General features: G+C 37.7%; 3 protein-coding genes across 3 annotated transcripts; 2 read left to right on the forward strand and 1 right to left on the reverse strand.

Moving 5' to 3' along the window:
- Positions 1-9,339: 9,339 nt before the first annotated feature.
- On the reverse strand, positions 9,340-13,421 carry LOC139710327 (NADH dehydrogenase [ubiquinone] 1 alpha subcomplex subunit 3-like). Its single transcript, XM_071622252.1, has 4 exons — positions 13,375-13,421; positions 12,666-12,740; positions 11,732-11,815; positions 9,340-9,888 (listed from the first exon to the last, which is right to left on the reverse strand). The coding sequence occupies exons 1-4, from the start codon at positions 13,418-13,420 to the stop codon at positions 9,839-9,841; spliced, it is 255 nt and encodes an 84-aa protein (XP_071478353.1). The 5' UTR covers position 13,421; the 3' UTR covers positions 9,340-9,838.
- A 2,021-nt stretch (positions 13,422-15,442) lies between these two features.
- Positions 15,443-30,639, forward strand: LOC139710322 (cytochrome b-c1 complex subunit 2, mitochondrial-like). Its single transcript, XM_071622239.1, has 12 exons — positions 15,443-15,517; positions 19,132-19,200; positions 20,963-21,112; positions 24,629-24,750; positions 26,066-26,190; positions 26,601-26,756; positions 27,474-27,560; positions 28,096-28,301; positions 28,557-28,637; positions 29,172-29,248; positions 29,604-29,757; positions 30,519-30,639. The coding sequence occupies exons 1-12, from the start codon at positions 15,443-15,445 to the stop codon at positions 30,603-30,605; spliced, it is 1,389 nt and encodes a 462-aa protein (XP_071478340.1). The 3' UTR covers positions 30,606-30,639.
- Positions 30,640-34,463: 3,824 nt separating this feature from the next.
- On the forward strand, positions 34,464-55,633 carry LOC139710323 (RUN and FYVE domain-containing protein 4-like; the record flags this gene model as incomplete). The annotated part of the gene is made up of 10 exons (XM_071622240.1): positions 34,464-34,586; positions 43,010-43,117; positions 45,263-45,344; positions 47,848-47,899; positions 48,449-48,556; positions 49,200-49,248; positions 50,783-50,841; positions 52,739-52,888; positions 53,722-53,793; positions 55,577-55,633. Coding segments are annotated over exons 1-10 (774 nt in total), but the record flags the coding sequence as incomplete, so codon positions are not given.
- Positions 55,634-56,612: the final 979 nt, after the last annotated feature.

Below are 56,612 nucleotides of genomic sequence, written 5' to 3' on the forward strand. Positions count from 1 at the left end.
ACTGGGGATGCTGAAATTCACTTAAATGCAAATTACAATGGGTTCCTTTGAAATTTTTTCCTCCAAGCTTTGCTAAAGGGTAAAAGATGAATACATTTAAATACTCCAGAAGTCATGTGACATTTTGTCAATTACAAAAGGGTGAAATGACCTGCAGAATTACTCCGGACAAATGTAACGTTACTAACCGTAACGTTACTAACCATGCTTTTGGGGGTCTAGCTAAAAAATCATCGATCGAACTGCTAAAAAATTTGCAGGAACATTTGTCATGATGCAATAATTGAAATTAATGCAACACTTTGTTTGAAATAACTTGAATTTTTGCACACTTTTTGTTACAAGACATTGATTTTTTTGTCATGTCCTTTTTTCGTAACGTTACTAACCAGCCCTTTAAGTTGCCATAGCAATTCTAATATTTCTTGGATCGTATTCATTCTTTTCTGTATCATAAACATGGGAAGGATGAATATATTTTTGACATAATTTTGACTTGAAATGAATAAATGGTAATTTTGTAGTAAAAACAAATATCTAAATTTGTTCAAATGTAACGTTACTAACCGCGGAATTGCCCCAATGCATAAATGTATGACTGGGTCAAAGTCAAGTTAAAATCCTTAAATCCCAAATACATGCTCTCCTATTCATCTAATTAAACCTAGGTAGAGGAAGGTGAACATACAACACATTTGTGACAAACTTGTCATTTTAATATCTTGCCAATTTTGTGAAAATGTAATCACACATTGTCCACATGTACTATCTAGACCTATAAGGAGAATCATGCATTATGGCGGAGGCATACCAGTCGCCATAGCGACATTTCTAGTTTCTTATGTGCCAGCCCATATTGGCATGTTTCAATGCCAACTTAAAATCCATGATTAACTTCCTTTGGCTAGCAGAGAGACATTCTTGGAAATGTAATACGTGCAGTTGTGTTCACAGCGATATATATTTTTCTGTATGTATAAAAATAATGCCGTCACATGAAAATTTATTGCTGTGATGTGTGTGACAACACATCTGCTGTGGTGTATACTCTATAAATAAAAAAAAAAAAATGATGGATTTCTACTTAAGGTCCTTTTCCAGTGGAGCTTGCAGACGATGGACTCCTATCTTTCAAAATGATTTTAGAGATACTCAACTGCTATTCATGTATTTTCTGACAGTATTACAACTGATTGGACAGAATGTTGTATTTCAGACACTTTGATGTCCTAGGACAAACCATGATTGCTGAAAGGACTTGGTGCAGATTTACTAAGACATTGGCTGTAGAGTGGTCTTCTTGTGTGCAATTCTAAGGGGCACATAAGGAGATGTACAAGGCCCACTTTCTGTGCTAGTGCATGTGTTGAACAAGGTACAAGAAGTATTATGTAGTTGTAGGCAGTAGCTAGAATTAGCATCTGATAATCAGGGCGAAAAACACACAAAGATCCAGTGTGAATTCATTCAATATGTGTGTGCAGATATTCTTTGGGGAGTGTCCGGCAATTTTGATATTTTGTTATTTTTTGTGACATTCAGAGTAATTCTTCAAAGTGTAGCGTATGATAATCATTACATACTTATGTGAAGAAAGCGGAGGGGAAAAAAACTTACGATGTCACTTTTTTCGGAAGGATCAGATTGTTTCTTCGAAAATGATCATTCACCAAATGTTGCATGTTTGATTAAGTGCATTTTCTTGTGATTCTGTGCAAAGAATGAACAGAAGCTGACGGAGAGCTCATGTCCATTGCTGCTTTATGTTATGATGGAATCAGCTATGGCAATTGCAGTGGTAAATTCCAGAGAATTGGCACTGAAAGGATACTACACAGTTGCTGAAGATAACAACTTTACACTTATTGCCTCTTAGCTCGACCAGACGCCTGTGTTTTTACAGCGACTGGGCTGTCTATAGTTAAATTGCCTCGGAGAAATACCTGCTCATGTATGTAATTGTCTGATACTTGCAGCCATCGTAGGTGTTGGTGGGTATGTGTTTTAGAAAGTTACCACCACATTTCTTTCTATTCTAGATGGATAGAGTACTAGTATATTTAATTCTATGCATAGAGGTCATGTACCTTGTTATAGCATGCTAATGACCAACTGCAGCACTGGTTTACTAAGGTGCTATACCTTGCTAAGCATGATGACCTTTTTTCAAAATGATGCAGTGAGTTTGATTAATTGCTGTACATGTGCTTCTTCTTCTCTTTTTTTTTTCCTTTTTTTTTTGAGGGTGTTTTTTTTTTGGGGGGGGGGGTGGGGGTGGAGGTTGGGGCATTGTTGTTGTGGTTTGTTGTTGTGTTTGTGTTTTTTTTTTTTTTTCGACATCTGCTATGGCACCTCCAAAGCACTGAATAATTGATTGAAAAGCTTTCCCATAAACCTTCAGTTCCACAGTTTAGAGTGTAGGTTAGGCAGTAGTCACGTGGTTCTAAGCTCACTCGTCCGTGGATTATGACCAAATATGGCATTATCTGTCTGGAAATGGGAAGCACTCCCTTGAAAATTCATATTTCCATCTTGTTAAAAGTTTCAAAGAAAAGAGTTAGTCTATCTTTACAAATAACAGGGATACATTTTCATAAATACTACTTATACATTCCAGGGGGGAATATTTTCTTTCTTTTATTCTCTTTTTTGTTTGTCTTGGGGGTTGTTTGGGGGAGGTTGTCCTTTTTTTTTGGGGGGGGGGGGGGGGGTAGGTGGTTTGTTTTCGGGGGGGGGGGGGGTTGGAGGGAGCCAGGTTTGGTGTTTGTTATTTTGTTTTTTGGGGAAGTTTGTTTATTCGCTGACAAGTGTAATTGTCATGAATGAAATACTACTGCCATTGAAAAAATGTGAGAGAGATGTATCCACTTTACAGTATAGTTAATCAGAACTCCTTATTGGCAGAATCTGTGACTGTGCTTCATTTCATAAAAGTGAAATGCTATTGGCATTGCAAATGATTGATATATGTCAAAGATGTGGTGGTGTTAGCTAAAAATTGGCTTCAAGGTGGTTGCAATGATTTTTCTGCACTTTGAAATAGTGAAATATTGTTTGCCGTTGAAAACATTTCAGATGTCTGTGTCAAATTTAGGGCTCGTTTTCATTGAGGCTGAACTCTGGCTGTGTGTGCCAGATTGGTTACATTTTGTAGAGATTGGAGAAGGAAAGAATGACTTTTCTTCCTCTTTTTATTTTTTATTTTTTGTATTCATTTGTATGTGTACTCTTATGTTGCGTGTCGTACAGTTATCTTTGAGTGACATGTAATTGAAATGGTAAACTTGTCATTGAAGATATTCATGCGTGTCAATACCTTTTCTTTATGGTGCAAACAGGAATGGAAAAAGAGAAGGCAAAATGAGAGGATGTACATCATTTCATCACTTGAACTTCCGTCTTGTTTGCCGTTTCGTACAAATAATCAAAATGCGAAGAAAAGAGTGGCGAATTGTGTAAACCATGAGACCAGTGAATTGGTCAAGAAATATGTTTAATGTCATCCCGCACCTCTGTTTTTCTTTCTTTTTAGTGTGTAGAAGTAAGGTAAGAAATTATGAGGCATTTATAGTGAGGTAAACTAATGTTCAACTGATGTATTGATGGATGTTTTCTTTCTTGTAATCAGTGTATTAAATAGAAAAGAAATGTGAATGTACAGACAGGCAAATCTTGTTGAGAATTTCCATTGTGTGATCTCCTTGTTCAATGTCCACTATGCATTCAGTACACCATCACAGAGGTGAGAGATTAGTGGTGAATCGTTGCACCGACAGGATTCACTCGAGGCAGATTTTTGTAACATTTTGCAACCTGCAACTACAATAGTCTTGTAGGCAGGATCAGTAGCCTCCACAATCCAGTCTCCTCAAAGATGTGTGGTGTCTGTGATGCACAAAGGACAAGACGTTGGAGACCGCAAGAAAGTGGCTGGAAATTCTCCTTACCCTAAGAATGCAAGTTGCAGGTCTTTCCTACATGTAGAAGCTGTCTTGAGCAGGGTCAGCTCATGTGTAGACAGGTGTTTAGCTTGTCAGTTCTTGTGATCGTAGGATCGACATTTCATTTGCTGAAGTATGGTTTCATCAGTTTCCTTGCGAAAATATTGTCATTCGGCAAGAAATTATTTGTCTGACAAACCAAAGATCTGATTCGCTTGAGCCTTGAGATGAGAATAATTGGATGATTTGGGACTACATTGTACATACACTTTTAGTTTTCTGCATTCTCCACATCTCAAGAATTTCTCATCAGTCGATGTATGAAGGCTGAAATGAGAGAGAGGTGCTGTAATACAAGTCTATCCATGGATACATTATTTTTTCTGCTAGCATGCCAGTACATTTGTCCCTGTGAGCAACTGCAGAAAATTTGGTACTTGTATTTGCAGGAGGCATTCAACATAGATGCATGTGTCCATGAAGAGCTTCTGTGTGTGGTATCATAGAGTGCAAAGGTATAAGTCAAGTACTACTGATAGACCAATCAGAGAAATCTTTTTATACCCAAAGCACTTGGAAGTTGCCATAAACTAGAAGTTGTCTTCCAGAGATTTGGCCAATGATAGCCTGCCATCCTGTTGCCATGAATGAGTCTGTGTCTTCAGATTCATGGCATGTCGTGATGGCCGTTCAGTGGTAATGGATGGATGGATAGGAATTGCCTGGTTCATGGTCCATGTCTTCTTCAGCATTTAGTTGAACGTTAAAGGACAAGTTCACCTTCATAAACATAAGGATTGAGAAAATGCAACAATATTAGTAGAACACATCAGTGAAAGTTTGAGGAAAATTGCACAATCGATGCAAAAGTTATGAATTTTTTTAATTTTTGTGTTGGAACCGCTGGATGAGGAGACTACTACAGCTTGTGAGTCATATGCGTACAACAGTATAAAGAAAATGTAAAAGAAAATTCAACATATTTTCACTTTTTTGGCATAATAAAAGTGCACTTGACTTGCCTCTTTCTAAAGGCAGGGGGAATAATATTACCCATAACATTTGTCGGTAACGAGTCAGGGGAATGTGTACTTTTTTCAAAAGATGGAATTTTGTGAAATTCTCTTTATATTTTCTTATATTGTTGTACGCATGTGACATCTAAGTTATTCATACACTGCAGTAGTCTTCTCATCCAGCGGGTACTGCACAAAAACTTCAAAAATTCATAACTTTTGAACGGATTGTCTGATTTTCCTCAAACTTTCAATGATGTGTTCTACTAATATTGCTACATTCTCTCAATCCTTATGTTTATGAAGGTGAACTTGTCCTTTAAACCGAAAGGGAAATACATGGAATATATACAGTATATACTGTATATTTGCCTTGTGTGGAAATGTATTGTTTTGTTACAAGAGGGTTATCTTTTCCCTCAGAAAAGGGTAGAATAGCCTGAGGGTAGTCCGTCTTAAATGTATGTGGAAAAAAATCCATGTGTAATTGTACTTTTTGAAGCGTCATTACGATATGTTTGTATGTTTCTCGTAGTGTATACGGTAGCTGTGCAAATGCCAGAAATGAGCAGAAAAATAAGTTTAACTTCATTCTGTGTTTTTTCTCTTATAATCATTCCTAGTCCTTGTGATTCAGATGTAGGCACTTTTCTTTTCCAGATGTTTGTCATCAGAAAAATTAAGGTTTCATGATGCAGTTTAGCCTAGTGTGTCAACCTTCCTCTGTGTTTGAGGAAATGGGAAGAAGTGTTGTGACAATCTCTGTATGTCTGTTATTCATACAAGTGTCATGATTTAACATTTTGATTGTTAAAGGGGAATTCCAGACCAGTTCATAAGGGTAGAGTAAAATTTAATGAGCACAACGGTGAAAATTTGATTTAAAAATTTGATAGAGGAAGGTATGATACATGTGTTGTGCAGTTTTGCTAAATTTCACGGAACAGTTCTTGGGTAGTCAATATAAATAATTCAAATGAGAGGGTTGGTGATGTCATCACCTCACGACTTGCCTTACAGTTTGTACACAAACTCTTGAAATGTTTTTGTTTCAAATGCTAGTGTGTCACAGTCTCAAATCCAAATATATCTGACTGATTATTACTTTGAAGTTGTTTAGTCAGGAATAACATTAAGTCTTAAACTTTTATAGCAGATTTTTATTTTGTCAGTTGTTATAAACTCAACAGATAATTTTGATTGTGACCATTTGCATATTCATATCAACTGTTTAGGAACTGTTATGCAAATATGTGCAAAACTTTGCGATATCATAACTTCCTTCTTTTTATCCAATTTTTATCAAATTTTCACTATTGTGCATCAGAAAAGTATTAATCTGTCTTATCAAACTACATTTCAACTGTTCCAAAATTCCCCTTTAAGCAACAAGCAAATTTGTCATCGGTATATTTTGTGCTCTAGATGAAATCGTTTCCAGAATCTGCATTCATCTAGAGAGGAAATAGTCTCGCTTCTTTCATAGCTATTTTACCATTTTAGACAAGGCATGTAGTGCATTTGTTGTGGCAGTACTCTGTAAAATGCTTTCCAAGTTGTTTGTCTTTGTTTGGTTTATTTGCAGAGAGATTTCTGCTTACAGCTAGCACAGCCTTTTCTTTCCTATCATTCTTCTTGATTTGTATCAGATGGATAACATGTAGGATAAACTTATGAAAATGAAAGAAAAAAAGAAAGCATGACTTCGTGTCTGATATTATATGTTGAATTTACAGACATAGCATGTTAACTGCTTTCAAATAAGTTTGGTGCAAAAGTGAACAAGCATTAGTTTCATGTACAAGTTATTCCCTGAGTTGCGCAGATAAGTATCAAGAAACGAGAATCTTTACCAGCCATTGAATTAATTCATGCTGGGACATAGGGAGTCCAAAATTATTAGTTTGTTTTGTTGGTGCATTCAGTCCAACTTTGGGACTGCGTTTTGATTTGATCAGGTCATTAAGATTTTGATTATGATTTTTTTTTTCTTTAAAAACAAAATGGTCACCATGAGAAAACATTTCCTGAAAAGACTAACATAAGTTGTTTTAAAATACCCTTAGGGGAAAGTTTAGTCTTTTTTCTTTTCTTTTCTCTTCCTTTTCTTTTTTTTTTTTTTTTGTGGGTCCATGTGCCACATGTTATGATGCACAAATTTCCAAACAAGGTGTGATTACGAGTTCAAATCTGCAAATCTATGTTTGGCTTGAACTGGAATTGAAAGTCACCTCAATCGAAGCTTTTTTGCTGTCCCCTTCAGAATGGACCTGGTCTGCATTGATAAGACCACGGGCATTGCTGTATTAAAAAAGGGGGCAGCACAAAATTTTGAGGTGAAATGTTTGGTTTCTGTAACATTTGGATACAACTGGCAGCTCAGAAACCTAATGAACTTCAATACCAGTCAATCAACACTGTTTATTCAGGCACTTGTTCTCACTGTTAATTTGAAGTTAACTGTAACTTTTCTTGGTCAGCAAGTCTCTTGCATATGCTCACTAGCAGCTGACTTAAAGTGAATTTGATACTGTAAAAGTGAAAATTTTTGCAGTGTTGACATTTTTGCTTGCCATATGTTCCAACAGTTGATATCTTGATTGCACGGAGAATTAAAAACACATGAAACTCTTCTTGTCCCGCCGAGTACGAAAAATTAGCCGTGCGAAAATATCCACTTTTACAGTAGTTGAATATTAATCTAAGTCAATGCATGTAAGCTTTTGAGGTACAATGTAGCAAGATTGCCAACATGTGCAGCCACTGTCAGTTCTTGCAATGTGTTGTTATTTCAAAAACCAGTGTCAATTCTTGCAATGTGTAGTAATTTCAAAAACCAATGTCAATTCTTGCAGTGTGTAGTAATTTCAAAAATACTCTGCCCAGCCACATCTTCATGAAGGTGTACATTGAGCTTTGAATAAGTCTGTGGCTGCAGTGTAAAAGACAGTGAAATCAGTAGTTGAAACCTTTTATCTTTACAAATTCAACTAAAAGGACATTGACTGGGTATCATGACTCACATCTATTTTGAAGTTCAGCAATACAATTTATTTTTATGAGAGGAACTCATTTGTTTTCACATGATTTGTTGGTTAAAAAGATTGGTATTTTGTTACTTTCAATAAAGAAAAAATGGTGACCATATTTCTTTGTTTTGTCATGAATTTGTTGTAATGCAGACTCCTTGTGTAAGGCAGTGTGCGAGTCTTGGCAATATCCATGATGTATGACTGATGACTGAGTTTTGATGTCAAAATGCAATTGATTTTGCGGTCGATGCATTACGAGGAAGAGTGCCAACATTGCAATATTCAACAAGAGTCAAGTGAAACTTTACTATTTGGTAGGTAAGGTTCATGAATGTTTGGTTGAAGAACCTTGTTTATAAAACACTATTGCTGTGTTTTCATGAATTAAAGTAGAGAAAAGCATAAAAACAAGACTGCAACAATCATAATCCAAACTTCAGAGAGGGATTGTGATGGTGTACAAGAGAGGATAGCTGAAGAGTCAAGTTACATGGCATGGTGAAATTTTCCACTTGACACTACAAGTCCCCATTACTCGACATTTCTTACTGGTGAATCAAAATTACCTTCCTTCACGAACAGATACTCGCCATCACACACACTCAGAAGCATGTGGACATACGTACACTACACGTTAAAATGTTATGAAATGTGGACTTGTGCACCATAGAACTACATAGTATGAATGGTATTTTTTTTTCCTTTTTTAATGACTTTACTCGATATTGAATGGTGGCTTGGATATTGTGAATAGAGACAATGGACCGCGCAATTACACTGTACCTTGAAGTGTGTGTATTGATACTGAAGAACCATACACAGCAGTACTATACATTAACACTGACTTTCTTCAAACACATATCTGTCAGATCTGCAGCAAGATATATCAACTCTACATTTTAGGACATCATTCATTCGTGTTAGTATTGGTGTCTACAGAAAACTGGTAGTGTATTTGTAATCAAATGCAATGGTCCATGATCTATAAACACACAGACACACATGAGCACTTCTCTTACCACATTTTTTGAGACAAGGGCAAAGGAGAAAAAGAAAGCAAAATCAAGAGTTTCACTGAAGTAAGCAATCTGTCACAAGTCTTTAATAATTCCCATGCAACGACATGGTCCTTTAGCTTTCATAAGTCACAGCTTCAACAAAAAGCTTGTGATCCCTACACAAACTCGACAATGCATGTTCACAAATTGCTCATCGAATAACTTTATATATTTACACAATCAACATGGCTTCTGCCAACATATTGAGTCCAAACAAACAACAAGCCATCTGAAATCAATGAGGATACACAAGCACACGAAGGTAGGCAACCTCCCAGCTTTTATCTCTGTTGGGCCATGAGTAATCCTTTGTGCCTGTGTTCCTCAGGTCACGAAGCACCAATTGCTATTATTTCAATCAAAAAGTTGTTTGCAGGACTTCCCTTAAAGCACAACTTTATCGCACATTTAGTCAGAAATATTTGTTATGCAAAAGACCAGAACTGGGATGTCATCTGAAATAGCCTTTTGCAGACTTGAAATCTTGCAGATACGCCTACAGCTGCCACTACATTTGCTTGTCCTGGAAAACTGCTGCATAATGACCCCAAAATCTGCAATACAAGATTTATCATGCCAAAATACCATCTTCAAGGGCAGCAAATGGATACTCCTGCCTATTTTCAAATGGAGATATAAACAGAGCTCCATGTTACTTTGGACCAAATGCTTTCATACATGAATGCTCATTGCAGAAAACAACTGAAATAGATTTGATTTCTATGTATAAAGGTATCCATGTGGGCCTCAACTCTTACGAACAAGAAAAAAAAAATCATATTGGTGTGCTGTCATACTGTTGTCGGCTCTCCTGTTTTCCCTTCCACATACCGGATTGGTGCTGCAGGCGATAAGGGTGGAGAAAATTGAAAAGTAGGTGTGAACAAGTCATCTGTTTGCTGAAACAACTCATCTCTTATTTCAAAGGAGAAAAAAGATGAGGATACACAATTTCATCACAGGATTTAACTGAAACCATTAGTTGTATTCACTAAATGATCGAAAACGAATAGCTGTTATCTATCTTGTGGTCTGAAGGGTTTCTCCCTTCAAAACGGGGGTGGGGGGGATAATAAACCAAGAGATAAAGAGGTGTTAATTATCAGTCAGTATGACTAATCTTTACTTTAGTTTCTGCTGAATCAATAGGGCCTACGTCACATCATGATATCTGCGGCACATGTATGTTACACTTGGCAGTTTGTGGAGTCAAACTGATGGAGCACTGGTGCCTTAAAGGCAGCCGATCGCCATCCCTAATGGTACGTAAACTCCGAACGACCGAAGTTTGTGCATGCAATTGTGCAATGCTATCTCCATAAACGTGTGGGACAATGCTACCACTGAGACAAGTGTGTGTGTGTGCGTGTGTGTGTACGCATCATACACAAACATTGTCACCGCGAGCTGCGGTGATTGGAGGAGAGAGGCCAGAAGACGCTGCGGCGTGTGTGTGTGTGTGTGTGTGTGTGCGTGTGTGTGTACGCATCATACACAAATATTGTCACCGCGAGCTGCGGTGATTGGAGGAGAGAGGCAAGAAGACGCGTGTCTCTTTTGGCCTCTCTTCATGCGCATGCGCACTGAAAGTGTGCGTCCATTCGGAAGCTCTCGTGGCTCGCTGGGACAGCCATTTTGGGTTAGGAGATAAGCACAGGGAGCTCTCTTGTAGCCTACCGTATTTTCGCTGACCCATTGAGCCAGCGCTATTCTCATTCGGGGGTCACTACATTTGATACAGAATGGGGGAGGCAGCGTGTTGCGTTCGCCTCCGTGCCGCACAAACCACTCGCCACGACCGAGTGTCTTTAAATTACAAATAACAGATGCAAAAAAACAAAAAAACAATATTATCCAAATGTACTGTCCCCAGTGCTTCAATACAATCAGTTTGAAGTGATCAATGGACATACAGAGTGTATAGACTAGAAATCAAATAGTTTGTCCTTATCTACATATATACTCTTTTTTTTTTATTGGGGGGGGGGGGGGAATAACTTTACAATACATATCACCAGAAAGCAAGTACATGTAATGGTCTGAACATTACAACTTTCTATGTACCGGTAAGTCAAAAGAAGCACACACATACACACACACACAAAAAAAATGACAAAAATCACTTAAAGACCCAGTAGTAAAGGAATTCATGGAGTGGGAAGGTAGGTCTAATTCAGGTACAGCATAATCACGAATTCACATAACAAATTGTGGACAGCTATATCACTGATCTCTATGTACAAATAAGTACGTAAACTAACACAAATAGGCAAAGAATTTTGAGTGGAGTCGACAGTTACTGAGGAGCATGCACTCAGATGCCTGTATTCACTGACACATGGCTGATGGGTGCTTTTCATGGTTTCAAATGTACTGTAAAAGTGGATATTTTCGCGTGACTAATTTTTCGCGCTCAGCAGGGTAAGAAGAGTTTCGCATGTTTTTGATTACACGGAATCAAGACCTCAACTACTGGAACATATAGCACGCAAAAATGTTCGCGTGCTTTTATTTTTGCGCTAGTTTCTGGTTGCGCGAAAATTTCAACACCGCGAAAATTTCCACTTTTACAGTACCCCAATGGGCAGCGAATGAAGACTGATTCAATCAGACCACCCATGTTTCCCCATTCATGTTACTGGGTCTTTAAGTCACTCGTTACATGTGAATGAGGATCATCTTACTTGGATATTTGTTGGGGATGGCTTTATTCTCAGCTGCAACTTTTTCCCAGTAGGATCTTGGAAACAGCAAGTATGTTAGGGGCACTGACAAAAAAGAAAGAAAAAAAAAGTACAAAAAGCCAAAACATCAGTAACAGCATGATGCAGTAAAATCGTGTTTCAACACATAATATTGTATGTCAAGTTACTTCATTTTGCCTGCAAAACTATGTCATGGAAGTTCAATGTCATTCCAACAAACCCTATCACAATGGGCATGTACTCATATTATGTATGTCCGAGATATTAAACACACACACACACAAAATAAAAATATCAGGCAAACAAACAAAAAATGGCAAGGAATTACTTTTAGAGAATGAAGACATTTTATGTGAATATATTGCAATGGGCCTTAATAAAGAGAGGGATGTTGGAACTATGCACAAGCCCCCCGGGCCTTGAGCTATAAAATTGAGGAGTAAATTGTATTTCAAATACATGTACTCCTCAACTTTACTAACTCAGTTTGCATAAAAGATAAAAAGTCTTTTTCAGAATTTGAGGAGTTCAAGCACAACTCACAGGAGTCTACATTATTCTAATGTGGAGACAGGCAGAAAGTGCAGACTCATTTTACTTTGTTGGGCGAGTACTGTAAATGGAACTACAGTGTATGTCTCATGCTCAGGACAGTGGAACAAAATGCATTAGAAATACAAGAGCATGGCTGTGGAAAAGAACAGTTTTAGTTGACAATGAAAGTGCATCTTAGTAGAACTCGCTAGATCCGCACTACCTGTGACTATTAAATGTGTAAATTAAATTAGACCAATTAGGTTAAAGATACCAACATAGACAAGAATGAAATTGACCCAACCTTGCATTCTCGAGTCATGAATGAGAATTAATAAATATGAAGATCATGACCAGATGATTATGCATATTTACTTACATGTTGAGCCAAGAACACATGATACAACAATCACTGGTTCTTTATCCCACGCAAACTTGAGAAAAGGGAAGAGACCTATGGAAAGACGATAAAAAATGTTGCAAGAGAATAAAGAAATCAGCATTTTGGTTTGGCACGAGGAGATGCAAATGCACAAGTGATGCAACTGGTGTATGATTGAGGGTACTACTACCACCTATCATCATTACCCTATATCGTAAGGTAAGGTACGCGAAGAAAATGGATCGCATGAACTAAAATTGCGTTATTTTGCAATAAAGATTCAGAATCAAAACAGGGCCAGGGCGGTCACGATATTCTGAACTGCTGTATTTATGGCATAGGGTCCTATTTGAGGTAAAAATTAGGCGAATTTGTTTTATACTTTTGGAATAAACAAGCTACAGATCCTTGTTAGAGGTCTATAGGCCTATAGACCTCTAACAAGCCTAGCTATTAAATAGAAACGTGTTTAAATTTAGGCAGTGTATACAACCACACGCGTGTGTCTTTACCATCCAGCCAGAATATAACATGTGGGACTGTACAATCTCAGCTAACCATACACAGCAGCGTAAAACAGAATAAAAACTCATATTGGAAACTTTCAGTGACAGCATGTTGATCCAGAAATATAGAGCTGCATTAGGAAAATCAATTCATTTCGAAAAAAAATAACGACCAGTACTGTCTGGATGGTTACAATCACCTTTCCTCCAGGCTTGTCTAGCTGGACTGATCACTCGTGTCGCCATTTTGAATTCCAACCCTGCATGCATTCGATTCGATTCTGCCGATCAATCGATCCCGAGCGGCTAGCGAGCGAGCCTATAGAGCCCAAACCTCCCAGCTGCTAGCTCGGGAGGGTACCCCCCCCCCCCCCCCCCCCCCCCCCCCCAAAAAAAAAAAAAAAAGTTAAAGGGACTGGACAGTACTGGTTGAGGTAGGGATTCATGTTTTGAACATTCCTAAGTAAGATAATGAAAAGCCTCTCATGAAATATGAAAGAGCATGTAATTCTAAGAAGGATTCAACGTTTATTTGATGAAAATTGGTTTTCAAATGACTGAGATATCCAAAAAAAAAAAGTGCTAATAATAAAAGGCGACATGCCCCAACTTTATTAGTTTCTCTTTGTTTCACCTTGTTTTGGATATCTCAGCCATTTCAAAACCGATTTTCATCGAATAAACTTTTGACACCCCTTAGAACTGCATGCTCTTTGACATCTCATAGAGTGGTTTCTGAATATCTCACAAAACGTTAAAAGCTAAATCTTCACCTCGACCAGAACTGTACACACCCTTTAATCTCCAAAGCTAAGATCAACTTAAAATTCTGGTTTGCTGCTATGTGTCATCAATGTTTTTCTAACTTCCTAATAAGCATGCAGTCTCTGTAATATTAATATGTGTTAGATAGAAGAAGAAGAAGAAGAAGAAGAAGAAGAAGAAGAAGAAGAAGAAGAAGAAGAAGAAGAAGAAGAAGAAGAAGAATTAAGAAGAAGCTAGAAGAAGAAGAAGAAGAAGAAGAAGAAGAAGAAGAAGAAGAAGAAGAAGAAGAAGAAGGAAAAGAAAAGAAGAAGAAGAAGAAGAAGAAGAAGAAGAAGGAGGAGGAGGAGGAGGAGGAAACAAAATATGTAATATAAGGAGAATATAAGAAGAAAAGAAATAGATGAAACGGAAGAAGAAAGAACAATATTCAACTGAAAGTTTAGCTATAGACTTTTTGAAAAGAGCCACCTTATCTATTAATATTAGCTAGGCCCCGATTTGTTTTAGTTGCATATTATGCCTAATCATGTGTGTGTGGGGTTTTTTTTCCAATTGTGAGTAAAGACATTGATTGTAATCACGTTTCAACCTATCAAGCGCACAACATCATTGCTTATCTGTCAAAGACTTAGCGCTTTTAAATACTAATATGTTATGACTTTTGTTCACACGGATAGAAAAGTAACTGAAAGAACACCCCCGTTTTGAGCGTCTTACACGTTTATGAAAGCAATGAAGGAAAAATAATTTGTGGGGGAAAAAGCAAGTTATAGGCTAGTTAGAGCAAAATATAATGTTCCGCATAGAATGGGGAGGTATGGTCTCTTTATTTTCCTCAACCCTATCCTTAGAGAGTGTATTGATAGCCCAATAGACCAATTCGAATATTGACTGACCATAGAGCCTAATTATATAAGAACAGCAGACTGCAATAGCTTATTAGGATCGCTTTTTTGTTTTGGATATCTCAGTCATTTCAAAACCAATTTTCATCAAATAAACTTTGAATTCCTCTTAGAATTGCATGCTCTTTCATATTTCATGTGAGGTTTCTCATCAGTGTATCTCACACACACACACACACACACAAAGTTGGAAACCTGAAGCCCCATCTCACCCTGGGGCCGTATTCTGAGAGCTTAATTAGCAAATCGGTATTCTGAGAGCTTAATTAAAGTACCGGTAAGGGGTTTATTATTAACCTTCAAATTATCGGTCATGCCGGCACTGCGCTCGTTCGCGTTGTCTACTCGACTCATGCTCAGAGCTAGAGCTTGAGCAACAGAGCTAGAGGGCGACATTCCGTTCAGCCATATTTGATGCTCGCTCAGAGAACGTCTCAGAAATGTCAGTAGCAACTTTTAGACCGACAGTTTTCCACTTTTCGGTAAGCTTTTTTATTCGTATTACATTTCTATCACATTATTCAAACATGTACCATTAGTTTTTCATAATTACTTGAAATGTTTTAAGAGATAGAACTGAAAACGTTGTAATTCTAAAATGCCGGTTGTCGCCGGCTTGCGTAAAACCGGTAAGCACGGCTGGTGCACGAGTTCATCCTGCTGGCTGGTGGCGGTGCGGTGGGCAGCCGCACGCACGTAGTCTGCGGGGTATCCATCTGCAACACCTACCGCCTCCTAAATCATTGTAAATCTGCCTAACCTACATGTAGTAACTAGGCGGTTGGGCTCACCTGTCCTCATTTACAACTCGGCCCCGCTCCTCAGAGTTGGAAGACTGTTAAAGTAATCCATTACTAGCCATGACAATATATTATTACAAAGAGCGCTAATTTAATGTACTTTCGAGCTTTCGTATCCAATTTGGTTTTGTCTCGGGTCGTTCAACTAAATTACTCTAACATGTTAGATCTACTTAACATACTAACCAATGTTAACTATTTCTTAGTTAACTAGATGAGTGGACAAGTCTATTAGAAAGAGGTGGTTCTGTTGATGTGATTTATTTAGACTTCATTAACCCGTTGAGGACGAGTCCCGAGTATACTCGGGCAAGTGTCTATGGGAAATGCGTGTTGTAGCAAAATCAAACCGTCCTCAACGGGTTAAAGCCTTTTGACAAGGTACCGCATCGACAATTGTTAGCAAAAATCTAGTCTTTCGGCATTGCTTATCCTTTGCTTGACTGGCTGAAATCCTTTCTTCTTGGGAGGAAGCAACGTGTTTGTGTTAATGCTGAATGGTGCTGTTTCATATCGGGACGATGACATGTCATTTGTGGTATTCCCCAGGGGAGTGTCCTTGTACCTTGGCAGGGGTCGCACTTAACTTTTTTTTTAACTAGCCAGGCGGACTACTTAGAATCAATTTTGACACTGAAGCAATATTTTGGCTAGCCAAACGGACTAGTTACTTCAGAATTTTATGATTTTTAGCTAGTCCGACATGATTTTGGATGGCCAATGGCCAGCGGACCATCGCCAATTTCGAACCCTGCTTGGTCCTATGTTGTTTGTTATGTATATTAATGACCTTCCCGAGCAGGTAACTTCCAGTAGTATTTATTTGTTTCCTGATGACACGAACATTTTTAAACATTTTACTTCCAATAGAGATGCTGTGTTTCTGCAGAAAGATTTTGATTGTCTTATTTCTTGGTCGAATAAGTGGCTTCTTAGGTTTCACCCCCCAAAATGTTGTGTTCTTACGGTTGGCAACCAAGACAATTTGTATGATTGCACTATGAATATTGGAAACATGTACATTACCTTTCACACGTAGATTCATGTAAGGACCTAGGAGTCACAGTTGATTCTAAACTTAAGTTTGAACAGCATTTTCAGGAACAAATAAACAAAGCCAATAGAATTATGAATTTAGTAAGATGCACATTTGTTTATTTAAATAAAGATAATTTTCTATTGTTATACTGTATAAAGCTTTGGTAAGACCTCATTTAGAATACGCCCATGCGGTATGGAGTCCCTATTTGAAAAAAACATATTAGCTCTAGAAAATGTCCAACAGAGGGCCACAAAATTAGTACGTGAAATAAGATCTTTATCTAATTAACAGAGATTGAGGCACCTCGGACTCTCAACTCTAGCATACCGCAGGGCGAGAGGTGACATGATTGAAGCTTTTAAATTATTTCATAAATATGATCAGGAGGTAGTGCCTGATTTGGGTGTACTAAAGAAAATGCACAAGAGGACATAGTAAAAAGTTATATATTTTTCGATCACATACCACTACAAGAAGAAACTCATTTTACGTGTGTATCAGGAAACCATGGAATAGTTTACCAAGAAATTTAATAGATGCACCCAGTGTCTTCAGTTTTGAAATTGGTTTGGATAAATTCCGGGACAGTGAACCCATAAAATTTTAAGTTCGACGCCACGCCACCTGGTCATGACCCAGCTCATCTTAAGGATTAAACCTGGATCTGAATACAGAGGCTCAGCCTGCGTTCAGAATCTTCCATAGGTATCAGAATCCATAGGTACCCATGTACCGGTAGATATTCCACTGACACTGTTTTATACTAAACTGCTAAACCAAATTGCACCTAGATCTAGAAATAGAATGGCAAAATCACAGGATAGAGCTTCTGTTCTAACAATCAATGTTAGATTTTCTATTTGTACTCAAAAGCAGAATGGGCCATAGAGAATCTATAATGAATGATTGAGGGTATTTTCTACCACCTATCACCACACCACTGTAAGGATCTGCAGCTTGTTTATTCCAAAAGTGTAACACAGATTCGCCTAACTTTTGCCTCAAATATGCTGTAAATACTGCAGTGTGGAATCTTGTGATCGTCCTGTTGGATTCTTAATCTCCGTAGTGAAATAACGCCATTTTAGACTTTGGTGCGTGTGATGCATTTTCTTTGCGTGGCTTAGTGTACCTCAAGATTGGCACCCCCTCACTCAATAGGTAATACACGGCAAATTTCACAGTCATATGTCATGTTCGTAATTTACTAAGCGGTTGTGTAACTGAACCGTGTTTAGTTTAGTTTGCTAGTGTGTTTATGAGTTTGTTTTTTGTCTCTTCGTTTTCATAATTTTCATAGCTTATGGCACTTATCCCATGCATACCTTTCCTTTCAATACACTAACAGCCATGATACTTAGGCAGGGTGCCGATACGTGGTACCCTTACCATACATGATGTAAGGTGTCTAGCCCAGGTTATCACTCACGTAAATTTAAACCGGATCAGTGATCAGGAAATCACTCTTTGTGAGTGATTGTGGCTTAGATCTACCCTACCTGCACAATCTGAAACTGAAGTTAGCTGTCTAAAAATCTCGTGCAACAAGGGACTCAACACAGGAGCTGAAAATAAAAATGTGTGATGATTGTGGCAAATTGAAGAAGTCGCAGTTATTGAGAAATGGCAAATGCATAATATATTTGTGTGTCTGTCTGTCTGTTTGTGTGTGCGTGGACATGGTGTGGTCGTGTGTGATCTCCAAACTGACTTTATTCAACTTGCCATAATTGTTTTTTGTACATTTATTAATGATCTTTTGCTCAGGGTTACTTGAATGAGTCATCGTATAATAACGGCTAACTTAATTTTCAGATTGTGGAGTGATGGAGGCAGCCTACACTTCGATCGTTCACAAAGGGAGAGTTGTTTTGAGTGACGACGTGAAAGTCAACCTTGATATCAGCACATCCCAATTACCAATTTGGTTCAAATTTATGAGTGATCAGAAATAAGCTAAATAAAAGTCTATCCGGAGTAGTGAGATTTTAATGCAATTGGTTCAGTAGAATTTGAGATATCTACAATTGTACATGTAGGGATACATTGTACAAAGCGTTTTTGTTTTTGTTTCATCAATTTCTGTCAGATTGTCATGACATTGTAATTATGGTACAAAATTGTAGTTCGTATAGCTGATTAAAATGAGCATTTTTACTGATGTCATTATATAATGTACATTGGTCATTGATTGGCTGTCATCTGTGTATTGGTCATGGACATGGTGAAAATATGAAAATGAGCTGAATATGCACACACTTTAGCAATGAGAGGACATGTCAAGGGAGTTTGATACTGCCATTGTCAATTGAGCGGACTCTGAGACATTCTTGCATGAGAGACACGGCTGTAATATTCTAAGTAACATTGTGTAATCGCAAACAGGAGACCATGCTCGTAGCATAAGAAATTTTGTTCATCTTCCACAATTTGTCCTATGCACAGAGACGCTGGTTTTCAGCGCAAGCTGCTGCTCAGGTAAGGCAGGGAGAAGTTGAGAGGCAAGATGTCCAGGTACAGTATGAAAAGCAATGTTATTGATACAACGTGTATGTTTCTTTTTTTATGTATCAAAATAGCGTGTTTTTTTTTGTTTTTTGTTTGTTTGTTTGGGTTTTTTTTAAGGGGTGGTAGAAACTCTACATTATAATTACTGATTTTGTCCCCTTAGATGTGTTTATTGTTGTAGAAAAATTATTTATATGATGCTGCATGTAGATTCTGATGAAACAGTTTCAGTATGCAAATCAGATATGCAAATCAGGGTCTACAAAGAATTTGCAAGAGTTTCATTCTTAAATTTGCATGTTGTATTGTCGTGTGTGAATTTGTCTGTGCTTGTAGTCTTATGAAGTTACTTACACGTATGTGCCGTTATTGTTGTGTAACTTCTCTGTGCTTGTAATCTTGGTAATCCTTATATTTGTTATTTGGGCACATCCCTATCTAATAGTCCTTAGACTCAGGTTTATCTAAATGTACTGACAGTCAGTGTGAAATGTGAAAGATATCAAATAGTAAGGACCTCCTACATCACCTCTCTCCAAATATCTGGATGAGAAACTACTTTCTATTTTTACTGAACCTAACTAGTTTTTCACTGAATAAAGCATTGAAATTCATTTTGAATTCTAAATTTTAAACATTTGAATGATTTTACAGATTTATTAAAAACCAAGTGCAAATTCTGAATGAAAATGTATTTCAACCAAGTCTGATATTGTGAGACAAACACACTGAACAGGTTGGACAAAGATACTAAATATGACAATTGCACATGCAGGATATGACTGCACGAAAAATTTGTTGTGTTAGAGAGATCCATGAAAGCTCAATGTTAGCGACAGTTGTGTGATTGATTTTCCTGCTATCAGATATTTCATTGGTACAAACTGTTATTTGTTGTGGACATGACTGTTGTGTTATCTAACCTTGTGTTCACATGCATTAATTTGATATTGTCTTTCATATAACTAAGGATGGTAGTGAAAAGGGGAAATCATTTTAAAGGGATTTTAGAAAACTACTTGACTCTAGACTTGCAGGCAAAATGCAAGATAGATGAAAGAATATCTGTAGTACTCATTTAATTCACATTTAATTGTGAATGGTTCTGCATCCTATTGTAGCAACTCACCTACTAGCATCCTTCCTGTTCTCTTACTACAGAGTAGAGTGCAAGGAACTCTGCATAAGTGCTGGACATGTTACAAAAGAAGATGATACTCATTAGACGTTTTCACATCAGCCCGATGTTTCGAAATAGCGCGCTATTTTCTGACTTGGGAAATTAACCCGATCACGAAATAGCGGGCTACATGTATTTGATAATGTGAATACAAATTAGTGCGCTAATTGATCGAGTAAATTTCTTGAGTCCAACTTGGGAAATTTCCGAAATAGCGGGATAATTTGCAAACTAGAGCGCTATTTGATAATGTGAAATCGCCTCAAGAAATTAGCGCGATGCATCCCATCATGCCTAGCGTGTGTGATGGCGATCACGCGGGTAATTTTTTTTTTGAAAGCACGCACTCTACTGGTATACCCGACACTGTTTGCGCATGCTCAGCTGTCGAATTAGCTCAAAAATATTTCGGGCTAATTCTCTTCGGGCTGATGTGAATAGAAAATGAAATAGAGCGCTAATTTGCGATTGTGAAAAATATCTCGAGCTTGGATTTTTATCGGGCTGATGTGAAAACGCCTAGTAAGTCTTTTTGATGCCATTTCCCCAGACCCATGTGACACATACCTTTCTGCCTCTTGACTGCAGGTGACAAAGTTACCGAGTGGGCTGACGGTAGCCTCTCTGGAAAATAACTCCCCCGTGTCCAGACTAGCTGTCATCGTGAAAGCTGGCTCCCGCTATGAGAATGCAGAGAATCTTGGTGTGTCACATTGTCTTCGAGCATTCAGCCATTTGGTAAGAGTGATAATGTCATTTCAAGGCATAATGAAACAACTTAAGTTTGCCTGTGCCAGGGCACCATTTCATGAAAGTTGTCAGACTTGGGGGGTGTTTCATCAACATTTGTCAGCACTGACAATTTCAGCAAAATCCTTGGTTTTGATTGGATGAGATGCTCTGGTCACTGACTGTTACTGTGGTGATTATCAGCACTGACAACTTGTCAGCACTGACAAACGTTGATGAAACACCCCCCAGGGGGGCATTTCATGAAGCATTTAGGTCAGATATTTTTCTGACACACTGTTACAAGCTACTGAAATCCTTGCATCTGATTGGCTGAGAGCAAGTTTGTCTGACTACTTTGTCGGACAAAATGCTTCATGAAATGCCCCCCCTGACAAGTTGTCAGTCTCTGACAACTGCAATAAATCCTAGGTTTTGATTGGCTGAGAAGCTCTGGTGTCTGACTGTTACTATGGTGATTGTCAGAAACTGACAACTAGTCACGGCTGACAACTTTCATGAAACGGTGCCCAGGGGGGCATTTCATGAGGCAGTTTGGTTGGATATTTTTCTGACAAAGTGTTACAAGCTACTTGAATCCTTGCATCTTATTGGCTGAGAGCAAGTTTGTACGACAACTTTGTCGGACAATATGCTTCATGAAATGCCCCCTGGTGCACATCATGACCTCATAAAGAACAGTAAGTGTTACTGTTTGATATCAAGGAGTGCTCATGGTCAGTGTTACATATGATTACAGTGAAATCCCGTTATAACGAGTTCGGTTATAACGAGGAACCGCTTATAACGAGGTGATCGCGTCGGTCCCGTTTTCCTTTGCGTGTAAACCTATGGCAGAACGAATTGGTTATAACGAGTTCGGTTATAACGAGATTCCGGTTATAACGAGGAAAATTTTGGTGCATCATGATAAAGAAAAACATAAGCAATTTGATCGGATATAACGAGGCTCCATTTCTTGACTAAATTGCCGCTTTCAAACACGCGACAAACGAAACACTGAAAACCGAATTCACGCTATCCACGTCTTTTTTACGTTTTGCAGAGAACTGTTCCTTCCATGTTTTCTTCTAAATCACGCGATAAGACACAGGAATGCCTTCCGATGTTCCTACTAAATCATTAAACATAATCATTCGATTTTCTTTTTCGCGAGATACGCGTGCGTGATATTAGGGAAGACCACAGCGCAATGAGAAAAAAAAAAGATAACGCATTCAAAAACTTTCCATGTAGCGACACTTGTGGCCAAAAATGGACAATTGGAATGCGTTTACAACTCATCATCATATCCTTTCCATTGTTAGTTCCAACTTCCAGTTCTTTTGCTGGTTAGTAAATATGATTGTGGATGAGTAAAGCCTAAATAATTAATGAAATCATCGCGATCCCGCCGGGTGACAGTAGCGTAAAAATAGTAGAATAACGCATGTTAACTTACTTAATCGGTGTTCAGAAAAAGAAACAAACGCATTTATTAATTTGAATAGATCGGGATTTGTTCATTATCATTTAACAAATGATAATTCAAATATGAGTGTGTATGATTAAAGCCGAAATTATTAATGAAATCATAGCGATCTCGCCGGGGGACAGTAGCGTAAAAATAGTTGAATTATACGCAAGTTACTACACTTAATCGGTGTTCGGAAAAAGAAAAAAAAAACGCATTCAACAGTTCAAGAATGTACAAAACGCGAAGAGATTTTCGAAAAAAAAATAAAGAATGCAGTTTTAATCCCTTCAGACGCCACTATCATACATTGTATAAAATTATATATACGGCCGAAATGATTCATGAAATTACCGAATTCCCGCCTGGCACCAACAGCGTAAAATACCTCGCAAGTTAACGGTAAACAACGCATGTATGCTACTCTCGCCTGGTAACAGTAGTTTAAAAATTAGTCGAATAATGCATGTTAACCTAAATCAGAAAAAGAAACAAACGCATTTATTAGTTTGAATAGATCCGGGTTTGTTCATTATCACGATTTTAACGCTGCATTTCACAATGAAGATTTTTCTTTATTTCAGAATGGTCTATGAGGTATAAATTTGCGTAAAAAGGATCACAACGTAACCTGCCACATTCAATCCTGTCGCATATTTTTTAAGAACAGATGTACAAAACGCGACAAGATTTTCGGAAGAAAATAAAGAACGCATTTTTAATCCCTTCGAGCGCATTTCACCATGAAGATTTTTCTTTCTTTCAGAATGGTTTATGGGGTATAGATTTGGGTAAAAAGGATCACAGCGTAACCTTCCATATTCAATCCTGTTGCATATTTTTCAAGAACGGATGTACAAATCGCGAAGAGATTTTCGGAAGAAAATAAGAACGCATTTTTAATCCCTTCGAGCGCAACAATCATATATATTGTACAAGATTATACAGCCGAAATGATTCATGAAATCATCGCATTCCCGCTGGGCACCAACAGTGTAAAAATACCTGGCAAGTTTAATACGTAAACAGCGCCTGTATTTTACTCTATTTGCGCCAGTTTTAGAAAAAAAAATTAACAAACACGAATTACAGTGAAGAATTAACTTATTTCAACCCCTGCTTTTTCGTCTAATTCACAAATGATTTCCCTTTATTATCTCAGTACAAATGATCCATTATCATGTAATAACAACGCAAAGGATGTTCTTATAGTTTCATTGACGGGTATACAAGTGTATGATGTCGTGCTTATGTTTTTCTTTGTTTTTGATGCGTACAGTTATAACGAGGTACCGGTTATAACGAGGTAATATCGCCGGTCCCACGGACCTCGTTATAACGGGGTTTCACTGTATTACACTATTGAGAAATTTCTGAGATGATTCTTCCATGTGCCCAGATAGCTCCCATTTATTATAAAGGAATTCTTCAATATCAATCAGAGCAACTCTAGATTAGTGAGTAGCACTCATATCAGTTTGGATAAACAGAATTTAAAGCAGCAGTACACTTCAATTTCTTATATTGGAAACTGGATGAATGGTTAATTTGAGTCAAAGGTTAGCAATTTGAGGCAATCCACGAATGCATCCTATAAATGTTTAAGGTAAAAACTAGGGCAGTTTTTAGTAATATTAGTTAAACTGTGTACTTCAGTGTCACCCCTTAGTAGTATGCAGAAAAAAGGAGGGAAAAGACATGCTACCAACAACTTGTTTGCATGGCACACTTCACATCACATAAGGTGTTGTGAATTTTCCTCATGTCATGGAGAAGGAAGGCCAGTGTTTGTATGTGGTAGCTGTAGTTCCTTGGTGATTCTCAAGAAAAAGTGCAGGTACTCATTATCAGCCAGCTGATCAGTGAATCAGAAGGAATGCCCCCAAATTCTCAGGATGATTGTTTTCCACTCTTTGGCAAGACTATATCCTGACACTAGTTTAAGCACACAATTCCTGTTTGCTTCATGATCCATAAAACACACTACTTTTTGTCCCAACTTCCAACAATTTGTCTCACCACCCCTCTCCCCTTCTCGCCCTTGATGACAGACCACGAGTGGAGCCACCACTTTCAGCATCACTCGGGGCCTGGAGGAAGTGGGTGCCTCACTGGAGACGAGTACCACCAGGGAGCACATCACCTACAGTGTGCAATGCCTCAGAGACCACCTGTAAGTCCAGTCAACTCTCTCTCTCACTGCTTTTTCCAAGTACAGTATATGTTGTTTTGTAGTTGCCGTTAGTGTAAAGATGAACCTATGTGTGATTTGTGAGACATTAATAGATCCTTGTAGCATATTAAAATGTTATATCCTCTGAGAGCTGTCAACTTGTGCAGAGGAGAGATAAAGAGATACAGTGCACTCCCGTTACAACGAACACGGTTATAACGAAATTTCATTATAACGAAGTAAAACTTCTGGTCCCAACATTATCACCATTAAAGTCTATGGTACAAAATTTGCTTATAATGAACACGGTTATAGCAAAATGTTCGTTATAGCGAAGTCTTTTTGGAGCGCAACTGACAATAAAAACAAAAGAAATGTGCTCCATTTTAACGAAATGCGAATTGCTTTTGAAAATACGTAGCAGAACAAATATTTATAGCGTCTCTGCATGGGCGAACACTTCACATCACTGTGTGTTCGCTCCGTGTGTCACGCACAGTTTCTGAGGGGAACTTGTGTTTGATATTGTAATACAATAATCCCATCCCATTTCACATATCTTTACAGTGTATGATGAGTATTCAGCAAACAGAATATGCGTGGTTTCCTTGTTTTCGTTATATATTGTATTTGTTCGGTTATAATTTCGTTATAATGAAAGAAAACCGCTGGTCCCGAGCATTTCGTTATAACGGAAGTGCACTGTAATAGCACATTTATCTTTGCCTTTTGATTGTAAGTGCCCCCAAATTAGAAAATGATTGTATTGTGTGTTGTTTGTTTGTTTGTTTGTTTTGGGGGGATGTCAAAAGATGTATTTGTCCCTGGTGTAGGGTTGCAGGAGGTGAATAGGGATCACTTTAGCAAATGTTTTTAGTGGTGGTGTTGAAGTGTTCGTCATTAACTGAATCTGCAGAAAGTCACAAAAAAGTTGATTCTCTTCATTTAGGGAATGGTTTCTCTAAAGAAGATAAACTGATTCATCTGGTTTTCTTTCATGTTTGTTTCTCTCTGAATTTTAAGATTTACTTTGTGGTTATAATTGCACACCCTCCCCCTCCCCCTCCCCCTCCCCCCCCCCCCCCCCCAAAAAAAAAAGGAAGAAGGACAGCATGAATGGACTGATATCTTCTGTGCTTTAGTTTGGATTATTTTAGTGAATACTAATACTTCCCAAATTTACCATAATGTATGGTAATCATGAATAATCATGAATGGTAGCAAAATTTGTGTATATTTGTGTATTTTCTCAAGTTAAAATTTGGAATATTAATAAACAAACTCCTCATATCAATGCACCAAATCTTGTCTGCAGAGACACAGGGGTGTTCTACCTCAGGAATGTGTCCACAGGCCAGGAGTTCAGACCATGGGAGATAGCCGACAACAAGGGGAGATTGCTCTTTGATCTCGCATGCTTCAACGATCAACAGCAGCTTGGTAAGTGTCTAATAGTGATAAAGACTGGATGTCATGATGGTTGCTTTATTTTGTTAATTATGATAATGACATTAAGGAGAAATAACTCATCAACTTTGGTGATTTAGGGGATCACATTCAGCACAGAAGAGGAGAGAATGTCATAAATATTGTTGAAGTGTGTTTGTAAGAAATATTAGATCTTTTATTTTAGTTGATCATCAGGTGCATGCTGGATTAACAAATGACATTCTTTTCCATTGCATTACCATACATTTGTCAGTATTTGCCAGTGAGTACATCCAAATGATATACATGTACTTGTATTTTCATGCACTTTTGATGACCTTTACTCTGATGTTCCAAGAGATATGACTCAGTGACAATGACCTTTCAACCTATCAACCTTTCAACCTTTCAACCTTTCCCAGGTGTGATGGAGCAACTGCATGGTGCAGCCTACCGTGACACGCTTGGCCGATCCATCTATGCTCCAGAGTACATGGTCGACTGTTTCACCACGGGCATGCTGACTGACTACGTCAAGAGCCGCTTCACTGCTGACAACATGGCTCTTGTTGGCATCGGTATGCAGTTGCAGTTGCCCCTCCTCCTCCCCCCCCCCCCCCCTTTCTCTTGCTCTTTATCTCTCATACACCTTGTGGCTATGTTGATGTTGAATTTAAAAAAGAACCAAAGAGGAGACTCGCTGAAAAATGTAAGAGCCATTCTGGGTTAGTGGACAAGACCCAAGCTTTTGCATCCTTTATCAAGGCGCTTAATCCTTGCCTTCAGCTGCTGCTCCACAATCCTGTCATTGCTTGCTTCACATGCATGTGAATGCCTCCTTAGTTGCCACATCAAATAAGCGAAGACACAGTTCACAAGACCCAGATTTCCTCCTCCTCCTCCTTCCACTCCTGTTATTTGTTTTTTGTTTTTTTTTTAAGTGGATTTTTTATAGCAATTTGGATATTTCATAATGTCTTCTGTTTCAGCGCTTTTCTTGGAATAAGGATTGAGAGTGTCATGTCTTTGTAACATCTTTTGCATGCCTCTATATTAGAGTCAAATTTACCAATAAGAGACCAATAAATGATAAAGGAGTTTTGTGATAAAGAATAATGTCATTGACATAGACAATATTTTAAGGGGCAAATGTTGGATGTGTACATGAATGTATTGGTAGTTGTAGGTTGTGACTACAGTAAACTTTTACAAGGCAACTTATGAATGATTTGTGGGCTTAGTTGTGAATTTTCAAATTTTCATTAGTTTTGCTTGCCTCCTTTCTCTGTACCTAGGTGTGGACCACAATGACCTCAAGGCCTTTGGCGAGACATTCTCAGTGGCACGTGGAGATACTGTGGACAACAAGGCCAGATACATTGGTGAGGCAGCTACTCATTCAGAGCGTTGATTGGATAATCTGAAGAGATATGGACTGTTCAGTGTGTGTCAAGAAAGTAGCAAGAATGATTGTCCATTCACTACTGCTTTTTGTGTTCCGGATGAACTTGGCCATCCTTCGCAACCTTGATTGACTGTGCTTTTGATATTTGTTGTTTCTCATTGGTCTGCGTCATCAAGTTAATTTCATGATTTATTTTTTTTCAAGAAATCTTGCACATTACATTTTTGAGAGACATATATTGGATGGTGTAATTGTTAGTTGTCAGGGGGATTACTGGATAAGACGGAGATGAGCTGTATTTTATGATATGTACATTCTGTGTCAGATTTAATCCATTGCATATAATATTGGAATATCATGCGTCGTGTACAAAGTCTGGGGGTTTTTTGAACGTAATATTGAATAGGCTAAAGGAAAATTCAACCATCAAGAGGAAGTTGGGTGTAATGGGAGCAGAAGATGAAAGCAACAGATTTATTGTGTGCATTGTCTTTCCATGATTCCAATGCCAGGTGGAGAACTGAGGGACCATTGCAACAGCCCGCTGACCTATGCTGCCCTTGCCGTAGAGGGCGCCTCACTGGATAGCAAAGACCTGCTGGTGACCGGTCTGCTGCAGCACATGATGGGCAGCGCCCCCTACGTGAAGCGTGGCAGCAACCTGGCCACTGCACGCACAGCCCAGGCTGCAGCCAAGGTCACCTCCCTCCCGCATGCAGTGAGTGCTCGACTCAATTATTGCCATGATTATTACTATAATGATTACTATTATTACTATGATACAATGACAATGTCTGATTTTGTGATTCTAAATTTATTTGCTTTCCAGTACCTGGCTTTTCAGAGGGCCTATGTGTCATTCTGTGAAATTATGATGTATTACTATATATGTTTGAGAGGAATGTTTGTTTGCTTGCATATTTGTTGATTTGTATGTTTGAGTTACTATTCTTCCTGTCTTTCTTTATGTCAGGTGAACTGCTTCAACCTGCCCTACTCTGACTCTGGTCTTTTTGGAGTTTTTGCCATCACTCAACCCAGCGATATGGCAGCAGTAAGTTTCCAGCTTTACAATATAGTGTGCCTCCTATGTTTATCCTGATGAATGTCCTTAGTGAAATTTATTCTATTGAATTTTTGCTGCTGAAGACTATTCCACCTACACATTTCAGCTAAAGTTTTAATTGTCTTGATCTGTCTCAAAGGTTACAGCTATAGGTTGTCAAGATGTTGTGAACAGTGATGCAAAATCAATAGGAAAAAAATATTGGAGACAGTTTAATTGTCTCAAGTATCATCGTCAAGTTAAGGGCAAATTTATGAGTGCATGCTTGCCATCTTGTAAGAGACGGTCAGTACGAAGCCTATTCAAGATGAATAATTTTGTCCTTCACAACTTTATCTATTCATCACTGTGTCTAAAGCATGTCTCGTACATTTCTTTACTGTTTTTGTATCAGAATACATGATGCCAGCATATCACTCTCCCAATATTTTGATTCAGGGACTTTTTCATTATCAAACTTCATTTGCTGCAGTAGTAGTCACTATCTCTGAATGTCTCTGTTCTTGTTTTTTCCAACCCAAGGTGCTCAAGGCTGTGATGTCTCAGTTTGCAGCCATGACAAAAGGCAATGTTGATGCCAAGGAGCTTCAGAGAGCTAAGTAAGCCACTCTCCACTTTATACAATGCTTGGAAGTTTTTTAATACATTTCACTCCTCATTTTGAAGGTCTACTTTTCAGCCTCTGCTGTTTATGATGCAAGAGGCAGTTTGTTTTTCATCTGTTCCGTCTATCCACGTTGTCAGTTTTACAAAAAGATTTTGTCCACTAATCCATGATCCAACTTACTTTGGCCTTGTTTTCACTATGTAATGTAGGAGGATGCAGAGTAAACAAGATGAGAAATGTTCATTCATTTTTACGTGGGAAGTTGTTTCCTCACTTCCTCACTTCTGTAAGTGATCAGACTAGTCTCTCCTCTTCACTAACCTGCCGTTTTTATTGCTGCCTCATAGGAACCAGCTGAAGGCTGCCGTTTGCATGCAGCTTGAGAGCCAAGATGGCCTCCTGGAAGACCTGGCACTCCAGGCACTTCACACAGGCTCCTACACTGGGTGTGCTGATGTCCTCAAAGCCATCGACAGCATCACTGCTGAGGACACATCGAGGGTGAGCCACTTGTATCCAGGTTGGGAGGAGGGGGGGGGGGGGGGGGGGAGGGGGAGGGGCAGATAGACCAGTTTACTAGCATGTTCAAATTCCATCCACTCTGACAGGACAAGTTGATCTCGATGACCAGGATATTTGCCGGAGGTGCTCCTGACAAGGAAATTGCAGTGCATACAAACTATATTTCGATCAAGCGTTGAATTGCATTTTGTGGGAATCCAAATGGAATAATTCGCCATATGATCTTTGGTGAAAATTATCCATTAATTTGACTAAATTTGTAAAACCCACCTTGATGCTTGACTGTTGGAAAAGCTTAGTCTGCAAAATGTGGCCTTGGAGTAAGAATAAAAAGTTAGGCAGTCAGGAACATTCAAGTTTTTGTAAAATGGATTCCTGCTTTCTTTTTAATCTATTTGCAGGTGTCACCTACTTCAGGCTTGAATAGATATATTTCTGAGTTTAGAATTGCTTCAGTTAAATCTTGATGGCGCTATTAAATAATATTTTTCTAATGCATATTGCAAATATGTCTAAGTAGCCAACTTATTTGAATATATTTTTTCTTTTCAAGCTGACTTTGATTAATTTTGTTTTTCTTTCATCTGAATCTGATTATATGGAGGGAAGCCTTGAGATTTTCACAAATGTTTCCATCTAGTTTAGGTTGCACTAAATGCTGGGGGAAAAGTTCAGTTCATTCTTTTAGAGAACTGTTAACAGCAGTTACATCTTCTCCCTCGTGTCTGTTCTTTTGGCAGGTTGCGAAGCGCATCTTCAACGGCAAGCCCTCAATGGGAGCGACTGGGAACCTGGTCAACACGCCATACCTCGACCAGCTACTCTAACCACACAGCACTCAGTCCATGTAACAGAATTAATTATTGCGTGAGATGTTCCTCGTCACTTCCCCAGGAAAAAAATATGATGCAAAGTCTGTGTAGTGGGAAGCATCGGGTAAAAGTAGTGCCCATTCTGCAGAAGCCAAATATGAAATGCTGTATACATGTGTTATGTTGTTTTTTTATTCCCCACCCCATCATTCAAACATACCATATTTTGTTATACATGTGGTATCAAAAATGATATTTGACACGGCTTCATTTCATGCTTTCCAGATAGAGTTGAAAGTGTGAAAATACTTTCTAAGGATTCTAATCCCATCAAAGATATATTCAGACTATGATAAGACAGTACCACCTGCCAGTACCATAGAATTGAAGTTGAGGTGTCTTTAGGTTAAAAAAAAGGAGCAACTTCAAGAGGATATTTTGTTTTGCCCCACCCCCTTCAGTTTGTGAAAGGAAAGGTTATTTTTGCACCCATTTGGCTTTGAATGATTCTACCCTTCAGATGTATGTATTGAATGACATTGAAATATACATTCATCTGGTTATAGTATGAATATAGTTTATTGTATGTGTAGCAGCCATTACATATATTTAAAGTCTTGAGGTGCATAAAGTATGTTTGGGCTCTCAGACACAAATTCATGTTTGTCGTACGAGTTTGCATTTTTGATTCGACTGCAGGAGACTTGTGCAGAGAAAATAAAATGAGACTTGACTCTGAATGTGAATGATGTTTTCTTGTCTTGACCTTACATTATAGTTGTGTTTGATATTCTGAGTGGCTACTGATTCAGCTTGCCAAGGACAAGATGTGTATGTCCCATTGTTTGAGTGGCTGAGTTGATGGCTGTTGAGGATGAATCACCTGCATTTTCTACATGAGTTGTGTATTTTGCAAAGGATGGTATGCATCCATCTTATTTCTGTTCCAACCTTTATCATGCATCTTAGCAAGTTCATATCATGTCAGGCAAAAGCTAATGCTTTATTCCATTTTTAAGACAGGTGCTCACACTAACTATTAATTGTAATTTCTACATAAGTATGTGACCATTTATTTGAATGTGGTTGTGTTCCTGTTTGTGTCTGTTAAGTGAATGTGCTTCCAGGAGCAAATTGGTTTAATTGAGTTTGACATAGTGTACTTCTGTATTCTGTTAACACAAACAAATTATGTGAACAAAATTACAATAGCGCATATTGAAAAAAAAAAAGTGGATTCTTCCACTACCCAACAGTTACTGTCACACTCACATATAGTAAAATAAAAGAGTGAGTCGAGAATAAGGTATGTGTATTATTTTCCAGAACGCCTTCATTCAAAGGTCATGTTTATAGTAGTTGTCTGTCTGTGCTTTTATTACTTTTATTATAGCTCGTTAAATTTCACCCCAACTGTTAAGGGTTGTATAGTTTTGGTTGAGACCTAATTTCAGGTTTCTAAAATTTTTTGGTGAGATAGTGAGAAACCTCTTATGAAATATGAAAGAGCATGTAATTCCATGAGGAATTCAACGTTTGTTTGATGAAAATTGGTTTTGAAATGGCTGAGATATCCAAAACAGAGATTCTAATAAGTGTGGGACCCACACTTTATTACGATCACTTTGTTTTACTGTGTTTTTGGATGTTTCAGTTATTCCAAGCCCGATTTTCATCAAATAAACTTTGAATTCCTCTTAAAATGGTACGCTCTGTACTAATGATTTCATAAGTGTTTTCTTGGTATCTTGCAAAAAGTTAGAAGCCCAATTCTCATCTCCACCAGTTCTGTACTATCCCTTTAACGTGCTTCATAGTGCTAGGGAAGTTCGGGCTTACTAGATCATAAACTGGTATTTCTGCAAACAAGCATGCATGCACTCACACACACACACACACACACACACACACACACACACACACACACACATAAAAACAAAGCAAACTTCACATTAACATATCTGAATACAATATCGTCAGTTAAAGTTGTAAAACAAAGTCTTCAGGAATATATCTCTGTATACAGGTGTGTTTTGGGGAGAGAGTGTGTGTGAGCACGTATACATCTATGCATACAGTATGTACACTATATGCTTACACAAATCAATGCCTGGTGTACCATGTTTTATAGCACTAGGAATCGAAGTCAAACTGTCAAGAGCAGGTTTGGGTTTGCATATAATTATGTAGCCAGCATAGTACAGTTGTGTATGGCACATTTTGCCATCATACAATTGCAATCATAGTCATGTCAGATAGATATATCGGACAGAGGGTTAAGTAGGCCTACAGTTGTACAGGTGTATAACTAGGTAGGCCTATGCATGCACATTTGTAATACATGTACTTACATGTTAATATTTTCTGTAAAAATTCACATTTATGTAATTCTGTTGGAGATGCGAAAACAAATTAATCAATGAACATGATAGTTTTTGGTAAATGTGCGCACATGTATAAAACAACTGTATAATGGTATTTCTAATGATATTTTCTATTAAAGTAAAATTAAACAGTAAAAAAATGACCCGTAGAAATTCAATTGAAAAAACAAACAAACAAGCAATTGCGCCTATCAAAAGAATGTCATGGAATTTCGATATTGCACATTTTCATGAAACACTGATGTTAGGAAGTACCAAATATGCAAATTAGACAAGATGATAATCCCATATGGTGTCACAAGTCTCGTATATACCAACACACAGATCTTTTCTAAATTTCTGTTTTCAAAATAAAATTAAAGGGTGTGTACAGTTCTGGGCGAGGTGAAGATTTAGCTTTTAACGTTTTGCGAGATATTCAGAAACCACTCTATGAGATGTCAAAAAGCATGCAATCCCAAGGGGTATCCAAACTTTATTTGATGAAAATCGGTTTTGAAATGGCTGAGATATATCCAAAAACAAGGTGAAACAATTAGAGATCCTAATAAAAGGCATGGCCTGTAGTACGTCTTTTATTATTATCACTTTTTGGATATCTCAGCCATTTGAAAACCAATTTCCATCAAATATAAATATTGAATCCTTAAAATTACATGCTCTTTCATATTTCATAAGGGGTTTCTCATTACCTCACTTACGCATGTTCAAAACATGAATCTCCACCTCATCCAGCAGTACTGTACCGTCCCTTTAAAAGGAGAAATTTATCCTAAACACATCAAAACTTGGTTATGTTTCATTGGACTTGCAATTACTTTCATGGGGGGGGGGGGGGGGGAGGATTGAAGTTCCTGTCTTATCAATAGACTTTGCAAGTTTCTATGATAAATGATAACTGTGTGCGCAAACCAAGGTGAGAGTTGTCACTTGGTGTACGGTAATTATCATAGCAACCGATTTGCATAATCGCTGGCTGTGACCAATAGTATACATACACCTGCTTTTGGGAAAACATATGAGACATAAATCCAAAGAACTTCCTCGTTTTGATTCCAGTTCAAAACTTCAGTTCGAAAAACATTAATAACAATAACAACTGAACAAAATGAGACTAAATAGGGCCAGAAGTCGATCTATTATGATTTAATTATGACTAGTACGTTTTGTTTGTTTGCTATTGTGTTTAAATGCATGTTTTCTATGCATAACTTCTGTATTTCCTATTCACTTTACACTGTCTTTGCCATTATTAACTCTGAACTTGAAAAATAAAGCAGGACAAAACGAAAGGAAAACGAATACATGTATACTAGCTCGATCATGCCTGGGTACGGCCAGTCTCTTCCCACCTCCCTGGTACGGCGCAGCGCAGCACGATACCAACACATGTTTGACGGTTGTGGGAGGGGCCCCGTGAATTTGTTGTTGTTCTCTTTTCTTTCTTTTTTTTAGACTGGATGGACTGCGCGACGGGTGACAGGTGTGGGCCGTGTGTTGACTGGACGTGGACTACATGATCGTGGTTTACATCTCGTGATTTTACGCCAACGTATGTCATAATAGCGAGGCATAATGTCTGTCAAAGATCCATTGCTGACAGATTTAAAAGGTGAGTGTCACTGTAACTGGCTTGAGAACTTTGATATCATACGACGAGACAAATGAAAAAGCTGCTGGTGGGCTGCCGATATCAGTTGTTTACAAAGTTCGTGACAGTCCCATGCGCTCATTCTTGTGTTAGTTCCATAAAACTATACTCGATGTTGCCTGCCCCGGTAGCGTTTTTTTTTTTAAGACGGCACAGATTGGGGCATGGCGCGTGTTAAACCTATGGGAAAAACGTTGGGTTAGGGTTTTTGGTTATGGTTATGGTTAGGGTTAGGGTTAGGATTGGGGTTAGGGTTAGGGTTAGGGTTAGGGTTAGGGTTAGGGTTTGATGGTTAGGGTTAGGATTAGGATTAGGGTTTAACTGCGACAGCCGCCACACGCAGTGTGTGCGTGTGGCGGCTGCGCCGTGCTCCCATAAAAGATCTTCATGTTGAACAAACGGGTGCCTTTGCGGCGCTATATTTCCTTAATTTTTCAACAGAAACTACTAGGAATACTTACATGGGTCGATGAAACCTAAATGACTATCATCGGCGACTGTTTGATGCATTTCATTGCTTGTGATGCACAAAATGATGTCTTATAAGCAGCTCACCGATGTTCACAGAATTCACAATCACTTGCACAAGCGCACAGAACTAACATAAGCGAAACTGCGGGGAAGCCGCCAGGACCGCGCCTCGCGGCGCGGTCTCCGGGGCTAGATTAGGGTTAGGTTTAGGGATAGGGTCCCCGATAGATTTTTAGTTTCCCCAATCTGTGCCGTCTAAAAAAAACACGCTGCCCGGTATACGGTAGAACCCAAATTATAAATGGTTGCGCTGAATTATAAAAGGGATATATCTTGTCATTGAATTTAGACGTCAAACATCAGTCCGGGAAACCCGCTCATGAGGACCGCCCCCACGTACGAGGATGGTCCCTCCTCATGAGGACCTCCCCCCGCCTCATGAGGCCCCCCGGGGAACGCCTCATGAGGCCCCCCGGGGAACGCCTCATGAGGCCCCCCATTCACTTCTTATTCATCTCACATCTGACGTATAAATTGTCGCAACTTTGCACGGTGATTTTTTGTTACACACACATGTCCACTATCCATGATGAAAAGAAGAAAAAATCCTGTCTGTTTTTTTTTTCAAAAATCGAGTTTTAATCAACCGATGCAGAGCGCCCATCAAAACACGGGCGCCAGCGCGTTCGCACAATGCAAGACTGCCGCACCTAGCGGCCTGATCCGACTAAATATTTTCGATGCTTTTTTCTGCGGCTCTCACCTCTCCGCGCACGAATCAGCCTCGTGAAGCTGAAGTCTGACATCTTTTTACACAAATTCGTAACGAAAAAAATTAAATCAGTACTAACCTGATCTTGTCTATATAGACAGGGCAGAGCCAGGCAAAAACTGCCTTTTTTTCCAGTCAAGGTTTTCTCACTTGATTCTGGTACTTTAGACCATACTTAACAAAATAAGCTTCTGCGCCATCTTGAAATCTGTCCCAAATCCAAGATGGCCGCCAAATATCCAAAATGGCCGCCAGAACACCTAAAAAGTGCCTTCTGTGGTTAAGATTTGTCTGGGGATGGGTTTTTTTTAACTCTATTTGATGATAAATGGTAAGAGGAATAAGATTCAGTGAATTAAAATTAAAATCAGTTTCTTTTTTATTGCGAAAATCCAACATGGCCGCCAGACGCAGCTCCCGAAATTAATAAATGTCATAATAACCGGAGGGCCAAACCCTAAAAACTTGCTTACTTAACAAGTGAGTTCCACTCTCTCTACAAACTAAGTAGACCATGCTTATTTTCACATTTTTATTGTAACAAACAACATTCCACTGGTATACCTCAAAAAATTTGTTGCGAAAGCCTCCAAATCCAAAATGGCGTCCAAGATGGCCGCCATATTTACTGAATTTGCTATTTGAAAGATAGAATTTGATAGAAACATCAGATTTCAACAAATGTGATGTCATATGAAAGAAAATAAAATTTTCTACAAGTTGATACCATTTTTGTGGGCGATTGTGATAATTGAATTGAGATATAAAGGAAAAACACTCATTTTTTGATATTTTTCTGAAAAAAATGAAAATCATGAAAATGCTTGATTCAGCATAAATCAGAAAAAGACTGAAGGATTATCTTGAAACGTTTTTAAGAAATTTGTTTAACATATAATTGATATTTGGAGAAAATTAGGGGTCAGTACCATTTGCGGTTCAGGAGTTATAATGTCTCAAACTTGAAAACTCACTATGTAAAAATTTCCACTCTAGCTGTGACAAGACCTTGTTGATCGTAAAGAGAGTCTGCACGCGCCAAGACTACTACATGCACCACTGGCACTGACGCTTGCAGCAGTGCCAGTGGTGGGTGTAGTAGTCTTGGTGCGCGCAGACTTTTTTGACAAACAAGAGTTTGTGCCTGCAAACTAACTTTTCATACCAAGTGGTAGCAGCTCAGGTGACGCTGATCGTTATTATTTCAAAGTAGATTGTTCTGATATGTTTTTATGCCTTTGCCAACGAAGTGGCCGGAGGCATTATGTTTTCGGGTCCGTCCGTCCGTCCGTCCGTACGTACGTACGTCCGGACGTCCGGACCGTTTTGTTTTTGTCGATATCTCAAGAACCGTGTGGTGGTTTTACATCAAACTTGGTATGAGGGTATATCCTGGAGGATAATACTTTGTTTGGATTTTAGGGTCATGGGGTCAAAGGTCAAAGGTCACAGGTTATTTTGTGAAAAAAGGTTGAAATTTCATGTTTTTCTCCATATCTCGCAAATGGTTAAAGGTATCTTCATGGAACTTAGTATATATATATATGCTTGTACCGATGGGCAGTGATTATCTAGGAAAGTTGGGGGTCATGGGTCAAAGATCAGGGGGGTCAAAGGTCAAGGTCAACTCCTTAAAATATCACTACTTATATTTATGCAATGCCTGAATGTTTGTTTTTTTAACTTGATGTATGCATGTATTACCAAATATAATATTCTGTGGGAAGTTTTTGCCAAAAGTCAAAAGTCAAAAGGTCAAAGGTCAGTCAAGTGAAAGTGCTTAATTGCACTTTTTCCTCCATATTTCGAAAGTAACTCAAGGTATCATCATGAAACTTTCATATTTATGCATGTTCTACCTGACAGTGATTCTCTTTGGAACTGTGAGGTCAAAGGTCAAAGGCCAGGTTTAGATAATGCTATTTTACCATTTGATACTGAAATTATACTTTTTCTCAATACCTTGAAAACTACTCAATGCATAAACTTATAAAAGGGTCAAGAGTCAAGTAAAAATCATCAGTTCCCCCCAATACCTGCACTCTGACGTTTTAATCATTCATCCAATTGAACCTAGTTCTAGGAAAGTGAACATTCAGCACATTTGTGGCAAACCTGTCATTTTAATATTTTGCCAATTGTGTGAAACTGTCATCACACATTGTCAAGACATTGATTTGTGGCAAACCTGTCATTTTAATATTTTTCCAATTGTGTGAAACTGTCATCACACATTGTCAAGACATTGATTTGTGGCAAACCTGTCATTTTAATATTTTGCCAATTGTGTGAAACTGTCATCACACATTGTCAGGACATTGTACTATAGACCTATTAGGAGAACCATGCATTTTTTATACTAAGTTGTCAACAGTTATCAATGTTATGGTTTCTTGAAAAGAAATGGTGATATCTCCATATGTTTTAGGCTTCATTATACATATATATATATATATATATATATATATATATATATATATATGTATATATATATATTATATATATATATATATATATATAATTTTTTTTACATGGTAGAATGTTTTGTGATAAAACTAACCTGCACATATAAATCGAATGTGATATCTCTTCCAATGGTAAACGATACCTTTAGTGTGTTGCGTCAGAGTCAAATCTTGATTAATAATTTGATATATTTGTCCTTGTTTAAACCATATTGAGGGTTTATTTATCTATTTTTTTTTTTTGGGGGGGGGGGTGGAGCTCATTCTAGTGTTTGGGTAAGGTCCGATCTTTGATTTAAAAAAGAAATGCTTCTGTATCAAAGATATGTTTTTGTACTTGTATGTTACTCTGGTGTTGTAGAAACGTGAATGATGATGGCATATGTGTAATAATATCTGATCCGTACATGTCCTTGAAAGCCCTTCTGATCCGAGCAGCCCCCCTCCCGAAAAATCCGACATGGCGGCAATTTCTCAAAGTTGCTTTTAAATGTGTTGTGCGAAATTACTTTTCAGTATATTGTTCAAATAACACTGTCCAAAATGATCATTCATGCTGTATATTCACATTTCTGAGGGGCCCACATTCTACAAGACTTGTCTTTTCAGTGGGTCCCTCCATTTTTCGAATTATCCACAATGTTTACTTACTTCAAATCACTCGAGTTTTATGATAATCTGTAATAATTGTAAGGTGATCATCCTACATAGTTTTGAGCACCTGATTTTCTGTTACCAAAAAAGAAGAAGTGATGTTTATATGTTCTTGTCGAAAAATGAAATAAAACATTGAATTGAATTGAATTGAATTTACAAATAAAGAATAAAGAATAGATTTTTTTAACATCGTTTTAGGCTGATTTCATGTGGGTTATAGTGTCAAAATTGAATTGAACTAATGCCATTGGTAGATGCTTTCACATTTTAGATATCAGGATCACTCGAGAGTGGAAATGTTCATTTTCATTCCTTTTAGAGTGATCTCAGGGATCACTCAAAGAGTGACGAGTGATCCCTAAGGTCACTCTAAAATGAGTGAAAATGAAAATGTTCACTCAAAATTCACTCCAATTTTGCTTTAAATTTACTGATTTCCGTTATTAACTCCTTCAAAAATGAAACTTCCACTCGATTTTTTTTTTCTTTCTCGGAGTAGAATATCACTGGTTTTAAAAATATCTCCATAAAAACCCATGACGGTTTGAAAGAGCACTACAATGTTCAAAATATATAAAAACTATAAATAGATAGCACAACAGACAAAATTGTACCAAAATTAAAATAATACATTTAATTTGGCGCAATAAACTATGTCAGCTTTGATGGCCTGCAATCTTGAAGTTTTTGAGAGATTGATCCAAATTTTGTTTTAAACTTTCTATAGCATGGTTGTTTCAAGCTTCTACCTCTATTTGAAAGACATTTTTTGCTTCATTTCATCTGCTCCAGAACAATCTACTTTGAAATGATAGCGATCGGCGTCACCTGAGCTACCACTTGGTATGAAAAGTTAGTTTGCAGGCACAAACTCTTGTTTGTCAAAAAAGTCTGCGCGCACCAAGACTACTACACCCACCACTGGCACTGCTACAAGCGTCAGTGCCAGTGGTGCGTGTAGTAGTCTTGGCGCGTGCAGACTCTCTTTACGACCAACAAGGTCTTGTCACAGCTAAAGTGGAAATTTTTACATAGTGAGTTTTCAAGTTTGAGACATTATAACTCCTGAACCGCATATGGTACTGACCCCTAATTTTCTCCAAATATCAATTATATGTTAAACAAAATTCTTAGAAACGTTTCAAGATAATCCTTCAGCCTTTTTCTGATTTATGCTGAATCAAGCATTTTCATGATTTTCCTTTTTTCAGAAAAATATCAAAAAATGAGTGTTTTTCCTTAAAATCTCAATCCAGTTATCACAATCGCCCACAAAAATGGTATCAACTTGTAGGAAATTTTATTCTCTTTCATATGACATCACATTTGTTGAAATCTGATGTTTCTATCAAATTCTATCTTTCAAATAGCAAATTCAGTAAATATGGCGGCCATATTGGACGCCATTTTGGATTTGTAGGCTTTCGCAACAAATTTTTTGAGGTAGACCAGTGGTATGTTGTTTGTTACAATAAAAATTTGAAAATAAGCATGGTATACTTAGTTTGTAGAGAGAGTGGAACTCACTCGTTAAGTAAGCGAGTTTTTAGGGTTTGGCCCTCCGGTTATTATGACATTTATTAATTTCGGGAGCTGCGTCTGGCGGCCATGTTGGATTTTCGCAATAAAAAAGAAACTGATTCTAATTTTAATCCACTGAATCTTATTTCTCTTACCATTTATCATCAAATAGAGTAAAAAAACCCTTCCCCAGACAAATCTTAACCATCAGAAGGCACTTTTTAGGTCCTCTGGCGGCCATTTTGGATTTTTGGCGGCCATCTTGGATTCGGGACAGATTTCAAGATGGCGCAGAAGCTTATTTTGTTAAGTATGGTCTAAAGTACCAGAATCAAGTGAGAAAACCTTGACTGGAAAAAAAGGCAGTTTTTGCCTGGCTCTGCCCTGTCTAATATATTCCAAATTACTATTCCACACTGATAGAGTAGGTGGGTAGATGACATACTCCAGTTTGTTAGCAAAATAATCACTTTGTAGGTATGACGAGTTCACTTTCTTCGTCAATTCCGCCCACGATTCCGCCGTTTGGGCGCTTTTTCTGGAATCATCCCGCGACGCGACGTACGTTGCATCACATCACGCATCCAGCACATACCAGTCTGGTATGTGCTGGATGCGTGATGTGATGCAACGTACGTCGCGTCGCGGGATGATTCCAGAGAAAGCGCCCAAACGGTAAGCGGGCGGCGGAATCGTGGGTGGAATTGACGAAGAAAGTGAACTCGTCATACCTACAAAGTGATTATTTTGCTAACAAACTGGAGTATGTCATCTACCCACCTACTCTATCAGTGTGGAATAGTAATTTGGAATATATGGACAAGATCAGGTTAGTACTGATTTAATTTTTCTCGTTACGAATTTGTGTAAAAAGATGTCAGACTTCAGCTTCACGAGGCTGATTCGTGCGCGGAGAGGTGAGAGCCGCAGAAAAAAAGCATCGAAAATATTTAGTCGGATCAGGCCGCTAGGTGCGGCAGTCTTGCATTGTGCGAACGCGCTGGCGCCCGTGTTTTGATGGGCGCTCTGCATCGGTTGATTAAAACTCGATTTTTGAAAAAAAAAAACAGACAGGATTTTTTCTTCTTTTCATCATGGATAGTGGACATGTGTGTGTAACAAAAAATCACCGTGCAAAGTTGCGACAATTTATACATCAGATGTGAGATGAATAAGAAGTGAATGGGGGGCCTCATGAGGCGTTCCCCGGGGGGCCTCATGAGGCGGGGGGAGGTCCTCATGAGGAGGGACCATCCTCGTACGCGGGGGCGGTCCTCATGAGCGGGTTTCCCGGACTGACATAGCAGTAACATTGAATGAAGTTGCATATTGTGATTGTCCTGAAATTTCATGAAATTTAAAATTTCAAAAGATCTTGAAAATCACTTTCTTTGTGACTTTGACTTTTGTAACCAGCAGCAGTCCAGTGGCATGCAGTGTAACGTAGTAAATTAATTTAAATCTAGACTAGTCTGCTAGAGAATTGGAGAAGTCAGACATCTACTCTAGTGTCTACTACAACTTACAAGTGAAAATGTAGATTACATTTATAAACGAACAGTTTTTGACCATTGCTTTTCTCTCTAGCAAGCATTCATTGGTTGTAGAAATATGTATTTTTATTGTCAGATAATTATAATTATCATAATTATTCATTTGGCATTTATACAACTTGGTTAGTAAGAATTCCAAAGCCTTGTGAACCACGATAGAACTTAGAAGCTTTTAAAAAGTTAGACAGAAAAATCTCTCTGTGCAGAGGAGTTGTTTTTTGTTTTTTTTCTAAATCAGTTTTTTACTTTTACAGCCAGCCCTCCTCCATAGGAGGGGATTCTGTGAAGCCAGATGTAGTTTCTGCAGAACATATCCCCGACAACAAGATACCCACCTATCTTTCGGTCGAATAAAAAGTGTGGTGGTTTTAGGTGCATAAACTTATCACTGGTCACCAGAGAGGAGGGGAAGGCAAAATTAAGCACCAAGGCTTGAGACCTTCCTCTCCATATTTGTATGTAAGGGTGACTCATTATTCCAAAGGCTTGTTAATTAATAATCTGTATTGTATGTCTGTGCATGTGTTTGCATGCACTTCTCTTCATCTCATAACATCCTCCCATTTTTTTTTTTTAATAAAAATACCTTTTTCAGTCACTAAATGAGGTTTATCTCATTTTCAGAATTACAAACATTATTTCTTTTCTGAATAATGAACCTTCAGAATAATGAACCTTATTTAATTTTTGGATAAATGAACCTTCGGAATAAGGAACTGTAAAGTGTAACCTTATGAACTTTATAGGTTATGTTTATTTATATAAGAATATGCAGGTATAGGGTTATTTGTAGTTTTTACTCTATTCATTGAATAATTTGTTTATTCATGTAAAATGTTATATGTTGCACATATTCATGTGTTGAATTCATTAGTTTATGAAACCTCTGTCTGTCAATCTATCTATAAAATGAAATATCTTCCCAATAATGCTTTCATTTCTCAGGCATCTTGCTCAAGCTGCAAGCAGTCACACGACCTGTGGATGACACCAATCTAGAGACCCTGCAACTCTTTACCACCATCGAAGATATCTTCAAGAAAGGCCTCAAAAGTGAGAGAGCATTATCTTTCCCCTTTTACCTATGATGTGTATTTCTATCTTTAATTGTGACCAACAATACCCTAACTTTCTAATTGGAGTCTAAAAGGGCCTGAGCTTTCGATCGTAGCACAATCTTTGTCAGAGGCAAAATGACGAACGTAGGCCAATTGGGTAAGCAGACTCATATAAAATTTGTAGGGACTACATAGAACATGCACTATCTAGGAGGGGCCAGGGACGCAACAAAGAAAACAAAAGGGTCGGGCAGGTTAGGTTTCAAAGGCAGGGAACGAAACGGGTGAAGAAGATGGGATTAGGGCAGAGGGGTATGCAAACAAAAAAGAGAGGTAGGACCAGTGATGATCCAGAGGATCATTGAGGGCAACTTGTGAAGGAAAAAGCTAATAATAAAGAGGTAACATCAAACAAGATCAGGAACAACATGAAGGTGAAGAATAGGATAAGGGTGAAGTAATAGCATGAGTGGGGGGGGGGGGGGTGGGTTCTAGCAGAAAGCCGCAAAACTGGTGTACAAAAATGTAGCAAAAATAAAAGTGAGAGCCAGCTAACACCTTATGCGAAGTACAGTCACCCTTCAATGAGCCTAGGGATCGTCCTATCAATCATCACTGGTCCTCCCTCTCATGTTTTTGGTTTTTGGTTGTGCTTTCTTTCATTTGCTCACCCCTTTGGTTTAACCCCCTCCTTACCTGTTTGGCTCCCTGCCTTTGACACCTAACCTGCCACTTTCGATTTCTTTGTTCTGTGTCCATAGCCTCTCCCCAGACAGTGTATATTATGTGTTGTCCATCTATTATGTGTCTGGGTACCCTGTATGTTTGTAATTTTTCCCCTGAGGAAGACTGATTACACGCTCAGGCCCCTTTTGACTCCATTTTACCCCATTGGTTAGCTACTGTTAGATAAGTAGTTTTTCCAAGTTTTGTTAACTTGGAGGGAAAAGAAATCAATGCATTGTGTTTGAGTCTCGATATTGATAAGATGAAGAATGTGACATTTTTTGTTCAATTCTCAAACTGCGTTTCAACATGTAAATATACAATATACTGCATTAAAGTGTAGCATTAAACCCTTTTTTTTTTACATAATATGTTTCAAATAATGATGGATTGCACTGTTTTATGTCTACCCCTTGTGAATAATGAGTGACAATAAAATGGATCTCAATAGTTTCCACTAAACACAGCATTGAATGTGCCTATTAAAAAAAGGGAAAACACTCATTGATTAATTATTAATAATTGGTTTGCATGGTTGATATTTTTGATAACAATTAATACCAGTAAGCTAACCTGGATTACTAGATACAGCTCTTCAATGGTCTATGCAAACCACCAGCCATGAGATGAATTTATCTTCTGTTATGGAAATGAGAAGAAAAAGAAGAGAAAAAAAACCTTATTAACTGCATTGGGATATCGAGTGATTTTTGCTTTCTCATACATTTCTACAGCATATGATCACTCTTAAGATCCTTGCTAACAAAAGATTTTGTTTGCACATATTGTAACACATGTACTCATGTTCTGTGTTTTGTGTAAACTTCACAAGAGTTATCTGAACACTGCTTTCCTCAATTGTCACTCAAAACAGCTTTGCTAATTGTCTTCAAAATATAAATAACAAAAATAGTGTGTTATTATATCATTATTACTGTAAATTAATACTTTATGAGGAAACTCCGAAGTGTTAATTATCAAACTGCAACATTTGTAAAATGGTTCTGTCACAGACAATTCATAATAGTTTTGAAAGATATAACTCTGATTATGATTAGATATCCTCTAAAACTGATAGATAAACATGCATTCCTGAAATGGGTACAGGTTGTAAAATAGCACTTGAAAAATGAATAGGTAGCTAGTGGTTCAAAATTGTAGCCTTTATCTTTGATGAGCCAATGCTTCTGTGCTGGTTTTTTTTTTCTGTTCTTTTCAAAGTTGTCTTGTTCATGTAATACTCAGCATTGCTTTTTTTCTGATAACTTCATAGAATCATTTGGTTTGTACCAGTCAGCCTCAAATATCATCCATTGCATTGGCTTTTACAAAATCATCTTCACTATTTGTGCATTATATATATACACTAAACTCAATTTCAAAATTTCTTCTGATTATATACATGACTGCCTAGATACCAGCAATGTCTTTGGGCTGTCTAAAAAGGACTACTGGAATTGGATCGATGTCATTGAGCAGCATTTCACTGTGGGCAAGTGAGTTCAGGGATGCCTACAGTGTACATTGCATTCTGTTGCAGTGTGCCCAGTATTGTAACCAACTCCTCAGTAATGATAGATGAATATCATATTAGGCAGCTACTTGTAGACCACCTACAAATATTCCATCTGACAGTTCTCAATAGATATGACTCTTCTTAAGAAAAAAAGAAAGAAAGAAAAGCAAAAGCAAACAGGAAAAGATAAATTATAAACTACTTCTCTGAGGAAAGGAATACTAATAAATGTACCTTTGTCACGTGCTCGTAAGGAGGAAATCAGTGAATGTATGAATATCAGAAGTGTAATTGGTTTGAAAAGAAGAAGAAGAATATATATATACATATATATATATATATATATATATATATATATATATATATATATATATATAAGGCCAAATTTGGTGGCCCGCCTCGGGCCACCAAAATTTTTTGAAAAGTATGTCAATAAATTCGTAACTTTTTGCGCCGGAAATTAGCAGTTAAATTCGTTTAAAGGATGGATGAAAAGGACTGAATGAGTGCCTGAGAGTAAGTGTTGCAAGTTTGTTGAAGTTTATTTATGAGTAGATATGTCCAACTTCTAATTCTTACTATCATAAAACTTAAATATTTGACTCATTTTAAAAAAAAGGACTTTTAATGTCTTTTATTGTTTTTTTTTTCGGGACACCCAATTTTCTCTCGGGCCACCAAAAATTTGAAATCTAGGATTTTGGTGGCCCCATCGGGCCACCAAACAAAAAAGTTAGTGTGGAGCCATGTATATATACATATATATAGATATAGATATAGATATGTATATGCATAATTATCAAAAACAAAACTGAAACAAAGTTCATGCTGTATTCACCAACAGTTTATTTCGGCACACAAATTTTCAAGTGATTCACTCTTTCTCAAGTGTTGATACTGAGAGAACAATAACAATAATGATAACGATTAAGCCATCACAATATTGCACAATTGTTATGGCTCAATAACAATTAAGCCATAACAATGTTGCACAATACTGTTATGGCTTAATTGTTATTGTTCTCTCAGTATCAACACTTGAGAAAGAGCGAATCGCTCGAAAATTTGTGTGCCGAAATAAACTGTTGGTGAATATAGCATGAACTTTGTTTCAGTTTTGTTTTTGATGATATTATCACGCCAACACGTGGACAACTTACTCAAAATATATATGTGTATATATATATATATATATATATATATATATATATATATATATATTATTATTATTATTATTATTATTATTATTTACAGTGTATATACTTGCATGATGATTACTCATTTTGGAATTTTAAGAGAATGAAGTGAGGTGAATGATTTTGAGGTTGTATTCCAAATATGGAAAAAATCCACAGAATAGCTTTTGAAGCATATTTTTCTAGTCGAGTTATAGCTTGACTGTTTTCAGTATTGCTTTCTCTGTCAACGCCTATGTGTCTATGTGCTCTTCACTGGATTAACATGATTGTATGTTGCATTTTGATTGTAGCATGATACATAAACCTACCAAATGAATAGTCCATATTGCTCAGCTGTAAATGTCAACTTATATTTAACTTGTATACTATTGTTAATGACTCCAAGACCAGTACAGCAACAACCATCATATAAAGTTAAGTGTTAAATAACAAATCATGCCCACATATATGTTTGGATACACAAATGAGAAAATTGTATGGATGGCACTTGTGCCCTGTAAAGTGTCAAGATATAATGTAAGTAAAAGATTTAGAATGGAAATGTGTTTGAATGGGTTGTTTTTGTAACTTAACCAGAGGTATGTAGGTTTTCTAAACTGTTTTCTAAACAGAAGTACAACAAAAAACTTGCTGATAAACACTTGTGCAATCTAGGAGCTACTGAACATGATATTAACAGGAGTATGTGAGTAATCATTGGTGTGAAATCCAGTATACAAACAATACAACTGCTCAAAAGTTGATCTTGGCCCGGGGCCACCAAAAACGCACGTCGGGCCACCAAAATTTCAGAAATAAAGACTTTGGTGGCCTGGTCAGGCCACCGAAAAAGGTCGGATGTTTGCCTTTGGGCCACCAAAAAGAAAAGTTAGTGTGGAGCCCTGCATACTGACAGATAGATGTATCATCACCATCCCTCACAATTATACATATCATACCTTGGGCAACAAGACCTTGTATCTACAAAATTTCAAATGTTCAGGAGATCAAAAATGTATGGCAGCCAAAACATAGTATATCAAATGGGATAGCCTTTCCTTTGACATGCCATGGTGGCTGCATTTTTGGAGTAAGACAGCTAGGATTTGGATAGGACATCACTCAATTGATTATCTGACCATTAATCCAAAGAAGTCATTTTCACCAAAATTTGAGATACAAGGTTTTGTCACCCCAGCAATGATATTTGATTATATGAAAATGCTCTGCTATTAGGTCACTGACTATCACAGTATTTAGTGGCGCTCTTCAGTTGATATGCTGTGTTCATTCTTTCCTGCACAGACCTAGCCCCAAATTATCACTGATGCTGGAAGCGATCAGAAAGTGCAAAAAGGTAAGTAACAGGGTGCATTCCCCAATCAATATCCAAACAAGAACCTTCCACATGATATTGTTAAGGCCAGGATGGTTGTTTAGATAATGAGACAAATATTTGTAGTCTACAAAATTTTACACATGGTCACATGTAAACATTTGGACAATTTTGTAAGTGCTGTCTTATACCATATCTAGACGTGAATGGTTGCCTAAGTTTCAAAGGTATATATCCATTAATCTGTGGACCTGAAAGTGAATAAAATGTGTATCAGGAGTAATATCTAAACATACATGTATATTAAGGATTTGAATGTGTGCAGCACAGACTTTTCAAGTAATATATGGTAGTGATTTGTCAGCTTTTAGGAATTTTCTTCGTGATTTTAGAACAAAAAGTACAAATTGAAATTCAGAGTAGATTTTGTACTCTGTGACTAGCAGCTCTTCATTCGACTGTAGTGCAATTTGTAGTTCAATTTGTGGTAATGGTAAAAATCTTTTGGAAGGAGATGGTAGTATTGGTAATCTGATGTTTGATGACATGCTGTGTGTTTGCCTTGCTCAGGTGAAGACAAATTTAGGGCGAGGAAGGCTCTTTATCAGGCTGGCCCTGAACTACAACCTCCTCGGGACCCCTATTGAAGTCATCACCAGAAATTCAGAGCTGCTCAATGTAAGTAAACCCAAACAGACAGACTGCAGGTAAACGAAAGGACTTTTACGACACCCTCAATTTCCCATGAGATTCAGAAATACTTCTTCAATGTTTAGCAAACAAATGAGCAAACACACAAAAACCTAGCCAGGCAAACCCCTTATTAATAGAATAAGCCAGATTTTCTGGATGACTGCCAGGGTGTATATTCTGTAATGTATAGTGAATTGGGTGTCAATAGCAGAGGATGTCTTTAAAAGTAATGAATAGCTCATTTAAAGACTTTTGTAAAGAGAGAATTACATACCTGTGTTGTTTACTTTTTGATATGTTTTTTCGTGATGGTTTGCTTTAGTATTTCACATACAATTCCACTGGGTGTCTACCATAATTAAGTTCTTAAAATCTGCGACAAAGACAGATGTTTTCAAGCAGAAATGCACAGAATAATCAATGAGTGCTCATATGGCTGGGCAGAGAAGCAATTGACCAAGGTGTAAATAAAATGAATATTTAAAGAAAGGCCTAGAAAAGCTTTTTAATTCTGGTGTTGTTTCATTTATTTTCATGCACTTCAGGTCTGGTACAGCACCTCAGAATCCAAAGGCCTAGAAAAGCTTTTTAATTCTGGTGTTGTTTCATTTATTTTCATGCATTTCAGGTCTGGTACAACACCTCAGAATCCATCATCGGCAATGAGATGTTGGGAGGTTAGTGATGTGAATTTGCAAATATAATGCTAAAGTTCACCTTGGAAGGTGTTAGGACATTGATTTCTAGAGTAAAATTAATGCAAAAGGCGTCACTTTTTATCCCTCTCCTGAACTATATGTACAAAGTCCCTTTAAGGTAAAAAAGGTTTGATACAGTCCCGAAGGCTGCATATCAGACTTTTTAATATCAGTTATGTAAATTTTCCGTATCAGATACAGTGTACAATGTATATTGCCTGTGTGATTGTAAATGATTATGTAAATACAAAGGTGAGTAACTGCATAATATTGTTCTCTACCATCGCTTTTATAGCTGCTTCTTTTTTTTCTCTCTCTCTCTGTCTTATGTACATATATATACATTTGTAAGTATGTGTGTATGTATTTATGTATGTATGTGTGTGTATGTGTGCATGTATATACATGTATGTACATTGTATGTATGTACTGTATTCATGTATACAATGTCATGTATTAAAGTATACATGTGCATATGTATGCATGCAGTCAAAGTATGTGATGTTTCATTTCATTGTCTCGCCCACCGGAGGTGAAGGCGAGACTAAGGGATCCAAATGGCGTCCGTCCGTCGTCCATCCGTCGTCCGTCGTCCGTCACAAATGTTAAAGTTTACCTGCAAGACTCTCTTATGATGCATAACTTGGCAACTGTTACAGCAATGGCAGCCACACTTGGGTGATAGAAGCACTAGGGGTATCTTCATGTTATGGTGTTGTCAGAGGTCATGTGATGATGTCAAAGGTCATTTGAGGTCATATATTAAAGAGTATGTGCAAGACTCTCTTTTCTATGTTAAAGTTTACCTGCAAGACTCTCTTTTGACAAATAACTTCACATAAGTTGCTTGGATTACAACCTAACTTGGGTCATAGATGCACTGGGGGTACCTTCATGTTATGGTGCCGTTGGAGGTCACAGGATAAGGTCAAAGGTCATTTGAGGTCATACGTTAAAGTTTACTTGCAAGACTCTCTTATCACATGTAACTCGACACGTGTTGCTACAATGGCAGTCAAACTTGGGTGATGGATGCACTGGGGGTACCTTCATGTTATGGTGCAGTATAAAGAGGTCACATGATAAGGTCAAAGGTCATTTGAGGTCATATGTTAAAGTTTACTTGCAAGACTCTCTTATCACACGTAACTCAGCACATGTTGCTACAATGGCAATCAAACTTGGGTGATGGTAGATGTCTCTTGGGAAGTTGAAGGTAACCACAAGGTCAAAGGTTACAGACAGGGGTCAACGAACTTTTAGGGCCCAATGTTAAGTTTTTAGGGCGCATTTCGTTTATGGCTCATAACTTTTGATCCCTTTGTCCGTTTGTGACCAAACTTGGATGATAAATGTCCCTTGGGGTGTTGAAGGTCACCACAAGGTCAAAGGTCATAAGCAGGTCAATTAACTTCGAGACACAATTTGGCGATTGCCTTGTTTATGTTATTTTCATTATATGATATACATATCTGCTTCTTATCTGTTATTGTGCCATATTTTCCTTTTGCAGAGAGTTTATCATCACTTGTATTTGTAGCCAACCAGATCAATTTTGACTTCAACATAAAGGTGAGTATTGAGATCTGTGGCCATATAGAGTCAAAGTACAGTGAACCTTGCCAGGAGAGCTGCTGTGTTGTTTAAATAGCTAGAACAAGCCAGGACTTGCACATATATTTGCATCCACTGTCGAGCTATGTAAGCTTCTCATTCTCTCTCTCTCTCTTTCTTTTTTATATGCTCTCTGTCTGACTGTCTGTCAGTCTGTCACTGCCTCTTTCTTTCGCTGTCTGTGTTGATATCAATCTACATATCTATCTATCTATCTATTTACTGTATACGCTGTTATATTCGTGTACAGATATTTTTGTGAATGAGGAAGTCATGGACATTTTTGCGAGATGTTGTTTTCGCGAATTGGCACAGAGGCCGTTATAAGTGCATTATTACCTTAGCACATGGTGACATTTTCGCATGTTGTCAAATTCGCAGCCCAACTGTGATTCGCGAAATTTGTGAAAATAACAGCTTATACAGTATCTATCTATCTATCTATCTATCTTTCTATCTATCTATCTATCTATCCGTCTATCTATCTATCTATATATTTATCTATCTATCTATCTATCTATTAATATCTCTCTATCTATTTATCTACAAGTGTATCTATCTCTCTATCTATTTATCTCTCTATCTATCTATTTATCTCTCTATCCATCTATCTATCTATCTATCTATCTATCTATCTATCTATCTATCTATCTACCTATTTCCCTCTATTATATATGTATCCCTTTTATTCTAGAGTTATGGTGAACTACCAATGTTGACTTTTTGTGACCACCCGATTCAAAATCAAGATATTAGCAGTTCTCCTGAACCATATTTTTTTTTCTGCCAGGTGCTACTTTCAGTGGGAGATTGAGTATATATCCATTAAAACTTCTGCACAGCACACCTGATTGAGCATCTTGTCTTTAAATCCTCTTTTCTCCCTTTTCTATGAAACTGCACCTCCTAACTCTCTCTTATCTCAAAAAAATTTTGAAAGGGTGGGATGGTGCAATTTTAACAAGTTATATATCACTTTGATGCTTAGAGCTTGCTCTTTCAAAGTATATAGAAAAGTAGAAAGCCATTTTGGCCTCCTTTTTGTCGATTTTGTGCTGGGCAGTCACATTTGCTACAAGTATATCATTAAACCAAGTAATAATATACTTTTAATTGTTCAAAATATACATACTGATGAGAATTGTTGAGGAAATGATGTTTTCACCTGACAGCTACTTGGCATATTTGCCTGTAATTGATATCACGTTTTACTTTCATATCTTCTCTATTTTGTTCAAGTTTAATGAGATTTTAAGTCTTCTGCTTGTTTAGTTTTTACTCTTTTTTCCTGTAGACTTTGTGCAGTTTGTTCTGTAGCTTGTTTCTTGCACAGCAGGCACCACGTTTTTAAAAGTGGGGGAGTCCAGTTTATATTTTTGTTGCCGCTTCCAGGTTTCATCACCACCTTTGCACAAGCAAAAAACAAAAGGCCTTCAGCGCACTTTTCTGCCGCTTCTTCTGGGTTTCTCCAGCTGACAAGCAAAATGAAAAAAAAAAGAGAGAAAGGAAAAAAAAGGCCTTACCCACATTTCTAAGCCCTCTGGTACAACGCACACACAAAAAAGCTTAACCACGTTTTTTTTTTTTGTGTGTGTGTGTGTGTGTGTTTGTGGGTGTATGTGTGTGTTTTTTTGGTGCCAGTTCTTGAGTTTAAAAAAAAAAAGTGGAGGGGGGGACCCAAGTGGTTAGACCCTATATGTATTTCTGTGTATTATTTTTAAAAAAAGCGGGAGGAGGGAGATTGTTCACAATCTCCAATTGTTCACAATTGTAGAACCCCCCCCCCCCCTCATTCTGCCAACCCTGTCTTGACCCCATCCCAACTAAGTGGGGACTACTGTATCTATATTCATAGAATGCAAGTTTCTTGGATGAGACTTGGGTGATGCCCATCTACCGTCAGTTTGAGCTGGTGCCCAGCGAGTCTCTAGGAGTCGTCGTCAGGCACATTTGGGACAGGGTCATCGTCGCCGAAGTCAAACCTGGCAGTGTGGCGGCAGATGAGGTGGGTCTGTTCTCCCAGAGTTTCAGCATTTTAGGTGAAATTTTCATAGGCTGAGCCATGTTGTTTGTCTGTTTGTTTGTTTAGGGCATATTTGTATTTCATTTTTAAAGGGAATATACAGTTCTGGTTGAGGTGAGGATTTAGCTTTCAACGTTTTGCGAGATATTCAGAAACCACTCTATGAGATGTCAAAGAGCATGCAATTCTAAGGGGTATCAAAAGTTTATTTGATGAAAATCGGTTTTGAAATGGCTGATATATTCTAAAACAAGGTGAAACAAAGAGATCCTAATAAAAGTCGTGGCCTGTGGCCTTTTATTATTATCATCACCTTTTTTGGATATCTCAGCCATCTGAAAACCAATTTTCATCAAATGAATGTTGAATCCTTCTTAAAGTTACGTGCTCTTTCATATTTCATAAGAGGTTTCTCATCTCACTTAGGAATGTTATAAACCTGAATCCTCACCTCAACCAGTACTGTACAGTCCCTTTAAGAATGTCTACAAATCAGGTCTTAAAAATGGTGTGAGATATGAAGGGCAATGAAAGGACAAACAATTTCATCTTCAGATCTTTTTTGTGGGTTACAGAAATTCAGAACTCAGAATTGTTGGAATGATATCATTCATACTAATACTAACCCCCCCCCCCCCCCCCCCCCACTGTTGTGGGTTAAAGAAACTCAGAACTCAGAATTGTTGGAATGATATCATTCATACTGTATCTTGTATTTTATTATCCAGCATACAGTAGACAAAAAAGAGAAAACAAAGTCCATTAAACTTTTTTTTTTTAATGGCAGATCCCATTTCATTTTATTTCCCTTACAGGACAGGATAGAACCAGGTGATGTCTTTGATGAACTGTATGGAGAGAGTTTATATGCCACAGTGAGAGGAAAGGTCAGTTTAATACCCTGAAAAAAAAAGGAAAACAAACAAACTTTGCCGTTCCTTGCTTAGATTATGATTTTCAGCATTATATGTACATATGTCTTTCCAGCACTCAAGCACTTTCTCATCAACAGTCAGACCGCAGCACATATGCTAATGAGCCGATCCGGCAAGATTTATTCAGCACTCTCGTTGACGATCTTTGCGTTCGAAAGGTGTCTCGTCGTGCGAGATTTTGCGAGAGTTTGACAGGGCTATGGTTTTCACAGTGTAGCGACTTGTCCATACATTCATCATGGCTACAAGTCATGGTAAATTGTTCTCCAGACTTTGATCTTTATTTTGATACCAAATTTGCGTATAATATCGGTTCTTATCATGACGATATAATCAGTTGAATTTGTTTAAACTTTACCTGCTTTTCACGGAAGATTTTGTCGTCTAAAGTTTGTTTTTGGTTCCTGACCAGATTAAGAAACTGTTGTTTCTGATTTTGGCTTTTCATAGAGAGGAAACTTAGATGCTCATCATATATTTGAGTCAAGGAGACACAAGTATGATTTATACTAGTTTTTCTGTTTTGAAATGTCTGTAAAATTCACTCTTAAGCCGGAAGTATGCTCCACACAAAGTGTACAGTGGCGCGAAAGAGCTCTCTCATTGGACAGTGCTTGCATTCAGTGCTTGAACCTGGCTTGAACTACACTCGTGCCTGTATGCAAGCATGCGCTATGCACGCACTTGGCATGAAACCGTAGCAGCGTAATGACGTAATGCAAGCGCTGAATGCAAGTGCTGTCCAATGAGAGAGCTTACTCTTGAGATTGCACAGTTTCAAGCTGACCAGCACTGACATCAATGTATATTTTACTGGTTCCTGACCGGATTAAGCAACAAATTGTCAAGATATTTACATAGATACAAAGATTAAGAGATGGACTACCAAATAATGCATTTTCATTGAGACGCAAGGTGAATTTGGTATTCTTTTGACGTCTTGAATGTGTACTGCACGAATTACTTTATTCATCATTTTTCAAGCTCAAATTACGCTATGATATTTTTCATTTACAATAATTTGAGTAACATGTGACGATAGCTTACATATTTTCCTTGAATTTGATACCAAATTTGTGAATATAAGGAGCATTTTTGTTGCTGAAAGCCCAAGGACAAAATCCCCTTCCGCAGCTCATTAGGTATGCAAGCCTCGAGCGGGCTTGCATGTAGAGTTGAATAAATAGAGCGAATTATCGGGTGCTGCGGTCTGACTGTCAATGATGTTTAAAATTAAAAGCAGTGTATTCTTGAAGTGCCTTCTTATGAATTGATGATCATGATGGCAATCTTCAGCATTTCCATTGCACTGTAAGAAGTACCAAGGCATATCACATCGCTGTGTTTTACACTTTTCATCTTTACACCAAACGAATGTGTGAACACAGCCAGAATGTGGAGAAGCAATTTGCCATTTATATTCACAATTTTATATGTTGATATTAATAGTACTGGTACAGTATGAGTCTCTTTTTACAAAGGTAGAGTCGATAGCTCAACTTTAGAAAACAGAACACCAACAGAAGTGTTCTGGACCCATCAATGAGATAAAGAATTTATGAACATTTAGGTTCATAGGCGAAATGTACAATGCAACTTAATACAACTTATGTACAAAGACTAACAAAAAGAAAGTTCCTTCAGCTGTGTGTGTGTACAGATTGAATAGAATTCTCTTTGAGTCAAATGTGGTCTAAGATTACTCTATGTGGGTATAATTTTTGTCTTTTTATAGATACCAAGTTTACTACGTGACCATGCGGGATGGCCCATTAGTTTAGCAATCATCAAGGTATGGTATGACATTTTAAGGAAGTATTTGAGCTCTTGATCACTAGTATCCTGTGAATTGTAAAATCTACAGTGCATAATAGTTTCACACAAGGGGTGACAAAATATGGAAACCATTTGGTGTAGGTACTTTTGATGTGATTTGGTTTCTGACTAAGAAATAGTTATATCCTTGAAAATAGTTTCTTCATGTTTATGATGATAGATAGTAAAATGTACATTTGAATATATATGTATATATTCATTTTCTGTAATGAAGAAATCATTTATACTAATGAAATGTATATCCAGTATCCACTGACCATATCAGGTTACATGAGCAACTTGTATCACATATAATGTTAAAGCTGTGCATTTGTAACACAATCATGATGGTGAGGGTGACACAATGTGGGAATGCTCCACTGTTCAGAAATTAAAATGGATTTCCTGCTACATGTGTGCGAGGGATATTAATATTTGATTTGATTTGATTTTGATTTTATTTCTGAATTTCGTTTTCATACATAAATGAAATACAAAGTCAATTGAACGAACTAATGGAGCACAGTATAATTTGAATGTGACAGTTAAAACGAATAAATGATTGATTCAAATATCCAACTTTTTTGAATAATAATATGATCAATAAATACTATTATAATAATTTGCACATCTTGAGTGTAGACTCAACTGTCACCACAGTTTTATAATAAGTTGATGTGTGCATCTTCATAAGATGCTTCAAGTTACTAACAATGACTTGAATATAAGATAATGCTGTAAACATTGACCTGCCATTACATTGATTTATGGCCAAAAATATCCCCATCCAGTATACTCTTTATAAGTGTGCATACATACAAATCATTCAAATTGTACTTACACTTAACCCTAACTAGGCCGGGGGGGGGGGGGGGGGGGGGGGCCTCCGAGGCCCCCCCCCCCCCCTCGACGTTCCGCGCGATGTATCGCAATCGCGAAAAGCTATCGCCGCGACG

This window comes from Diadema antillarum, unplaced genomic scaffold (assembly GCF_040938485.1).
Source record: "Diadema antillarum isolate AM-2024a unplaced genomic scaffold, OU_Dant_1.0 seq00001521_RagTag, whole genome shotgun sequence".
In the NCBI taxonomy this organism is placed as follows: Eukaryota; Metazoa; Echinodermata; class Echinoidea; order Diadematoida; family Diadematidae; genus Diadema; species Diadema antillarum.

Bases quoted from the DNA above. Each gene is read 5' to 3' on its own strand.
- LOC139710327 (XM_071622252.1), bottom strand. From the start codon at position 13,420: ATGGCGACACGAGTGATCAGTCCAGCTAGACAAGCCTGGAGGAAAG. The intron at 12,741-13,374 runs GTGATTGTAACC...GTCTTTCCATAG, and splicing joins TAGACAAGCCTGGAGGAAAG to GTCTCTTCCCTTTTCTCAAG. The intron at 9,889-11,731 runs GTAAGATGATCC...TATCGCCTGCAG, and splicing joins CATCCCCAACAAATATCCAA to CACCAATCCGGTATGTGGAA.
- LOC139710322 (XM_071622239.1), top strand. From the start codon at position 15,443: ATGCCGGTTGTCGCCGGCTTGCGTAAAACCGGTAAGCACGGCTGGTGC. The intron at 24,751-26,065 runs GTAAGTCCAGTC...TCTTGTCTGCAG, and splicing joins CAATGCCTCAGAGACCACCT to AGACACAGGGGTGTTCTACC. The intron at 28,302-28,556 runs GTGAGTGCTCGA...TCTTTATGTCAG, and splicing joins TCACCTCCCTCCCGCATGCA to GTGAACTGCTTCAACCTGCC.